General features: G+C 44.5%; 3 protein-coding genes across 11 annotated transcripts; 1 reads left to right on the forward strand and 2 right to left on the reverse strand.

Annotated features, from left to right (window-relative positions):
- Positions 1-1869: 1869 nt before the first annotated feature.
- On the reverse strand, positions 1870-26887 carry Psmb1 (proteasome 20S subunit beta 1). Of its 6 annotated transcripts, none has more exons than XR_013344132.1 (7): positions 26729-26887; positions 23346-23453; positions 21971-22052; positions 20302-20431; positions 15227-15333; positions 4127-14376; positions 1870-2533 (listed from the first exon to the last, which is right to left on the reverse strand). XR_013344132.1 is itself a non-coding variant. In XM_026380745.2 (6 exons), the coding sequence occupies exons 1-6, from the start codon at positions 26836-26838 to the stop codon at positions 14191-14193; spliced, it is 723 nt and encodes a 240-aa protein (XP_026236530.2). In that variant the 5' UTR covers positions 26839-26887; the 3' UTR covers positions 1870-14190. The 6 variants fall into 6 exon arrangements, 1 of the variants encoding a protein (XP_026236530.2); XR_013344131.1 differs by having other exon boundaries at positions 1870-3911; XR_013344129.1 differs by having other exon boundaries at positions 1870-3989.
- Positions 26888-28602: 1715 nt separating this feature from the next.
- Tbp (TATA-box binding protein) lies at positions 28603-44824 on the forward strand. 2 transcript variants are annotated; one of them, XR_003300052.2, is made up of 8 exons: positions 28603-28700; positions 31742-31908; positions 34568-34962; positions 37031-37118; positions 41763-41854; positions 42433-42600; positions 42908-43089; positions 43611-43688. XR_003300052.2 is itself a non-coding variant. In XM_026380748.2 (8 exons), the coding sequence occupies exons 2-8, from the start codon at positions 31855-31857 to the stop codon at positions 44317-44319; spliced, it is 972 nt and encodes a 323-aa protein (XP_026236533.1). In that variant the 5' UTR covers positions 28603-28700; positions 31742-31854; the 3' UTR covers positions 44320-44824. The 2 variants fall into 2 exon arrangements, 1 of the variants encoding a protein (XP_026236533.1); XM_026380748.2 differs by lacking the exon at positions 42908-43089 and adding an exon at positions 44240-44824 and having other exon boundaries at positions 43611-43705.
- On the reverse strand, positions 43217-53874 carry Pdcd2 (programmed cell death 2). 3 transcript variants are annotated; one of them, XM_077801760.1, is made up of 7 exons: positions 53577-53874; positions 53177-53413; positions 52272-52403; positions 49274-49377; positions 48229-48342; positions 47858-48040; positions 43217-43309 (listed from the first exon to the last, which is right to left on the reverse strand). In XM_077801760.1, the coding sequence occupies exons 1-6, from the start codon at positions 53857-53859 to the stop codon at positions 47882-47884; spliced, it is 1029 nt and encodes a 342-aa protein (XP_077657886.1). In that variant the 5' UTR covers positions 53860-53874; the 3' UTR covers positions 43217-43309; positions 47858-47881. The 3 variants fall into 3 exon arrangements, with proteins under 3 accessions (XP_077657886.1, XP_077657887.1, XP_026236536.1); XM_026380751.2 differs by lacking the exon at positions 43217-43309 and having other exon boundaries at positions 46954-48040; XM_077801761.1 differs by lacking the exons at positions 43217-43309; positions 48229-48342 and having other exon boundaries at positions 46947-48040.
- Positions 53875-70374: the final 16500 nt, after the last annotated feature.

The raw sequence follows: 70374 nt of genomic DNA on the forward strand, positions 1-70374 counted from the left end.
TGACCCCTCTGTGACTGCTGGCCTGAGGCCCAAGATGGCAGGTATCAGAGAGGCTTCCTCTACACTCATGCCCCCAGAAAGGCCTAGGGAGGCGGGCGGCAGCACAGGTGGGCCTTTTGGGAGACTGCAGCTGGCCATCAGGACAGCAGCCTCAGACACACCTCTTGCTGCCCCTCTCCCAGGTAGGGCTGTGCTGCTGGCCCCCAACTCTAGCTAAGGCTTGAAAAAAGCCCCGCTCTGCCCACAGAAAGGGAAATGCGGGGGCAAGCAAGGCTAGCCTGGGCCTCAGGCTGAGCGTGTCCTTGGTGGTGTGTCTGAATGCAGTGACTGCATCCCCCAAAACTCATGGGCAGAGAAGGCAGGAACCAAGGGCGCAGTGACCCCTGGCCTCCCTCTGGCCTCGCGCTCAGCACCCATGTGCACCTGCCTTCTTGTTATCTCCCTGAAAAACAGAGGACAGCACTGCGCTCCTCGGACCTGGGGCCTCCTCTGCACAGCTCCCTTGGCTCCGATCCAGAGCCAGGACACAGCACCTGGGCAGAGCATCCTCAGCCTCACAGCTGCCCAGAGGAAACCCAGGGCCAGCTCAACTGATGACCTTGACACTGAGTGGAATTCATGACCGCTGGGGGCACAGGAGCTCTGGGTGAGTAGGGCCATCCCACCCTGACCCCAGAGGGCTGCACTCAGAGACCTAGAGAAGCACTGCCCAGCCATGAGGCACCAAGGAGCCAGCCCACACCTTCCCCGAGCCCACAAGACCCACTCAGCCTCAGACGCCAACAGCGCACGCGTGTGGATGCATTCACGGTGCCGGCTGGGTGAGGTTAGGTGCCCGGTGACCGTGGGCAGTCACACTGGTCTGCATTCTACTCCAGTTACCATGCCATCCTTCAGTGTCTCCACGAAATGGACATCTATCACATTGGGACCACAGTCAGCCCCGAGTGGCCAGGCACCGTGAAACCAGAGGCTGCTGGGAGGCTGAGGGACTGAGCTCTGCTGTCTATGCTCACTCTGTACCTGGACATGCTGCTGCTTACCCACAGCCTGCAGCACACCAGGCCACCTACCTGCGGAGCCCAGCAAGTCCCCAGGATCACTCCCTCTGCCAGCAGTCCTAGGGTAGGGCTCCTCAGGCCAGATGTGCACTGTAAATAGGTCTCTGGACGCCTGGTGTCCTGGTCCTGAAGAGCAGCACAGCACTCTGCTCACAGCCCCCACCCCCGCCACTCGTCCCCTGTAGCCTCCTGCTGGCCCCAGGCCCCAAAGACTGGCACCTCTGGTCTGATCCACGGCCCCTGCTGACACCCTGGCCACACAGCAATGCTGGAGTATTTCCAGCGAGGGACAGGAGGCTGCTGCGGTGCTGCAGAGGGTGTGTGGGCTCCCCCAGTTCTGCAGGGGTCCCTGGAAGCCTGGGGCAACTTCTCTTACCACAAAGGCTTTGGAGAAGGAAAACAACAGGAAACACTAATAGACACACTCTGAGTGTTGGTCATGTGCCACACTTAGACCTGCAGACTGCCTGGGACCCCACCTACAGTGGTTCCCCTCACCTGCCCACCACACCTGCCCCACTTGTCCACCTCACCTGCCCACACCTGTTTACTTCACTTGCCCACTTCACCTGCCCACTTTACCTGTCTACCTCACCTGCCCACACTTGCCCACCACACCTGTTCCCCTCACCTGCCCACCATACTTGCCCACTTCACCTGCCCAGCTCTCCTGCCTACTTTCTGGACAGCCTGGCAAGTCACAGCTAGGGTTGTACCTGCTCCTTGGTTTGGGTGTCCAGTTTTTCTGGTGTCATCTACAGCTTGGTCCCTGTTCGTGATGCCAATTTAATGAGGACACAGTTTGAGAAAAAGGAAGAAGGTTTATTGTTTTGCTAGCAAAGGAGAAGCACAGGGGACTCCTGGCCTGGAAGCTGTGGTTCTGCCTACAAGGGAAAGCAGAGGGCTTTTAAAGAAGCTCTTTGAAGGCTGTGCTCTGCCAAGTCCTAGGTGTGCCCTGAATTCACTTGTTAATTTGGGAGAGTTTCACTTTCTAAGTCCTCGGGTGACTTCTCCTTCCTGTGGTGGGTGTGTGCTCAAGGACAGATAAACTCTGCCTGGGGTGAGAAAAAGTAATCCTGTCCCTGCCCCAGGTGAGGGAGGGTGAGAGAGAAGAGGAAAAGAAACCCCTGCTGAGCAGCATCAGCATCAAGAGGCCACCGGGCCTCTGCCACAAGGGGTCTCCACCAGTGGCACTGATGCCCATGTCCCAGAGCCGGCCTCTGCTAGGCAGGATGGCTGCCTCATCACAGTGCTCTTAGACTGGCCAGAGCCACTTATCCCCTGCTTTATGGTCCCACGTCTGCCATCCTCAGTGCTGGGCCTCTTTCCTTACCTCTCTAAGAGGCCACGCCACCTGCAGCTGCTGCTCCCTGCTTTGCTTCCACCAGAGGTGGTGACTCCAGGGCAGGTGCTTGGCTCCAAGAGGAGGAGGAGTGAGGCCGGTGCTCATAGGAAATTTTGCACATAGGAAACTGCAAAACAGGAAGAGGATGAAAAAAGCAAGTCCCAAATCTCAGGGCTGTTTGTCACAAAGTGACCCCCAGACCTTGGGGAGTAGCCAGGGGCTGGCAGCCAGCTCTAAGGCGGCTGACAGGGCATCAAGCCAGACACGGGCAAAGCATTGAGGCCAATAGCAAGGCCCTGGTCAGCTGCACAGCGCTGTCCCAGTCCTCCCTGGCAGCTGCTGCTTCCTAAGCTCAGAAAAGAAACCCTTACCATGGAGACCAAGCTCCCACTGGGTGGGGAGGAGGAGCCAGCTCAGCAGTCCCTCAAGCTACCCCGAGAACTCTTTTTATCTCTTCTACCCCACTCCTATTGCACATTTGGAAAGTTTATTTTGCAAAACCGCATCTAGTATAGCAACACATTCTTCAAGAATCAAAGTCATTTATAACAGCCAGCCAAAGTTTTAGTCACAAAAAGACTACTGAATTAATTATTTTATAACAAGTAATTATTAAGCAATAATGGTAGCCGTGGAGCTAGCGTATAGAGGTAGTGAGGCCGTTGCCCTCTGGGGAATATGAGCACAGAGTGAATGTGTAGGGGTAGGGTCGGGAAAGGAGCAGGAGGCATAGGGAGGGGTGCGAGCTGCCCCACAGACAGGTGCCAGGAGCTACAGTCTGAAGATGAGCAGTTTCCAGGCAGCTGGCTCATGGACGTGGTTTTCCCAGAGGCAGGGCTAGCACTCCAGGCTTGGTAGGAAGGCCTGGCCCACCAAGAGCCTCCAGAGTCTATCTGGCAAAGGCCCACTCCAGGATGCCCAGCTCTGGGGCAACACCACACAGGTGGCATGTGGGGTGCTTCCACCAAGCACACTGGATTCCAGGTAGCTTGGTTCTGCAAGAAATGTGACCGTCAGAAGACAAAGCAAGGGGACACCTAGCCCCAGTCCCCCTGGGCTCATCTCCAGGGCCCTGGGTCGTGGAGACAGTGGAGTTGACTGCTGGCCTGTGCAGCCGGGCTCTGACTCAGGGTGACATTTCTCCAGTCCTCTCCTTTTAAGGCCACTGGGTATCTGAGACACAGGCAGGGAGCTGGCCAGGCAGCTGGAGCTTGGAAGTCATTGCTAAGAATAGCTTGACTCTGAAGTTTCTAAAAGGAAACCTGGACTACCTGAATCTCCAGAGACTCCCGAGTCACAGTTACCCTGCTGCTGCCGCTTATGTCAGGCAGAGCTGTCTGCATGGCTGAAGCACAAAGGGTCCCATGTGAGCCTTCAGTTGCAGGTTAAATGTGGCCCACAGCTGTCGCTGGGATGCACCACCAGAAATAGTCTCTGCGCAGCAATAATGAAGATGATGGCCACAGGGGCAAGGACACAGACGGGGTGCGTCATTGCTGCTGTCCCTTGGAAGAAGACATGTCAATCAGGCTACCAGCCAGTTAGGAGCATAGAAAATAGTGCTGATACAGGGGCTTCATGAGCTGTAAGGGCAACCACAAGGACGAGAGAAACAGTCCTTAACTAATGGACCAGAAAATCCGGGAGATTTGTTGCTAGAGAAAGCCAGTGATATTTATACTAATGCAGAGTGGGGTAACACAAAGAGTAGAAAACATACCCTTGAGGAGAAGCTGAGACGGGGAGAGGTGCTTCCCAGCCACTGTGACCCATCGGCAGGTGTGGGGACTATTGTCCTGAGCTGTCTGCGTGAAGGTAGGTGCCACCTTGCAGGCAGGAAGGGCCCTGGAGAGGACAGCCAGTCCTGCTGCATCTGATTGGATGATCTAAAGTGCAGCTTCGGCTCTTCGTAAAAAATGGAGTCTGTGTCAGATTGGCAAACTCAAGACTCAGTGATAACACATCACACAAAGATTTCTGTCTCCATACATTGTTATCTAACTAGTAGAAGCAGTTCTAATTTGCTCACTTAACCAGTGAGACTTATATGAACATAAAGTACTGCTGATGAGAAACTGAAACCTCAAAATCTACTGACGTCTGGGAAGACGGAGAAGAGACCACAGGACTACCATTGGTGACATCCAGTGTGGGGACTCACAAGTCATCTTGCTTCCTTGGCAAGTGGACTTCAAGTGAACTTGGCAAGCAATGAGAGAGAGAGGGAGAGACTGCTCCAGCTGTCAACACACTGTTCATGGATAGTTGAGACAAGATTTTAACATTAGGAGTTAAGAGTTACTCCTGTGATTAATTAGGATTATGATACTGTGATTTCATTAAAATACGATCAGTGTCTTTTAGAGGCACTAAAATACTTGCAGATGGAATTACAGAATTTGGAGATTTGCTTCAAAATAGTCTGTGGGGAGGTAGTAGGTTGGGGAACACTGCAAGGTGGCTGTGGGTAGTTACTGTTAGGGCAAGGGGCACACAAGGGCCCTTGTGCTGGCCTCTCAGCTTCGTTTGTGTGCATGCAGCATGCTTCATGGTGAAACACGAGAGTGAAGGAATGGAGTGATGAGGAATTCAAGATGACAGTGGCTTGTCTCCGCCAGGCACATCGGGCACCTTACATGAAGGGGAGATACTGCCCTCTTGTCCCCTTGCTTAGGATGACACGTGGCGGACCCTTGCCCATACAGACAAGTGGGTGGACTGGAACCTCAAGCTACTGAAGAAGCCACTCACACTCCAGATCTACTTTCCACCAGATCGATGAGGGACACAGGACAAGGCACACTTAAGAAAGGAGGTCTGTCCCAAACCCACACCAACATGAAACACATGAGTTGGTGACAACCCCTTCAGGCTGTGAAGCCAGCACCCCTCTGTGGGGGGCTGCATGGCCTCACCGTCTCCAGTGGAGTGAAGAAGGCAGCAGCTGTTTCCATTTGCGTTTTTTTTTTTTTTGGCCAGCTCTGTTTTCTGCCAGAGTTCCACGCCCACGGGTATCATCTGCTTTATTAGAGCTGTGCAATGTGCGCTGTAGGTTAAAACTCCTCTTCAGCTTCACAAAATCTGAGAAGTCAATTCTCTATGGTTTTCTCCAGGCGACCGATCAAGTCTGTCTGAGAAGCCTGGGGCTATCCTGTGAGTCACGCAGCTGTGGTGTCTTCTGCACCAAGAGACCACTCTCATCATCCCCAAGCCATGCCTGTGCCCACCCTGTGCAGCTCAGAGGCAGCAGCCAGGAGGTCAGTACCAGTCAGATGATCAGACGGTGATGCGGGGCGACGGCGACGCGGGGCTAAAAGGAAGGAGCTGATCCTTTAAATGACTTCATATCAACTCCAACCAAGCTACCAGTTACATTTTTTCATTGATTGCTAGACTGCAGGCACAATCAAAAGAAAATTTCATGAAATTTGGCTCATACTTTTGGAATCATACAAAAGTTTGAGTTATTAAATGTAGAATTCTAAATCTATGGTTTTGTCCTAAAATCTAAAAAATGATAAAACTCCATCACATGAGGCCTATAAAATAAGGAAAACCACCCATATCAGGCCACACCACGTTATTGATTCGGATGCTCGTCTGCATTACTAGATTCACTTTCAAAACCTGCATCCCTGTGAAGGGCTGGCCTTCTGTGGATCTCCTCGCTCTACCCTGCCCTCGTGCCACATTGCTGTGGGTGTTCCAGCTGCCTTGCGGGAGTGCTAGCTCACAGACCTCTCCACCATTTCCACTGTTGGTCCTTGGGGAATGTTAGCAGACACTGCTCGGTGACAGGCATCTGTTTTATAGATGTACTCTTATCACCCAGCAGCAAGGACTCTGTGAAGTGGTGTCCCAAGCCTGTGCACCAAGGAGCCAGAGACAGGCCTGTGAGGCAGAGCAGGTGCAGTGATTCCCTCCTGCTTGGAGGCACCCACAACAGCACTGGCATGGTCATGGGTAGACAGTGCAGGCCCCACTGCTGCCCACTTACAGGAAGGTGCCCCAGGCCCTCGCCATCCCAGGGGCCCTCTGCTCCCCACACCCTGGTGGTTGTCACGTCTAACCTACGTCATTGAACATTCACCCTGCTGCTCACCTGACTTCCCATGCAGTGAGACAAGCTTGGAGTGAAGTGGGAGGGGTCTGCTTCCTCTGCTGCTATCTCCCGCTGCCCTACACAGAGCTGCCCAAGACCTTGACCACACTCTGGCTGTGGGGCACCACTCGGGTCTTGCAGCCATGAAGATGGCCCACAGAGGAAACATACCTGCTCTATGCACCTCACAACTCTCCCTAGGCCCAGGGGTACTCTGGTGTGCTTGACTGCTGTCTACCTTCAGAAATCAGGATTTAATCTCTTACTGGTGTGTCCCCAGAATTTGGGAAGTGTCTGAATACACCCTGCTCCTATTTCCAACTGAACATCAGAAATGAGCACATTCTGGTTTCCTGGAAAAGCACATCTCAGTACCTAATGTTCTCATAGCACAGCAAGGCCAGCCAGCTTCATGTCCTGTCCTTTCAGAGCCTCCAGTAGCCTCCTTCTCTGATCCTTCCTCTGTTCTGCACTGGCCCCTCGGGGCGCTGACCTGGAGGAGCTGCTGCAGGCAGCTTCTAAGAACTCTTCACAAGGGTGGCACAACTTCCCTAAGGCTTCAAAACCGGAGTGAGATGTTGGCAGGTCTCATTCCCCAAGCCTGAGAAGGGCCAGAGAATCTGCAAGCAGCACTTCCTGGCCACGCTGGGAACAGGCTGGTGCAGCCCACAGCATGACTTCCGTGGAAGCTGGACAGCATTTAGATCTTATAGAGGCGTGTTCTTCACATTTTTAAAAATTAGAGCATTTAACCGGATTCATTTTAACAAAACCATACAGGCAAGGAATGTACTTTCTATCCTCATCCCCCTCCCTCTGCTCTTGATGTCTTTAAAGAGGAAAATTGGCCTAACCATATGACAAAGTAGTAGCCTCTTCCCTTTCCAGGTGCCTCAGAGATGCTCCACAGTCAAATCTAAGAAGCTAACAAAAGCTGCTAAAATAAAAGTCAGGACAGAAAAAGAAAACAGTCTTCAGCCATAGCTATTAAGATAATGATAACATTAAAATAAAAACTAATTAAATGAGGACTCTTGAATAAATATACCACAAGGGTTGGCGTTTCAGAGTCTTAGGTTCAAATGTTTGATCAGCCAACAACTCAACTCTGGTCCAGAAGATGGTGTCACACACACGTGGTTGACCATGCATCCAAACTCTGGTTCAGGAGATAGTGTCACACACACAGTCACATTTGGCCTCTACTTAGGACATGGTATCACATATATATGATCAACCCCATATTCAGCCTCTGGTTTAGTAGTTATGATTATATACTTCCCTTTTACTCCATATATGGCAGATTCACCTTGTACTTGACTTCTTTGAGCAAAAAGTAGCAAAAGCAAAAGCACCGGTGATGTCCATGTCACTGTTTAAGTATGCAGTGGCAGATCAGGGCAGCATTGCCCAACCCCAGGAAGCCAAAGGCATAAGTTCTACATGAGGAAAAAAAGACCTTTCTTGTACTTTCCTGAAGTTGCATGCCACATAGGACACCAGCCTGTCCCCTGGAACATATATCCTGGCTGGTCAGACTCTGCTCCTTGAGGGTGTGAGTGCTTTCTAGTATACCACACAGACAAACTGCTCAACCGAGAAATCTCAGGGCACTTTTATAGACATGGGCCCTCCTATCATCTTAGCATAGGGTTTCATCTGACAGGATTTTATTAAAGTTCTAGATATTAAAAGAACATGGTAGCACAAAACAAAACCAAGAGTGAAAATGAGAATGAAACAAATACCGAGTCTTTATCTCTGTTCTGCCACTAGTCAGTTGGCTGGAAATAACATTTTAAAAATATTTTAAATTATAGATGGACACAATATTTTTATTTTTTTAATGTGGTGCTAGGAATTGAATCCAGTGCCTCACACATGGTGCAAGTGCTCTACCACTGAGCCACAACCCCCAGCCCTGAAAAAGCATTTTAATGTATCTTATGATCAGTCATTCCCGTTTATGAAAGTATACGGTTCAAAAATAAAATCCTGCTGATTTTTGTCTCTCCAAACCATTACTAATCTCCTCTCCCTTCTCCTTCCTCTCTTTCCTTTGCACCTCTCAGGAACCCAGGATTCCTCTAATGCAGGCATTGCTAGATTCATCTTCGGCCCTCTGCACTTTGATGAGGGTGTCCACAAAAATGTCCCCATCTTAGGTTATGAACGAGTTTTGGTTTGGCCCAGTGACACCTCCTAGAAACTCAGCTATTGAGCTCTAGAGAAGTGTGGGTAGCAGACTGTAGTCCTGAGGTGAGTGGCTGGGTTAGATGAGTCCACACTGCCATCTGGAGGCCGCTGGGAGAGTGACATGGAGCCCTGGCGTTCCTTGAAGAGCGAGGGTCTCACTTCCCACGCTTTCTGGGACCTCACCAAGTCTCCACAAATCTCAGGGAAGAGTTCTGCACTTGACTAGTCAGGCCAAGATGCAGCCCACTCTTCAGATCACCCATGGTTCCTAAGCCTTCTTTATGGACATCAATCCACATTCCACATTTTAAAAAATTTTCCTAGCATAGAAGAAACGTTTTTCAGGATGATTCACAATCAGGAGACAGAATAATGTGGCTGCTGAACTCAAGCCCAAGTGGTCAGAGGCAATGTGATTCCCCCGCTGGGCGTAAGGGTTCCAGGCCTGGAGTGCTCATGGCCAAATGGTCAGGCCTTTCCTTTCATCTGAGGCAGTGATGAAATCTGCCACCTCAAAATGCACACACATCCACTAGGAAAGGAACTCGAATGCAGAGATGTGGCAATAACCCACAGAAGTCCTATGAGACCACATTCCCATACCCGTGCCTGATAAGGCCAGAGTGCCCCGACTTGTGCTGGACTGTGGCCTTCGGCCCCACACACTCCGGACTATACATGGACATGGCTGCCACCCTCCCCAAGAGTGAAGCTCCTTCCTGTTGAGTCCACACCTGCTGCTAGAAACCCAGGGAGTGGGGAAGGAGTTTGAGCTACACCAGGTCTCAGTCTTTTTTTTCACAACTAGAAGCAGACAGCAGCACCCGATGGCAACATATTGTGCAGGTTCAAAGAATCCCTGAAGCAATTCATGAAATCTTGAAGAGTTGAGGAGGTGTCAGTAGAGACAATAAAACTTTACCTAGATTCCAAATGGGATGAGTTCAAGTAGACATAAAATTTGACAGTATTAAAACTAATGATGTCACACCTACTTGGTAAAGCAGCCCAGCTACTCAAGGAAGCTTGGTAGGGAGGCAGGGTTTACTTGTGGAAGAACTGCAAGATATGAATGTGAGGTGGCATGAAAACCATGGGTGGGTGCTGAGGAACTACATGGGCTGCACATGCAAAGTGTTCAGGCACCAGCCAGCCATCTTTTAGGTTCAGGTGGACAGCGTTTGGATGTGAGTTGTCCCCCGCAAAAGCTCATGTGTGAGACAATGTTAAGAAGGTTCAGAGAAAGCCTTAACCAAATCAGTGAATTAATCACCAATGGGATTGACTTGAGTGGTTAACTGCAGGCGGGGGGTGGGGGTGGTGGTTGGAGGTAAGGCACTGGAGGCCTGGCTTTGGTGTATGCATTTTATATCTGGTGAGTGCTTCCTGATCATCTTGTGAGCTGCTTCCCTCTGCCATGCTCTTGCGCCATGATGTTCTGCCTCACCTCGAGCCCCAAGGCATGGAGCCTACCTTCTATGGACCAAGATCTCTGAAACCATGAGGTCTCAAATAAGCTTTTCTCTTCTATAATTGTTCTGATTGGGTCTCTTAGTCCTATCAGGGAAACAGCTGACGAAACCACAGGATGATGGGCTGTCACAGCTCCTGTGATCACACCTGGGCTCCCAGTTCCCTCAGCTTCTAGGCCCTTTGTGTCTAGCCCACAGCACAGGAATCTGGCATCTCTTCACTAGAGGGAGGTCAGAACAGGTCAGACTGACTCAGGAAACTCAGTAGCAGCAGGCTCTAGTCCCATCTGTCCTTGTGTCCCCACCTCCATCCCATGGCCCATGCTGTGGATTTCAGCTCTCATACCAAACACAGAAAACAAAGGCCTCACAGACTAACCCAGGCCCTCTTAATGTGGTAAGATCAAATTCTACAAGAGACCCATCTTAAGTCTCCCGGGTTGCTTCTCTGGTGGAATCTGTCTGCTGAACACGTGGACTTTCTCCAGCTGTGTCCACAGCGAGCACTTGTGTATCAGGTGGTTTTTCATTGCTGGGATCATAATACCTGATGAGAGGAATGAAGAGGAGAAAAAGCTCACCTTGGCTCACAGAGATTTTCTGGTTTTAGAGTTCTAGTCCCTGGTTGGCAGACTCCATAGCTTTGGACCCAAGGTGAACATCATAGCAGAAGGGTATGGTGGAAGAAAGCTGCCTAGCTTACTGCAGCCTGGAAGCAGAGGGAAGGGAAGGAGCTTCAGGGAAGATGCGTTCTTCCAAGGTCCCTTGTGGGCAGTTTAAAGGTTTCTGCAGGGGCTGGGGATATAGCCTAGAGGTACAGTGCTTGCCTTGTACTCATGAGGCCCTAAAAAAACTGCCTTAAAGGTCCCTTCAGGTGAGCAAAATAAATACCAAGAGCTCTGTTCCTAAGATGGCCAAGACAGATTTGTCCAAATTCCTTAAAAGAATGCATTTTCCCTGCACATCCCCAGTGACCCACCTCCTCCAGCCATGTCCAACCTGCCTAGTTATCACCCAGTTAGTTCATTCAAATTAGGATGGACTATTGGGTTAAAACTATCATTATCCAATCATTTTGCCTCTGAAAATGCCTGCATTAATAGGAACTTTTGGGGGCGCTTTCATCCAAATCGTTATACCTGAGTATTTCATTTTAAAAATGGAGATTTTCATGCCCTAACCCCATGGCAGGGATAGCCCAGGACCTGGTTCTGAGCAAGCACCCTTGTAACTGGTGTGAATTTAGGGAAGGAAGACTGAGAGTCAAAGCACATTAACATATATATATACTCCTGGGCCATGAAGGTCTCACCTGGGTAACAGGTACAGGAAAGCAGGAAGAAAACCTACCAGGGTAATTACTGAGACCCTTGGTAAAAAGACCATTTTCTGGGGCTGAGGATGTTGCTCAAGCGGTAGCGCGCTCAGCTGGGATGCGGGGGCACTGGGTTCCATCCTCAACACCACATAAAAATAAAATACAGATATTGTGTCCACCTAAAACTAATATATATATATTTAAAAAGACCATTTTCCTGCTGACTTGTCATATTCTGCTCAGCTGCGCTGTGGGCCCCTGCACAGATCAGGCCTACAGTTGTAAGAAACATCCAGGCTCAAGAGCAGCACATCTGAGCATCACAGGCTCAGCTCATCTTAAGATCTAGAGAGTACATTTCTATCCTGCTTGATAATCAGACATACATCTATGTATCCAAAGTCAGCCTGAAAGCAAGGAGTAATGACTACAAATTCCCACAATGAGCAGAGAGTAAGGGTAACACCTCCCATAGTGAGCAGTGGGTAGGGAGCAAGGCTAAGACCTCCCATGGTGGACAGCATCCCTCAGTAGTTCTCACATTGCCTCTGGTTGGCAGACCAGCCTCTGCATGACCACAGCATTGGCTATAGGTGAACTGCCCTTCTCATCTTCACTCAAGGCTACAAGGCTTCCCTTTTCAAGTAGGGAATGAGGCTGAGTCACCATAAAGGTCACCCAAATCATCTGGGCTTGGGAACCTCTACCAGTACCCACGAACCACAGCATGGCAGCCATCCAGAGGCTACAAGACAGCTAGGTGAGTGTGACCTGGGAAGGTGGAAAAAAGACATCAACAAGCACAATTATACGCCACTGATCCCACTCAATTCATAGAACTCCCCTGGCAATAGGGGTAGGTGAGGATCTTACAGAAAATTCTAGACATACAGATTAATGGAATTTAAGTTAGTGAAAAACCGAATCCCGAACAATGGGAAATACTTTGGACAAAGAATAAAATAGATCTAGTTTATATAAAGATGACAATTATATATTTTGCATGTAAGTCCACTGTTTTTAACTGTGATCTTGAATGCTGACATCAGGTGCCAACCTGAAAGTTTAACGGGAATCTGCAGGGCTGGCAAAGGCAAAGGGCCGGGTATGGAAGATCCACCATGGATGCAGGCGCACCATCCTATGGGGCCCTGAGGGAACAAGAAGGCAGCAAGGGGAAATATGCCTCTCTGGGGCTGGAACGTCAGACTCCCAAGCTCTCAGGCTTTCAGATGGACTGGGTGAGCTTGGCGCCCCAGCCTTCTCCAGCATGCAAAATGCCTATTGTGGGACTTTCCCAGGCTCTGTAACCAAGTGCCAGTTCCCCTAGTAAGTCTCCATGTACATCCATCCCACTGCTCTGTCTCTCTGTATGCCAGTACTTGTGCAGACCAGTCTAGACCTGTTTGTAGGATGAATGTTTATAATATGCATCTACCAAGAGTTTTTGGTAATCTGAATCAAATTCTATTTAGCAAAAGGTAAAAAAAATGAAACTGGTTCCTAATATCAACCAACATTGTAAAAACCCCATCACACCACAGGCTGTCACAGCACCTAGGTTAACTGCACAGTAAAACTGTTCAACAACTGGGTGGGTGCAGTGTTGCAGCCTGTAATCCCAGCAATTTGGGAGACCAAGGCAGGAGGATTACAGGTTCAAGGCCAACCTCTACAACTAAGGAAGGCCCTGTCTCAAAGAATATCAAGGGCTGGGGGATGTATGGGTTCAATCCTCAGTACCAAAACAATAATAAAAAACCAAACCACCAAATAACAACAAAGTTAAAATGCACTTTACAGTTCTCAGACAAAAAAGTCTTTAGCTCTATCAAAACCTAGGGTTCTCCCTCTCTTTGTGATACTGGGATTCTAGGTTTGGGCCTGTGGCATGCTAGGCAAGCACTCCACCACTTAGCTCTACCCGAGCCTTCTCTCTATTGTAACATTACCAAAGCACTTGTGAGACTACTCCAAAATTGCCTTCTACTACTTGGGATTACTATTTAAAGTTTTTATAATTATTAGCCAAATAGTTATTTAATAAGATCTGGGGTAAAAAAAAAAATATCCCAGATTTCTGGCTAAAGCCCACGTGAAAGGCTTCTCACTTTTACAATTTTTAAGAAATTCTGGTTCAAGATTTTTTTTTTTTTTACAGCACAGCCTTTTCAGATTGCCTGCTTGATAGTCCCAGGCATGAAGATTTTAAGCTATATCACTTATATACATTGAAGTTTTAATAAAACCCTGATAAACAACGTCCCTTCTGGGCAGTTTAAAGATCCCTACAGGGGCTGGGGATGTAGCCTAGAGGTAGAGTGCTTGCCTTGCACGCATGAGGACTTGGGGTCAATCCCCAGCACTGCAAAAAAATAAAAATAAAAATAAAATAAAGTGTCTTAAAAGTTCCTTCAGGTGAGTGGGTAAACTACATAAACACCAAGAGCCCAGTTCCTAAGATAAGCTAGTCAATAAGATAGATTTCTCCAAATTCCGTGCTGATAAATATGAGGGAAAATTCAGCAACACCTCTGGATGACAGGCAATTGTGGGGAGAATGAAGAAAATGAAAGAAGAAATTCTACTTTCTAAATCTGTCTCCTTAGATAAAGCACATTTTAACAGAACAGGTACTTTAGGGTTCTTTCACAATAAAAAGACCTTGCCCAACAGCCCCCAGGGACAGCCCATCATCAGTCCTTCCGAAGGGGAACAGTCTCCTCCTGGATTCCCTCTTTGGTCACAATGCAGATCCTGAGGGCATCCCCGGTGTATACATCCCTCTCAGCTGCAGAAATGAAGACATCTTTCACCAGCCTCATGGCTCTGTCCAAAGACAATGGCACATGCTCCACGTTCTGCATGTTCTTGAAACCAACCTGAAAGGACAGGAGGCTGGCATGAGTGTCCTGTGATGGTAAAGGCCAAAGGAAGGTTCCAGTCTCCCCCCAGTACTCTCTCAGGTCTGTAGATTCATAATAAAAATATCACCCTAGAATGCCCTTCAGACCAAGAACTGCCAGTCTTGGATGAATCACACACACCAGAAACCTGGGATGAACTCACTGGCAAAGCTTCCATTCTTGAGAAGCTAAATCAAGCAAGGTAGAGACAGGTAAGCAGAGGAAGAGACAGTGTGATAACTAAGAAGAAAATGGGCCAGGATCAATTTCTACAGCCACCAACTAGGTCCACTAGAAGAAGGCAGCAGCAGAGTACCCAAGAAGTCAAGTGCTAAACGACACACTGCAGGCTGAGAGCACCAGGCATTCCTGACTGTGGGGGAGGTACACAGGAAGAGTGTGTGGTTTTAGGGAAAAGCAGTGTCCAGTGGTGGGAAATGAGGCAGACAAGCAAGAACCAAAGGCATGGCCAAACAAATCATACTTGACAAGTGAACTAGGGAACGAACACTGGAGGCAGAAGGGGGACTGGAAAGTAAACTCAGAAATGTAGGTTTGAATCTTGGCAGCTATGATGGTGGAGACAAATGAAAAACATCCCTGGAAGTTAGAACCAGAAAAGTGAAGGGGTAAAAAAGCATTTTCATGACCTCAGGAGGGCACAGACCAACTGCTGCAGAGGTCAGACCCCAGAGAGCTGGCAGAACAGACACGGCATGGTTTGGGCAGGGCAACCAACCAGATGAACTCAGCTGCTCCTTAGGAAAAGGAAGAGCACTAAGAGGGAGGTGCTGCATCTGACCACAGCCAGACACAGGCTCCTTACCTGGTTGTCGAGCAGGGGCTGCAGCATAGCACTTGCTGAGCCTCCAGCCTTGAAGGAGTCTCTCTGGTAGGAGCCTACTGGGTCAAAGCTGTACACAGCTCCCTTTCCTTAAAGAAGAAAACAGTCTCCATAAGTACGGCACCCAATCACCACCCAGACCACGGTAAAAATGAAAATAAATCCAGTCAAAACATGATGTGAAATACACCACCAACTCAGCTAACTTCAGCCAATGACCAGAACACATTCACTGCTGTGCCGGTGACACCAGCAGAAAGCATGGTCAGAGCAAGAGACCCAACCCTAGGCTCAGACACTGCAGGCAACCTACTTACTAGACACTTGACATGATCTGCAAGGTCACGCTGCTGGTATCAATCTGTGGCCCCAACATGCAGTGGGATGCAGATGCATCGGCTAATAGGTTACAGGGTCTGCTCTAATTTCTGACCAAATCCCTAATATTTCTAAATAGTATAGTTTTTATAATATTTCTAACTTGTATAGTTTTGGCATTGACCTGACAGTTGAAATTTTTTCCAGTGGTAAAAGCATGAGTGATCATAAGGAATACTTGCTGTGTTTGAAGCATAAAACCAATCCTTCATAAAGGAGGAATTTCAGAAAAACATAAATGACACATGTAAAAATATTAGGTTTGCCCAAACTATAACAACTTGAATTACTAGAATGATAAAACAATAGCTTCTTTGGCTGGGGTTGTAGCTCAGTGGTAGAGCACTTGCTTAGCATGTACAAGGCACTGGGTTCAATCCTCAGCATCACATAAAAATAAATAAATAAAATAAAAGCATTATGTTCCTGTACAACTAAAAAAAACTTAAAAAAAAAAAAAAAAAAAAAAAAAGAACAGCTTCTTTGCTGGGCACAGTGGCATGTGCCTGCAATCCCAGCAGCTCAGCAGGCAAGGCAGATCACTAGTTCAAAGCCAGCCTCAGTAATTTAGCAAGGCCCTAAGCAACTTAGTGAGATACTACCTCAAAAAATGAAAAAATAAAAATAAAAAGGGAGTGGGGTGGGGTAGAGAGAAGGCCTGGGGACATGGCTCATTGGTTAAGTGCCTCTGGGTTTAATTCCTGGTTGCTCCCCCAACAGAATAGCGAGAAGCTAAGAAAAACAGAATCTGAATCCACTTCCTCGCAACATGACAGAGGCTTGTGGGACAATGAGGATGTGCCTGGCAGACTCCACTGAAGCAGATGTAAATGATGCCCTCTCTGGCCTAAGAACCTCCTGGTGTGAAAGCACACACACAACAACTCAGTCATGACTCCTTGTAAACAAGAATGACACCTCTATATCACCCAAGAGCACAAAACTTGTCAGTATAAAGAGCAAACCCTGGAGCCAATCCCGCCCCTCAGTATCACAATATGGCCTGCTCAGGCCATGTTTCAGTGATCAAAAACATTAATATCTGCTATCACCCCAGAGAGGTTATGAGGTTAATACACTCAAAATACTTAGGTAGTTTCCAGTGCACACATGTTCAGTGTGCACCTTGTTACTACTACTCAGCAGCCCTGGAAGAAGACTTATATGTATGTAACGGGACTATGGAAGACGGGACAATACAGAATGAATTGAGCTGGGTAACATGTACAAGACAATCCTGTTCTTTAAGACATAAGAAAACTTATGCATATCTGGAGTCATCAGCTTAAAACTATACAATACATCCAATGTATGGTTACAGGAAAATACAGGTTGGACATCCTTCATGCAAAATGCATAGGACAAAACGAAAAAGAAGAATCCCCTGATCTGGTAATTCAACAATGAGAAATTTAAAAGGTATACAAAAGCTGGAAGAATAAATAGCAAACTGTATTTGATTATCTTTTGAGTGTGGGATTGAAGGTCAACAACAAAAATGCTTCTCCATTGTTTGAGTTTTTAAATAAAGAACACGTCACTCTGCAATTTTTGAAAAAGCTTTTTTTTTTTAAAAAAAATTATGGATGTGAAACATCATGGATCATTCAGAAGGCATGCCTAAAACTGCATGTAACTGACTGGAACAACACATGACACTAGAACTGGAGTACTCCAGCATCACCCGGGAGATGTGGGGTAGGGAAAATCTTCTTACCATGTGTGCACAACTGCCACTGTTATCTTTGTGTACTTTTTCTATTGCAGAAATATGAAGACCGAATTTCATGCTGGACAAGGCAACATGAAGTCCCCCAAGAGAATCTAGGGAAGTGTCTTTGAGAAAGCAAAAGTCCACTAACCTCAGCCTACCAAGAAGGAATGGAAAAGAGGCATAAAGGCAAAAGAAAACCATATCTCGTACAAGCTGAGTGGCCACAAGCAAAATGAGACACAAAAGCTTTCCCTGAGGGTGGAACTAAGTTCAGAAAACTAGAAAGAACAGATCTGAGGAAAGCGAAGGAAAGGGTGAGATCTGCCATAAACAGACTTCAAGAGGCCCCTAGAGAAAGCAAGAAACACTGGCAACATCCGTGCAGGGGCATAAAGCTTGACTGTGAGGCACTTTCCCTCAACAAAATTCAAAAAGCTCTATGATTTTCAAATAAATTAATTAATTAAAATAAAGCCAGATAAGTAAGTCCTTGAGAGATACAGGTAAGTTTTGGCTTTCTTAACCAGGCAGGAAATGCTTAAGACTAACAGATTAACTAAGAACGTACATAAAATCAAGCTTTCACATTCCCTGCTGGTAGAAGTGAACTGTACATCCTTTCTAGAGGACTGGGCAGTAATGAAAACAAAATGAAAAAGAAGAATCCCCCGATCTGGTAATTCAACAATGAGGAATTTTTTCTGGAGGAGAAAAGCACAATTAGAGGGCTGGGGATGTGGCCCAAGCGGTAGCGCGCTTGCCTCGCATGCGTGCGGCCCAGGTTCGATCCTCAGCACCACATACCAACAAAGATGTTGTGTCCGCCGAGAACTAGAAAATAAATATTAAAAATTCAAAAAAAAAAAAAAAGCACAATTAGAGAAATACACAGAGGTATATTTTTTACAAGGATGTTTCTCATGTTGTTTACAGGAAGGAAAGCTGAACAACCTGAATGCCTGTGGAGGACAGTGAGGCACACCAAAGTACAGCCTCATAGCACGGAATCAGATGCTAAGAGTCCTTAGGCATATCTGGAGTCATCAGCTTAAAACTACATTATATATCCAATGCATGGTTATAGGAAAATACAGGTTGGACATCCCTCATCCAAAATGCTTAGGACCAGAAGAATTTCATATTTTTAAATTTTGGAATATTTATATATACAATATAAGGTATCTTGGGATTGGGACCCAAATCTTAATGTGAAAATCACTTACGTTTCATACACATAACCAAAAGGTAATTTCATAAAGTATTTTAGATAATTTCATTCATGGAACAGTTTTGTGGTGTGGATTTTCCCACCTATGGTGCTAGTCAAGTTTTGAATTACAGAGCATTTGAGGCTTCAGAGTAGAGATTCTCAACCTATACTACTGTCTTACTCATGCGCAACTACATGAGTGTATAAGCATGTATTTATTGTTCTCACTACAGAAAAACTAAGGTTCCTTTCTGGGGAAAATGTTTAGAAAGCATGGCAGGAACAAAGAGACTAAGGGCACAGACTCAGGTAAAGCAGATGCAGAAGGGCAGCTGCTCACCTCGTCAACAGGAAGCACTGCCTCCAGGTCGCCTCTCAGAAGGCAGGAAGGCTCTGGACTCAGGGCACCAGGCTCAGAGCAGAAAGGGTTCAGGAAGGAATGAAAATAGAAGAAACAAATAGAAAGCTGACAGAAAAGAGCAGACCTCTAGCTTTCTTCCCCTCTGAGGCCTTGAAGGTAGGCACCCAGCATTAAGAAACCTTCATCCAAAGGGGTGCAGGTCACCTAAGTACCCAGCTGAAGCCAGCTGGTGAGCGACACCAAGACCTTCTGGTATACCACTCTGAAAGACAAATGGTCACCCAGAAATAAAAAAAAATCTGAAGGAAGGCTCCGCTACAGAGACAGGCAAGGAAAATAAAACCACAAAAAACAATCTAATGAAATGCAAACAATACAAAAAAATTTCAAATTAAGTACAAAATAAATAATAGAAGGATTGAAAAAAAAAAAGCCATTAAACCGGGAAAAGCGCTTAGAAATTGAAGACACCAGAAACAAAAGTAATAGAGTGAAAAACTAAAGTTGTATGCTGGCCATACAGCTCAGTGGTAGTGTACTCGCTTAGCATGTGTGAGACCCTGGGTTCCTTCCCAGCACTGCAAAAAAAAAAAAAAAAACAAAAAAAAAAACCCAATAAATAAATTTGAGAAAAACTAAAAAATATCAGATTCTGAAAGCAAAATCTCAAAAAAAGGCCACTCTGATTTTTTTTCTAGAAATATCTAGGAGACGCATGCCACCCAAATAAGGAAATAAACCAAGAGGAAAGCCCGGGATCCAGCCTCTAATTGGTGGCATGCATCTGTCCTGGGAGACTGTGTTTTTGGAAGCAAATGATATCAAAATCATAACTGGTAGAAAATAGCAGCACCATGTGGGGTAAAGCAGCTGTGGACCAAAGACAGATGGAAATGTCAGGTGAAACACTTTCTCAGACATTGCCTCTTCTTCTGATAGAAAACCAAAGAGGTGTTTCAGAAAGGTTCTCAGAACACTGAGAAAGTATAGACAGTAAGTACCCCAAATGACTTTGAAGACATCACTTTACAAAAACTTTTTGAGTCAACTACTAAATATGTCAATAATTCCTTGTGATCACTTAGGATCACATGTAGGTCAAGATCCCATAGGCCATATTTTTCTCTAAGAGATAAAAGTGCAAAATTACTAACTTTACGGTATGCAAGACTCCCAGGAAAGAGCAAAATAACTGACTGCTAATGTGCACCACATGCAGTACTTGCTATGTGCCTTCTGATGTCATTGATCCATCCCTCTTAGCCTGAGATCCTTCTCATGACTAAAACACGAATTGCTGGGTTAGAGGGAGTTTACGGCTCCTTTCCACTCCAAGCAGAAAGGGACGCATCTGGGAACCACGCCCCCTCCCTTGCCAGAAAGCAAGGCTCTACCTTCTTCATCAAGTCCACCGATGATGTTGTAGACATAGTATGGGAAGAAGCGCCTTGAGTACAGGATGGTAGACAGCATTGCAGCAATGGCCCCTGTCGTCATGGCCTTATTATTGGAGTGCTTGTACATCTGCAGGATTTGGAAAAACAGAAGGCATATGAAGGTGGAGCCTGCAAGTCTCTTTCACATCAAACACAACAATACCTACGTAACGTGGTACTCTATTAGATCCTTAAAATCTCAAGGGAGCAAATGCTAAGCTTGCCTGCCACTCTCTGGCCCTGTAAGAGGGCACATGAGATAACCTACGAAAGCCTTCCAAATCCACACCTCCCCTTCACTGTGAACCTAGACCAGGGGCCATCAAAACCTAGCACAGGCCAAATTTCAGCCCACTGCCCGTCTCTGCGAATATAGCTATGGTGGAACACAGCCACACTCACTCATCACATACTATCTCCAGCTGTCTTTTCAGGACAACAGCAGAGTGGGGCAGCTGTGACAGAGGCCAAATAGCCCATGAGGCTGAAAACGCTCGTCATCTGGCCTGTCACAGACCAGTCTGCTGACCCACATCAGAGCCAGATGTGGCCCCCATCTCTGCAAACACCTGTGAGAACAGGAGACAAAGGGCAGATCCTTAGTTTGCAAGATTCCAGTACAGAGAGTGGTCTTGCTCCTCGAAGCATCCCCAGTGGAGAACACAAGTAAAAAACAGGCTCCTAGGATAACAATATAGTGTTTTCATAATCCTAGATTTGTCAGACTCTTGGGAATCCAGAATAACTCAACAGAAATTCTGCAAAACTCACAAATATAAAATGGGTTTACGTTGACTTAATTTTTGTCAATCATATAGCATCACTAAAGAGAAACCCAACACTATAAACCCAAACCATGACTTTCAAAATATAGAAAAATAAAAAGCTATGTAAAATACACATTAACAATCACTGTAGATACCTGCTAACATATCTGAAACCTTGAACATAAGGTTCTAAAAAGTGCAAACAACTGATGAACAGTGAAATCATTTCTATCCAGCCCAAGTCAGTGCTAGTGAAGCCAATATACACCTGCCTAGTGATGGTGTCACAACTGGTGTGCAATCAGCCTCAACTAATGGTCACAACAAGCAAAGCCACGTGACCACCTTGTTGGCACTTTCCTGTCATACCACCCCCTCCCCCTGGTGGCCACCACTGAAGCCTGTCAGGTGATGGGCTATAGCTCCCACCCTCACTCCTGGTCTATTCCTTCCTCTTCCTGCTCATGTGTCTGTACACTAAGGTCAACAGTACAAAGGGAGAAATCCTTTCAGCTGACAGTGCTTCAAACCAAGTACCTGCTAACACATTCTGGGGCACCTCCTGCCCCAGACTAATTTGTTTTGTTTTAGAGGGAAAAGTTTCCTAAGAGCCCCTCTAAGGCTACCTGGAGAAAGAACTTCTCATGGTACAGAGATATCAGCATGTGAAGGAGCTGCTGGTTCACAATGAGACCTCAACAAACCTGGTCAGCAGGATCACTTCACTTCTAGGATACAATGTTTTGCCTGTTAAATTCATGCTTCTCCAGCTGTTCTAAGCAACAGTCATATTGCAGGCCTAAGAATCTAATGGATTGTTTCTAATTTTCAATGGTGTAGACAAGTACAAAAGCACCTACCTTCAGTCTTGCTTCAATAATCTTTGTCAGGGTAAGGCAGTCTCCATGAAAACCGCTACATCCAATGACTGTTTTGTCTGTTCTGTAAAAAGCACATTTCAGCAAGGATGGTTAAAATATGATGGTGTTATATCATTCTCTATCTCCATATCTTGTGTATTTTATTAAGACAAAGGAGAAAAGGGTGCTCACTTCAGCAGCACACTCATCACAACAGATGCTACCCAGGTGACAAAACTCACACTGGATGGTGTCTATATAGCCAAGTTTAAAGCTTTCTTTTTAACATTTACTACTCTCAAACTCTGAAAGGTACATTTTAGAAGAGGAAAGCACTGGCAGAAAAGAAAGCAGCATCCAAGGGCAGAAGGGACTGGGACAATGCTTCTTAGGTTAAGATGTGGGCCATGCTCTAACCAGGAAACAAGAAGGCGCTGTCATCTTCCTCACTGCTCCCCACAGCACCACAAGGGCCTGTACAAAGGGCCCAGAAGGACCCACACCTTATCTGTCTCATTCCCACTCCAATTCATGCTTAGTAAACTGTGACTCAACTTGGGATTAACAAGGATTCATAGCATTTCCCAAATGGTCAAATACATACCGCAGCTAATCAGCAAGACGCACTTCTGTGATATATACAGACAGTTCTATTTTGGTATATATAGCTTCATTTCATACATTTTAGGAAGAGAATTATTCAGCCCATTAAAACTTTAAGTTATTCAAGGAAAAATAAACTAGGAAAATTTAAGAACACTTAGTAGATATGGTGCTCTGGTTTAGATGTTTGTCCCTTCCAAAATGTGCTGAGGTTTAACTGCCACTGTGATGGCATGTTTCGGGTAGAGCCCTCATGAACAGACTAATGCTGTGCACCCCTTTCTCTCTGTCCTTCTGCCATGTTATGACACAGTACAGAGACCCTGGCCAGATGCTGTTCCCCCAAGGCTGGAATTCCCAGCACTATGAGCCAAAACATTTCTATTCGCATAAGTGGACTTACACAAATGATTAGAGGCATAGAAAGAAATGTTAACAAAATGCTCAAGGTAAGATCCTGGGGATGGCATATTGGTGTTCATTATGAAATTCCTTTGTTGAATAAAAGTGCTTGAATTTTTAATAGTGAGATGCTAGGATAAAAACACATAGGTTACCAAAAGCAGTGTGGGTACCCAGATATAGCAAGTATCAAAAACTCTGCAATGAATTTAGAAAATGCTTAGAAAATTGTTCATTAGAGAAAATACAAGATAAGCTCCCAAGGCAGCGTAAAAACTCACTAAACAAACTGCTTAACCGGTGGAATCTTTTGCAGTATTATGTCATCACAAAGACATCATGAAATATGTCCTTAGAAACATTTACTTACAACTTGTAACATTTGGGGCTGTCCCGAGTGTGAATAGAAAAGCCTTCACTGAGCCGAGTGTCAGAAGCAACAATCGAAAAGTCTTCACCAGCAATTGCCAATACAGTACTGAGGAAACAAAGAGAAAATTAATGCTTCAGGGTGGTAACACTACCTTTCCTAATGGAAGAATGCTCCACAGGACATATTTGGATGTGAACAAAAACAGGATTCCAATGGAAGAGGAAAGACTGGCTGTAAATGTCTTGGGAAAAAACCCTAATCATCCCAAATTCAAGCAAAGGCTCCCTGACAGGAATAAATGAGAAAGCCACTGAATTATCATCATCATCAAATCAGAAACCTTACTAATGCAAGGTTGTAGTTTAAAAACCCTGACATTATAAAATGATGAAATGAGGACCAGGTATAGATAGCGGCACAACAATACAACCTCAGTTCAGCAGAAGGGAGCAGTGCATCTTCATGTGCCAAGAGTATCTAATGTCTTGCACACAGCAGACACTTGGGTACTTGCTGACGAGTGGACAGACAGCAAATTTCCCCTAAGATGCTTAAAGCACAAACTCCAAAAGCAGACCTGGGTCCTAATTCTGACTCTCCAACTTAGCAGATACAAGGCTGCTGGGTATGTTATTTAGCTTCTCAAGGCCCCAATTTCCGTTTTTACAGCAGAGCTATAAGTCATAGTCTTGTTGGGTATTGGCAAGGGTTAAGTGAGCTGACAGTTGTAAAGCCCTTATAACAGTGACTATGCAGCACTGCTCCTCTACTCGATGTGAGCTATGACTGCAGTGGCATATGCTTGAATGAGAGTAAGATGACTAAGCACCTGGGTTCTGGAATTACTGGAGGCAGAGATCTTCACTTGTCACCCAACACTTCTGTGACCTTAGACAAATTCTCCAGGTTCAAGTTAATGACAATAGCAGTGCCTGTGTTACAGGGTATCTTTGAGAATTAAATGAACACAATCCACACTAAACACCTAGGGTTGAGGATGTAGCTCAGTGGTAGAGTGCTTGTGAGCATGTGCAAGACCCAGTGGTGCCAAAAAATAAAACTAAAAAGTCACAGCACCTAGCATAGTGCCTTCCAGAATACAGTACTTGGAAAACTTGAGGTCCTATTTTACTGAGTAAGGTTTTCACTAAAGTTTCAAAGTAGAAAAGGATGCATTCCAGGGATTAGCAAGCAAAGGGAAACAGCTAATAGTTACATAGTACATGAAAACAACCATTCAGGTGGCCATTTTAGTGCAAGAGAGTGGAGAGACATATTCCTGCATGATGGACAGGGATCCTGCTGTGGAAGGGCCCAAATGTCAAGCTAAAGACTTATGAATTTATAAAAAAAAATATTTTGAATTTTAGCAAGGTACTGTGAAGATTATCTGAGCAAGAATGAAAAAAGTCCAATTTGCACAAAAGGGTTTGATGACTACTCTGACAACCCCACAATGTAAAACAGGACAGAAACATGCTCCAGAACAAGTAATGCAATGGGAGGGAAGCAGGGTAAAGAGGAGAAAAGGGGATGCACCCCAAACAACACACACACACACACACACACACACACACACACACACAATGGACTGAAATGCAGAGCTGGAAAAACCCATTATGACATCCATGATTTTACAGAAGCAGAATAATGACATAACTATGCTGCACATCTAAAGGAGGTGATGTGGTTAAAAAGAATAATTAGCTTGTTTTGCTTACTCTCCTCAGATGGTGAGAATAGAAAAATCAAGGCATAAATGTTTTACAGGAAAACAACAACAACAACAAACAAACAGAATTGAGGAACTTATGAGAAGTAGAACTGGAGAAAAAGTCTTGGAAATTATACTCCCAGGTATGGGACATGTGACTGCTAAGGACTTGGAGGCTAAAAATTAATAGAAATAAAACTCATTTTGTAGAAGCAGAGGCTGCCTGAAAGCCAGCCGCAATACATGCTAAAGATTGAGAATGGGTGACAATGTAATAATCAAAAGATTATAAATCTTAGAAGAGTAATAGCTTTAACTGGATTATAAGTTAAACTGGATGACAAGGGGTAAAAAAGTGAATGAGAACTGAAATTCTATTATCAAGAATTTATGCAGGGAGCAGTGGCACATGCCTGTAATCGCAGCGGCTCAGGAGGTTGAGGCAGAAGTTCAAGTCCAGCCTCAGCAATTTAACAAGGCTAAGCAACTTGGCAAGAGCCTGACTCTAAATGGAAGGGGGGGGGGGGAGGCTGGTGTGTAGAATACAAAAAAAAAAAAAAAAAAAAAAACCAAAAAAAGAATTATAACAGTTTTATGAAATGGGTCTGACAATCCACTTTATAATATGAATCATCACATGACATGTTAATGAGTGCAATGGAAAAGTAAACAAACCCAGTGATGACAGAATTCTGAATTCAAGTCCTGACTCAATTCACACAAGGTCTTTAACTTCCAAGAGCCTCACAGGTCTAAATATCATCTAATATTTACTGATCCTGAGAACTGAATATGATCATTGCTGGTACGTCACAAAATGTCTTTGATTCTCCCCAGAAATACTAAGTAGCTAAGGAACAAAAATAAATTTAAGTTTGAGAAATGAAAAGGTAGCCAGGCACCTATAATCCCAGTGGCTCAGGAGGCTGAGGCATGAGGACCCAAGTTCAAAGCCAGCTTCAGCAACCAGGGAGGCGCTAAGCAAACTCAGGGAGACCCTCTCTAAATAAAATACAAAATAGGGTGGGGATGTGGCTCTGTGGTCGAGCCCCCCCCCAACCGAGTTCAATCCCTGGCAGCGCCCCCCCACCAAAAGAAAAAAAAAAAAAGAAACGAAGAAGTACCCAAAGACCACATTGCTCTTCAGTAGCATGACCAAAACTAAAACTGATTCTTCACGGTCTTAACACACTCTCACATTCAGTATTTCAAGTTAATTAAGGACCTGATTGGGTGTTTTTTTCTAAAGAACCATCTGCACGCCTGTCATCCCAGCGACTACGGACACTAGGGCAGAAGGATCCAAAGTTCGAGGCCAGCCTGGGCAACTTAGCAGATCATACCAAAAAATAAACAGGGCTGGGGGTGTGGCTCAGCGGTCGAGCTCCCGGGTCCAGTGCCCAGCGGCAAAACCAAACCAAGAACCGTCGTCAGTGAGAAACGGCTGATACACTCAAGGCGGCGTCAATCGACAGCGATCGGCCGTCAAGAAACCCACGCCCACCAGGGCAAGCACTGCTGAAGACCCAGCGGGCATTCCGACAGCACCAGGCCCCGAGCGCGGCCCGAGAGCCCACGTAGCTTCCCCCGATCCCGGGCCAAGAGCCCGAGCTCCCCGCGCGCCCTCAGGCCCACCGCTCCCGCCGCCGCCGCCGCCGGGCGTTACCCTCCGTTGAAGGCGTAGGGCGAGAAGCGCAGCCGCCAGGGACCCGCGGGGCCCAGCGCCTCCATCTCCGGCTGCCCGCCGCAACCCCAGGTCGAGACTGCGGACGACATCGCGCGGCACGGCTAGTGCTGTCTCACGACGAGATGGCGGCCCGGCCGGAAGTCGCGCCGCTTCCGGCTTCCGCGGGCGCCTCTACCCGGCGCCTCTCTTTGCTCCTGGAGGTCCGCGCCGCCTGTCTTGCAGGGCTGATGAGACTAAAATTTTTTTCCTTCAGAAAAAGAAAACATTCGAGTTCACTCTTGGCGGGCCAAATTGAGAGTCTGGCCACACCAAAAATCTGGCCAAACGATGGAGCAGCGGCAACTTGAAGGCCCCCTCGGCGGTAGAGGACCCGGCCCCAGATGCACACGTAGTCAGGCCGCAGCTTTCTGAAAGGCCTCAGACCGCACCAGCTGAAGGCCATGAAAAGCGGAGTGACTGATTAACCGAGGAGCCACCATAAAATGAGATATGTCACTCCAAATAAACGGGGCGACTTCGGCTAGTTGGGAAACACAGGAAAGACACACGTGCGCCCCTAACCCTAACAATACGGGCGACACCACTGGCGTGCAGAGTAGGTGGGCCGTTTGGCCGGCGTGTGGGGGGGTGTTGCTTGCCGGTGGTATTCTGTGTGTTAAACTGCACACGTTCTTATGCACTTACTTACACAAATTATATTTTCAATCCTACATGCAAGCCCACAAGCAAGTAATGAACTAATGTAGGATGGACTACCTAATAAGCACATGCAATTCTGGAACCAGAAAGATTTCTTTTTGGGACCAGGCGGGTCCGGGGATTGAACTCGGGAGCACTCGACCACTGAGCCACATCCCCAACCCTATTCTGTATTTTATTTAGAGACAGGGTCTCAGTTGTTTAGTGCCTCGCTTTTGCCGAGGCTGGCTTTGAACCCGCGATTCTGTCTCAGCCTCCCGAGCCGCTGTGATAACAGGCGTGCACCACGGCGCCCTACCCAAAGATTTTTTTAAAAAGTACTTGTTTAAAACCTTTTCTCATGTTTTACCATATAATAAAACAAAGGATTTTCCTTAATGGTCATGGCCCGAGCAGATCACCATTCTGCTTATTCTAGTCCTCCACAGGTTAACAAGGTGCCAGGTTCTGTCCTGGGTACTTATTTTAAGTACAATTTCTCACTCTTAAAGAACACACAACCTTACTGATAATTAGAAATACAAAGGAAGCAGATAAGCAAACAACATAATATATGAATATGCCTAGTATCAGGAAGCAGCAATAGATCATATCTTGTGACAACCACAAAGAGTGAGGAGCGCACGAGGTGGTAGTAGTAGAATTAAAATATAAATGAATGTGTGAGTACACGCCATCTGCTTCTGTTTTTCCTCATTCTGCAAGTTCGCATTTGCGAACTTGGTAAGGAATACGTGAGTGCCATTTGCCACGCACTGCTCATGATTCACGCAAACTCACAACTCTAACGGGCAAGTTCTATGATTATGATTACCCAGCTTTGCAGAAGACACCGAGTTGGAGTTGTTAGCTTCGAAAGGGTACACCGCTAGTTGGTTAAAAAAAGAAAAGAAAGAAATCCAACATTTAAAAACCAGTATTCTTCCCGCGTCCGGCAAGGACCAATTAGAAAAGGTTCTGGCAAGACGACCCCGCCTCGCCCCGCCCTGTCCCGGAACTACCAAAGAGCTCCGCCCGGCGTTTCCCTTTCGTCAAACTCCTGGAGAAACGACGGAAGTGACCGACTTCCACGCCTCCCGTTGACGCCGCGCGCGCAACCCGCTGAAGCCGAAGAAGGGACTGGCGGAAGTGACATTATCAACGCGCGCCGGGAGTTTAGTGGGGTCGGCCTGGGTCGCCGTGGCGGGCGCCGGGGCCACTTGCGGCTGAACTTCGTTGGCGGAGGTGCGTCGTTGTCTCTGCAGTGACTCAGGTAATAGCCCGCTCAGCTTTCCCTCCTTCCCGAGGGCTTGGGCGAAGGCAACCCCGACAGCGAGGCCCGAGACCGCGACGGGCGTCTCGCCGGGCGGGCGCGCAGGCCCGCGGGGCCGTTGCTCCGCTCGTGCTGCGGCCCCTCACGCCTGTACCGGCCGCTCGGCCGCGGCTGCAGCCCAGTACCGGCTCTGCTGCTAACCGTGGGCCGAGCGCGGGGTGCAGGGAGCATCGAGGACGCAGGTCTGCCTGCCCTACGCTGCCGCTGGCCAGAGGGCAGATTCACCTGCCGGAGCCCGCCCGCTTTGCTGCCACAGGGTGGGTTTGTTGCGAAGTCATGCTCCAGACCTAAACAACTTGAGAAAGAAACACGCCACTTTCTTCACAAGGTCTCCATCAAGCCAGCATGGGTTCTGAAAACATGGGGTAGGCTTGTTTGGGAAGAGATTTATGTCTGAGTTATCCAGACAAAGCTAGAAGGCTGTGCAGAATTAATTTGATCACTTCCCAGAAATACCTAATTTAATACTCCGGTTTCCATGAGAAGATGGATAAGTGCAGTACTCAACGTGCGATTGTATGGTACAGGTGAGGAAAAATGGTCTGTGCCACTGTTGAGAAGTGAGCTCTGAATAGTTTGCTCACGTCCCTAACCTTCAGTAACCAAACCGTTCCTTCTGGAGACTTTTAGTGCGCAAAAAGTGGTCTGGAGACAGCAGAGGTTCCAGATAAGTGCATCATATGTAGGGCTTTAAATTCTACTTTCATTACCTCTCTACTCAACCATAGCACTGACTCTTTGAAGTGAATTTTCAGTCTTCAGTTTTCTCTTCTCAGATTTAACCACACTTGCAAAGTAGATCTAATTCATGCTGCACTTTGAAATCCTGTAACTGTTCTTACTGCCTATGTATGTAATAACATCTAAACTCTGGTAGCATGACCTCCTATGGCTGCTGTCTCATCTCCTGCAGTGACGTTCCATACAGCCTAATGCTAACCTTGTCACTCGCACTCTGCATGCTTTTCTATTTTTGTCTCTGTGCTTCATTTCTTTTGACTGAAAAGTTCTACTTGCCTTGCTTGACACAGTTAGATGATTCCTGCTTTGTGAAAACAATGACCTCTCTTCAGAGTACTTGATTTTAGCCTATGTTGTCTTCTCTTCCACAGAGGATGTGCATTCATTCACAATCACGCACCATATGCCAGGCACAGAGATAGGTGTGGAGATTTCAAAGACATAATGTGCTGGTTTCTGCTCTCAAGAATCTTAGCTTACTTGGGGCATACTCTCTGCTGGGCTTACCAAGTTTTTATAGTACTTATTTGCATGCTCTTCATGTTGAACTATTTGATGCCAGGGCCTATGTCCCCTCCATCTTAATATCTTTTATGCAGCACTTTTATTGTGATAAAGTAACAAATTCAGAAAACATAATTTTCTTATACCTCTGATGTATTCATTTTCAGAAGTAGAGCTCTTGCTTGCTTTCTTTGATTAGATTTTTCAATGATGAGTTTGTAGGATAAGTAGTCTTTGGGGGTCCAATTATTCATTGCTTTAGCAAATATCTTAGTGCCTACTCTGTACCAGCACATACTTTAAGTGAATGTGGGTTGTATTAGGGTTCTCTAGAGGAACAGAATCAACAGGAAGTATAATTATAAAAAGGGGACTTATTAGGTTGGTTCACACAATCAGAAGCTGAGTAGTCCACAATGCCAGAGAGCTGGAAGAACCAGTAGCCGCACAGTCCAAGAGGCTGAAGCCCCAGAACAAGAGGAATGAACAGTTTACCTCAAGAATGAAGGCTTCTGGGTAATCACTAGCAGAACACAGCAGCAGTCAAAAATCCATTCAAGAATCAAGCTTGCATATCTTGGTGATTCCTTGTTCTTCCAACTTTTATTCCATCTAAGCCATCATCCTATTGGTTGGTGGTGCCCACGCTTAGGGAGGATGTCCATTTCAGTTGGCTGTCTCACATGCCAGTCATTCCTAGACATACCCTCACTGACACACCCATAGTCCTCTCAATACTTGGCATCTCTTAAGCCAATCAATTTGACAATTCCAATTGACTATTACATGGGTCTTTGGACATACAGCTTTGAGACCTATTAGTTCTGTGCAAGAATATCTTATTAGATGATAATAAATGTTTGGACTGGATTATTGTAGTAGTAGTTAACATTTGGTCTGTGCTTACTGTATAACTAGGTATATTTTGATCTGTTAACTCAGTCAATTCTGTGTTGATTCAGTCAGTTCTCACAGCAACACTGGATAATTTGTGGACCCATTTAAACAGGCCACAGTCTTAAGGACTGGGAATGTAGCTCAATTGAGAGTGCTTCCCTGTCATGAGTGAAGCCTGGTTAAGATTATTATTTTTTTTTAAATATTTATTTATTTTTTTTAGTTCTCGGCGGACACAACATCTTTGTTGGTATGTAGTGCTGAGGATCGAACCCGGGCCGCACGCATGCCAGACCAGCGCGCTACCGCCTGAGCCACATTCCCAGCCCCTGGTTAAGATTATGACATTGATACCAATACAGTATTTTTACTTTGATGTATCACACAATTTCTACAATCTTTGATTAAAGTAGGAGCTCAAAAAAAGACCCTAAAAAATATTGGGTTTAATTCAATATTTATTGGATCTTATGCCCAAGACACTGTGGAGGATATAAAATTGGGTAAAATATTTAAAAACCTGAACTTGAACTTAGCTTCTGTATACACTATATACTACACTTGCTATGTATATGTAATGCTTAATAAATGTTCTGCTCTGATAGGACAGTTTGCTTAGCAATATTTTTTTGAGATGTTTTTCCTCATTAGTTTTTAATGTTGGTTATGACGCCTTAATTTTGAGTACTGTCAGACTATTTAAATTAATCATGTAATAGAACAAAAGGCTGTAGGCTTGTGTTGGTTTTCTTATTTGTGTTTGGGTAACCACAGAACTGTGGTTATAAGACAAGACAGGTTACCTGTGCTCTTAACATTAAGCTTGAAACTTTTCCAAGGAGCATCGCTGTTTTTCCGTGTGTGAGAGTAACCCAGAGCATTGAGAAGTTGCCAAGAAGAGTGTGCTGGGAATGCTCCAGAAACAGATCGGGTGCTGAAGAAAGTGCGCATCATGGATCAGAACAGCAGCCTGCCACCATATGCCCAGGGCTTGGCCTCCCCCCAGGTAATGCAGCAGGTAGGGGGTAGGGCGCATGTGCCCACAAGGGACAGCACAGTCCCAGGGCCATTTAACCACTGTTGCTGAAAATGAGCTTGTGTTTTGTTGGCAACTTCCTTTGGATTGTGAAAAGTTCTGTTAGGCTTTGAATGGGCAGAGGAGTGTTTTACTTGGGAGTCTTTTTGGAAGCCGAATTACACGTTTGTGTATAAACACTTTGTCTTTTGATGAACACTGAGGATATTACAAATGATTATAGGGTCACCCTCACCAAATTATTTCCTAGTTTTTTTTTTTAATAACTTTATTTATTTTTAATGTGGTGCTGAGGATCAACCCCAGCCCTGAATTATTTCCTAGTTTTAAATACCTCCTTGAGGTACAGTTCACATACAAAAACCCCTACCCATTTTAAATGTGTGTTTTGTAGTCAGTTCTGTGGGTAGGGGTTTTGTATGTTGAACTGTACCTCAAGGAGGTATTTAAAACTAGGAAATACTTCAGGTGGGTTGATCCTTGCACCACATCTACACACTAAATAAAGTTATTAAAAAAAAAACTAGGAAATACTTTGTGAGGTTTTAATGTGTTTTCCTGATGACTAATAATCTTGAGCATCATGTCAAAATTCATTGGACAGTTACATATCTTTATTTATAAAATGTCCGTCATATTTGTTGCCCAGTCCAGGGGCAACAAAGCTCAGATGCTCTAAAATCTCACATAAGTGAAGTCACACAGTATGTCTCTTTGGTTGGTCTCTTTTCTTTGCCCCGTGTATGGTTTATGTATTGGAGAATGATCCCTTTTTATTGCCAAGCAGCGCCCTTGTCTGTTTGCTAGTTGCTGCCGTCTGGTTGTTTCCAGCTTGGGGTGTTAAGGTGCCATAAACGTTTGTGTACACTTTTTATCTATTTTGGGTAGATACTCAGAGTGTCATTGTGTGGCCATGTATGCGGGTGTCCACTTTTACTCAGAGGCTACCAGATGTGTGCTGAAACACTGTCCTGCAGACCCCCAGCTGTGGGAAGATTTGTGTTTTTAATGTATTTTCCTGAAGACTAATAATCTTGAGCATCATGTCAAGTATTCATTGGCCAGTTATATACTTTATTTATAGAATGTCTGCTGCCCAGCCTACCACTGAGCTATATCCCCAATCCTTTTAATTTTTTTATTTTGAGACACTTCTAACTAAGTTGCTGAAGCAGGTTTTGAACTTGGGATCTTCCTGCCTCAGCCTCCCAAGAGGCTGGGATTATAGGCTGCACCATTGCTCCACCTTGTTGACTAATTTTTTTTTATGAGTTTTTTGTTATCTTTTATTGAGCTGTAAGAACTCCATGTATTCTGTATGTCTTCCATTCTTTCTGAAGTACAATTTACCAATTTTTCTTTGTTGTTATCACTTTTGTGTCCCAAGAAAACTTTGTTTACCGAAGTCATAAGATTTTCTACTTACAGATTTAGCCTTACAAGTATGTCTGGTTTGTTTCATGTTAACTTTTACATATGACTAAAAAAAAGTAAGGCAGACCTTCTAAGCCTTAGTTAGTCTCAGTGTTTTAAAGGTCTATAGCCTGGGTTTTTTTCAAGTCAGCATTTTTATAGAAATAAGTGATAGTTGCAGGAGAATTACACTTGTACTGTTAAGGCCACAGTATAGATCTTGCCCTCTTCTGGTATTCTCTTCTTGCCATTATGTTGCTAAAACAATTTATCTTATGCTTTTTGGCAAATAAGTGGTGGAAATGAGAAAGAATCATTGCTCTTTTTGGGTCTCACATGTATTTGATAATCTAATAAAACCTGTGGACCCTCTTCTCAGAAAAACACAGGGTTGCACATGATGTTGAGGTTTGGAAAGCTGTTCCCAGCTTTGTAGGCTCTATGGATCTTGGTGAGGGGAAAGCACTGGGCTGGGTCTCAGTGTTTTAAAGGTCTGTTGCCTGGGTTTTTTTCAAGTCAGCATTTTTATAGAAATAAGTGATATTTGTGGCTCATCTGCCTTTGAGGCCTAGACCTGGGTGAGTCGCTCACCTTCTCTGTTCTCATCTGCTTTCCTCTCCCTTTCTCAAAGGGTTGTTGAAAGACAGATAAATTAATAAATGTAACAATATCTGGAAAAGTTTGGCAGCATTGTAGAAAAGCAGACTGATAGTATTTGATAGATTGTACTGATTCATATTTTGGGGAGGGCAAATGATCAACCTCTGAGTAGTGTTCTAGTAATCCTCTCTGTGGTTGCTTAGTAATACTTCAGTGTCTCTGGTGTGTGTGCCTGTCATGTGGATGCCTCTAAAATGACTATAATTGATCATGTATAGGGGAACAGATGCTCCCCAGGTGCTGGAGTGGCATTTTAAATAAGGGTACATCTGTCTAATAATTGAGACCATTATTATTCCCTGGTCATGCTACAAAGGTTAAGCCACTCTCTCAGGTTCTCTTGTGGTAAGTGGTTTCCAAGTCCTGAGCTCTGGTCTGCTATGTCCAGGATTAAGGAAGAAAGCACATTTCTGAGAATAGCAAGTACCGTCCCTGTGATACTTGGCAATTCACTCTTCTAGAGCATCTTGCTTCATGGTCTCCTGCAGCTCCACCAGGAAGGCTCACAGATGCTCAGCAATAGCAGCCTGACTCTCCCCACCTTTGTTCTCTGCAGGGTGCCATGACGCCTGGGATCCCCATTTTTAGTCCCATGATGCCTTATGGCACGGGCCTGACGCCCCAGCCTATTCAGAACACCAACAGCCTGTCTATTTTGGAAGAACAGCAGAGACAGCAGCAGCAGCAGCAACAGCAACAACAACAACAACAACAGCAGCAGCAGCAGCAGCAGCAACAACAGGTGGTGGCCGCAGCAGCGCAGCAGTCAGCACCCCAGCAGCCAGCACAGGGGGCCTCCGGCCAGACCCCACAGCTGTTCCACTCACAGACTCTTACCACCGCACCCTTGCCGGGCACCACGCCCCTGTATCCCTCCCCGATGACCCCCATGACTCCCATCACTCCTGCCACACCAGCCTCGGAGAGCTCTGGGATTGTGCCGCAGCTGCAGTGAGTAATCTGTGTTGTGTTGCCCTAAGGTGGAGGAGCCTTTGACTGTGCTATGTCTGTGTCTCCAGAAGTTGCACAGTGGTGCTGTGCTCCCCAAAGAGAGCTGAAGTGGCCTGAATCAGCACCCTCCACCCCCCATGGAGGGCTTTCCTAGCATCCTCAGAAGCTGCCCTTGTCCTGCACGTGGGCCTTACACTGGAGCTGGGTGTGGTCGCTGTTGTAGACGTCACCTCCAGCTGATGCACTGTGGGTTAGGCACAGTTCAGCAAGGTCCTGGTGGTCCCAGTTTTCCATTTTATTATGAGGATTGCATACAAATCTGTGGTCTTCCCATAAGGCGAGAATGACTATTATTGTCCTAAGTGAGTTTTTCTAACTTGTAGTGGGTCCTATATGTAACAGGATAGGGAGGCAGGAAAAATTTCCTCTTCCTGAAAACCAGGCAGATATTTCCAGGTGTCCATGAGAAGCATGTGATTTTACCTTTAGGAAGCTAATGAGCTATAAGCTGCAGATGCTCTTGTATGGCTGCCCCCTCCCTGTGCTGTTCAGAGCTGATGGTTTCGTTCTGTGCTTAGTCATTTTGTTAATTGCATGACTGTCATTTATAAGCCATTGCTGATCATTTTTGGAACTAAGTAGTGTGTGATCATAGATCCTAATTGTTACCCAAAGTACTGAATCTGGGTTCTCTTTTTGACCCCACAGAGTTTTAAAAACAAAATCATGTTTATTTTTGTGGCTTTGGAGTGATAAGCCCTGCTAGCTCACTTTTCTCCTTGTTGCTCCCATAGTCCTGAATGCTGTTGACTTCCATGGGCATTCAGGATTGCTCTGTGGCTGAAGTCATAAATGACACCTGTTGGGGGTGGGGGGGGGTGGGCAGTGGTTTCTGACATTCCCTGGACATTTAGTCAGCTAAGTTACTTAGTTTTCACTGTCTATTCAGAGCCCTATTGATCTAAATGTTGTAGGTTTGTGAAGAGTTGAGGTAAATATTTAATGAAAACATATAAGAATGCATTTACCAAACATATGACTGAATTTGTGATAGATGCACCAGAGTTTATTTGACACAGTTTGTAGATGGATTCATGTTGAAGGCAGGTCTGTACGCAGAGTGACGGGAAGGAAGATCTGATGTAGAAATGTAGAAATGATGTAGAAAACACAGCCTAACTGGCTTTAGGAGTGTGTATCAGAAAAGACTACTTACTGTCCTCCTCTTAGTAAATTATGAGCCATCCAGTTTCAAGAGAACTGCTTTCTGACAGTGATGCTTTTTCACTTCAGCAGTGAAGGTAGGATCTCTCCTTCCTGAATTCTGGAATCAGAATTCTTAGGTGGTAAAGATCTAGGTCCTTGGCGTTGGTCGTTTCAAGTCTATATGCTTTCAAATCCAGGAAAATATGGAACAAAAATTCTGAGTTTGCCATGTTTCCCTTTTTATTTAAGTTTCTAATGAAGTTGATTTTCAAACCTGTCTTTATTCTTTTGTGAGTTATTCATGAAACAATTCAAGAATGCTAAAAAATGAAAAGGGTTCCTCAGTCCCAGAAGGTTATCTTGATTTACTGAGGCTAATCAGAAGAGAAATCAGGCCCCTTTGCTTTGCTAAAGAAACTGAATTCTTGTTCTTCCAAAAGATAACTTACTTGTAAAGGACTGAGGAAGTCCTTGCCTGCCTGTTTTCATTACAGATAGTGATTTAGGTTGGGCTGGTGCTGGCTCTCTGGGAGCAAGCCAAGGAAGGGGTAAGTGGAGGGCAGGGGTGGAAACAGGCTCAGGTTCTGGCTCCACACTTGGAACACAGGGTGCTCCCTGGAAGCCTCCATTCTTTATCTGAACGTGTGGTGTTGGCAGTTGCTGCCCGCTAGTGTGCTGTGAGTTCTGAGGCCAGTGTGTGAGGTGCTCAGCATGCCATGGGATCCTTGATAGACACTCAACAGGGTCAGCAGTTCCTTAAAGCCTAGTGAAAGAACAAGGCTCCTAGATCAGCATTTAATACTTCATTGTGTAAAAGTTAAATAATCTAAATCATCATGTTTTCTTTTCAAATTTCTTTCAGAAATATAGTATCCACAGTAAATCTTGGTTGTAAACTTGACCTGAAGACCATTGCACTTCGTGCCCGAAATGCTGAATATAACCCCAAGGTCAGAGCATTTTCACGTATTTCAAACTGTTTGGTAAAACTGAATTTCCTTATAGTTGTCTCTGGGTCAGAAAGTTTGTATTGTGCTTAAGGTTCTTGATAGCAGCAAAATGAGGCTCTAGAGGAAAAGGTATCATTTTAATATTTGAGGTTCAGTGAATAGAAGAACTTCATTCTATTCACATTTTAATTTGTAGCTGCTAAATGTGAGTCCCTTGGGATTTAGCATTGTGCAAGGTGAAGCAAGTTTATATACACTTGTCAGACCACTTGAAGCTGGAGAGCAGAATCTGAACCCATTTATTACATTATGAACCATTAAGAATGGCAGGGTGTGTTTCCTTCATTAATCCTGTGGGAGGGGTGTGAATGAAGCAAGGTAAGCCAAGAGTTGGTAGTTGTTGAAGTTGATAAGGATAAGACAGCTTATTGTGATATGGTCTTCTACCTTTCTATCACTTTTACATTTTTTTGTAGTAAAGAGATTCTAGGAGAGATTACTGTGCCAGTGGAAGTATTTTCTAACAAAGTAAACCTTTGCATTAAGAAATGAGTGGACATTGGAAGGAAGTGCCCAGGTGGAGGAGCTTGTCCTGCAGAAGCAGGGCCCTGCATTATAGCATGTACACCAGAGAGGCATCAGGTGCCAGGGAGACCAGTGTTGACTCGAATGCTTCTAACAAAAGAAAACAAATTTTATGTAAGGAAAAGAAGAGAGAGGAGAAGGAGAAACTGGGACTGTTTTAAAATGTGGTCTCTGTTTTTCATCGTTAGATAGATGCTGGCCAGTCAAGCTGTTCTGTCCTGTGCAGCTGGGCAGATCAGCAGAGGACACATTGAGTTACTCTTGGAATCTCAAGAAGCCCTGGGAGTTTGCCTGAGTTATGCGTGTCTGCTGGAGTCACTGCCCACCTGGGTTTGCCCAGTTCGCGAACACCCTGCGGGTGTGCCTCAGCTCTCACCTTTGGGTCAAACTCCCAGTGCAGGTTGAACTTGGGTATTGTGCTTTCTCCTGTGATTTCCTTGGTCAAATGTCTTGAAGCAGTAGCTGTGTAGCAGCATCTAAGCAGCTGGTTGTTGGGAGGTAGCAAAGGGCAGGGCAGTCGTAACTATCAGTAAACATGTGGAACTGACTTTTCATCTAATTGGCTGAAAGCTAACCAGGAGAATAACCACCACAAATCAGCTTGGTTACTTTCAGCTAACCAGCTTTTTTTTTTTTTTTAATTGGTTAGTTGGAAGTATTTATCCAAATAAGACAAGGTGAACAAACTTCTATGCAGATTCTCGTGTTGGGCAGTGAAAAGTTGGGAAAGTTCTCTTACCTGGACCTCTGTTACCCAGTCAGTTTTGATAATTTGTTGGACTTCTAAAGTTCAAGTTCTTTCACTATGTTTTGTTTATTTTTTTGCAGTGGTGGTGGCGGCTTATGTGTTTTTCTACACATGTATAAGTGAAATTCAAAGGTGATTTTGGATGAGATTGGCCATTTTGAGATATTTAGATAAAATATAAAGCAAAGATGATGATTGACTTTCTGCTTCTCCCCTGCAACCTGGAAGAGTAGCAGACAGATTATCTTTTTGATGCCTTGGCAGCAAAACTGACAGCGAGAGTTCGAATGCAGGCCTGTGTTCTCCAAAGTCTGGTTTCCTCAAGCAAGTCCTTGGTTTTTAGTACTTTAATTGGGGTAACATTTTATTTTTATGATGACATACTGCAAAGGCTCATCTACAATTAATGCAGCTATTTATTTGTGAACATCTAATAAGAAGACCTATTAGTAATAGTGTTTCATATGCAGAAGTTATACTGTATCAACATAGTTGCATCTTGATAATTGTATGTCTGTGAATGAGAAGAGTTTAGTTTGATGGTCAACCCCTTTTCAGGCAACAGAAGGGAAATAAAGGAGCTGGGTTTAGTACTACTAGGAGTAGTACTTCCTAGTGCAGATGTTCCTTAGCTTGTGAGGGCATTTCATCTCCTCCTGGGCCCACCACCTGCCCTCAGATGACTGCCTTGCCAGTTTCCCTCACCATGGCATGGCTTAGGGACACTGCCAGCTGCTGTCACCCAGCAGCTTGATAGTATTGTACTGTGTATGAACTGTGGTGTATGTTGAATGTGTGTTGCTTTTACAACACTGTAACACTGACTATCCAGAGCCACACCTTGGTGAGTTGGACATGATCTGTGCACAGGAGGCAGATGAGGGTTGTTGCCAGCTGTGGCAGATATGCACTGTGGGTGAACAGCCTGTTGGACTTGGGTGCGTCCCAAATCCCCAAGGCATCACGAGACCTGGACCTTTAGTACAGTGAGAAACCAGGCATAGGTGGAGGTTAGAGTCGCTGTGCTAATCAGTCAAGAAAGAAATCAGTTTTCAGATTTGGGGGTGTTTTAGTTAACTAGTAAGTTGGGCTACTTAAAATATGGAATACATTAAATATGCCTAATTATTTTAATCTCTTTGGGTCTTCTAAGTGTCCATTTAGGAAAATACAGGAGTTGTTTAGGTGTAAAAGGGATCTAACAATTTTATTTTGAATTGAGCAAAAAATTTTTTTAAAAAAATAAGGTATATCAGGGCTGGGATTGTGGCTCAGTGGTCAAGAGCTTGCCTCTCACATGTGAGGCACTGGATTCGATCGTCAGCACCACATAAAAATAAATAAATAAAATAAAGCTATTGTTTCCATCTACAACTTAAAATTTTTTTAAAAAAAGTATAAGAATTATTGGATTTTTTTGAGGGTTTTACCTTTGACTTTAAAATAGGTAAATATATATGTACATATTATGTTGAATTAAAACATATTAATAAACTAATAGTTTCCTTAATAAGAAAACAAAAATATCTCCTTGACTATAGTACCTCATATGGTCTCAATCATTTCTGCTAGTTATAACATAAAAAAATGAGATAAAAACTGTTCAGTGACAGGAATTTGTGTCTTTATCTTAAATTGTCCAGTAGCCGAAGATGTTTGTTCTTGGTCTTAAGCTCTCAGGGAGCTAAGCTGAGGCACCATCCACCATTATCCTGTCAGTGAGTCTGCATCACACCAAGCACCTGGAGATGAGTCTTGGCTCATCGCAGTCTGAGTTCAGTGCATCATTTTTCAGTCTCTAAGGAAGTGCTGGTAGTTATTTGACCAATTAAAAATATAGAAGAAACTTAGGAGATTCTGAGAAATTGGGCTTATCTTGGGAGTCATGCGATCTAGAACATACTGCTAGCATTTTTGTGGGTAAGGAGGGGGGGAAGATGCAATAGTTTTAAATTAAAAATGTCAAAGCAATCTAATTTGTCAGTGAGTTATCTTGGGGGTTGGGAGCATAGCTCAATGGTAGAGTGTTGTCATGCCTGAGGCATTGGGTTCAGTCTGGGGGGGAGTCATCTTGATTAGAAATATTAAGGATCTTTTCGTATTTAATTATTAATTAAATTAATTATTAATTAAATATCATTTCAGCTGATACGATGGTGCGATGGTCACACCTATAATTCCAGCTACTTGGGAAGTGTAGGCAGGAGAATCACCAAATTTCAGACCAGCGTGAGGAATTTAGTGAGACCCTGTCTCAAAATAAAAAATACAAAGGACTAGGGATAGAAGGCCCCTGGATTCCATCCCCAATCCCTAGTACCAAAAGAGAAAATATCATATATTAAAAATTTAAGCTATTTGAAAATAAAGTTTTGCCTTGTTTTTTGTAACTGAGGCCATTAACTCAATCCACCATTGAAAGATTTTCCCTGTGAATTAAAATGTTAGCAAGAAAATGTTTTAAAAGAGCCAACATGTTTGGGGCTGGGGATGTGGCTCAAGCGGTAGCGCACTCGCCTGGCATGCGTGCGGCCCGGGTTCGATCCTCAGCACCACATACAAACAAAGATGTTGTGTCCGCCAATAACTAAAAAAAAAATAAAAATACTAAAAAATTCTCTCTCTCTTTCTCTCTCTGTAAAAAAAAAAAAAAAAACCCAACATGTTTAAAACATAAATAACAGAAAAGTAAAAAACTTTTTTTTCTCACTTTGCATTTATAATTGTTTAATATTTTAGTATTCTAAAGGCCAGCTCCAAATAGGATCTTACTTCATTACATATTGATATACTTATAATCTGGCTTATTAATCCTCTGAGGAAGTAGAAAAGGCTTACTAGTTTATTTGACTGAAGGTTTGTATATAAACTGAAAATTTATATTTACAGATGCTAGTCATGATAAACAGCAAATATAAGATAGAAACAGTTTCTGGTGTTTATTGAATATAAAGAACTGGGTTGAGAGTGTAGCCTGGTAGCACAGTGCCTGCTTTGCATGCACGAGGCCCTGGGTTCATCCCCAGCACTGCAAAACAACAGACAATAAAACAAAAGCAGAATACCCAGAGCCAATTTGTGTAACTGTTAGCTTTGGTGGTGGGATGCATGTGTGAAAGAACATGGCAGACCTTGGTGTGGCCTGGTCTCACGGTGGCTGTTCTGTTGCCTTGACCTATACAGAAATTCAGAACAGATAATCGTATGTGCTGGATCTTTCCTATTTGTTGTGATATTCTTTGTCACTTTCTAGTTCCAGCAAACCCAACAGTTTGGATGATCCCACTAATGCTTCTCTCTGACCCTTTTAGCGGTTTGCAGCCGTAATCATGAGGATACGGGAGCCGCGGACCACAGCACTCATCTTCAGCTCTGGGAAAATGGTGTGCACAGGAGCCAAGAGGTAGTTGAGGGTTTCCTTTCCTGTTGCACAGTCTCTTGGCTTCTTGTTGTTGAGCTCACACTTCAGCAGGTTACTTTCCAGTGCCACCACATTATGGTTAACCTGGCATGTGGTTCTACTCACTTCAGATAGCAATGCTTTCCTTTTGTTAACATTATCATGAGTTTAGACACATGTTGCAGCACTTATTCATCCATGCAGTTCAGTTGCATTTGGGGTAAGATAATGCAACATCAAAACTGCTGATGAAAAAAATCCCTATGTAAAAAGTTTCTGAATATCAAATTCATGAAGAACTGTGGGTTAAGAGAGATAGATGGTAGAAATCTGTGGGCCAGAATGCAGGAATGCAGCAGTTCTGGCAGTCTGGCTGGTGGAAAGACTGCTTGGTAGGCCTGCAGTTTGTGAGCACACAGCAGTACTCGATGATGTTGTCAATGAGGGTTGATCTTTCCCTCCTATTAGGAAGAGAGTGAAAGGTTTAGTTAGTTTGCTAATTTGGACTTTTTGTGTTACTCATCTAAATAATTATTGCAGCTGGCTTCAATACAAATAACTTGCTTTCCCCCTTTGTCTAGTGAAGAACAGTCCAGACTAGCAGCAAGAAAGTATGCCAGAGTTGTGCAGAAGTTGGGTTTCCCCGCGAAGTTCTTAGATTTCAAGATCCAGAACATGGTGGGGAGCTGTGATGTGAAGTTCCCCATAAGGCTGGAAGGCCTCGTGCTCACTCACCAGCAGTTCAGCAGGTAAGTCTAAGGTGTGCTGGGTAGCCTTCGGCCAGAGTTCATTCATAAGCCACTTAAACCTGGTTCAGGGGAAGTCCATGCCGAGGTAGTGTGTGAACACAGGTATAGTACTGGACTGCTGCTGCTACATCTGCCTCTTAACCTCCCATGTTACTGAGATGACTCAGTCGCTTTAATGGAATGAACTGTATTCCACTTGTGTGTCCTTATCATTTTGTTGCTCAGTCAATACATTTTAAACACATGGATTGGAGCTACAGTCCCTTGTGTTACTTTTCCTGCAATTTGATGCTCTTCTTTTCATCAGCATTACATCAGACCTACGAGCAGAGTCACCTCTAGTTGTCCCTGCTGCTTGCTGTTGCAGACTCATGGGGCAGCCCATCATGCAGCCTCATCTCCCGCTACCATCTTCTCTTCTCCATTGACCACCACACCACTCGTGCTCCGCCCCTTGTGCCCCAGCGGCACATGCTACTTTTATCCCTGGTACAGTTTCACTTTTCACCTGGGAAACTCCCCACTATGCCACTCAACACACAGACACAGGGTGACATCCTACTTTTATTCTCTGAAGCAGCAAATGTGAGAGACCAAGTTCATTGGGTAGCCAGCGTCACTATGGGTAGGTTCCTTTTCAAGCTGCCTGGCCAGTACTGACAGCTTAAGGAGGCGAGATACCATCAAAGGCGGTTGTCACTCTCAGCTCCTAGAAGTACATAGAGACTGTAGTAAGTGGAAATAGCTTGCCCAGGATGAATATGGACACAGATCAGGGAGCAGAATATAGACACAGCTCCTGTCTTACACAGAAAACCCAGTTCAGTAGAAAGAGACAGGCACAGGAGGATGGCCAGCTGGGCTTCCATGTTGGGCACGGTGGCCTTGCCCTGAGGAGGCTCTATGGCCTGGTTCGTGCACCTATTCAATGTTTCCCTTGTTCAGTCCTCATTCCATCTGGAAATAGGAAGCTCACGACTTCTAACTTGTTTCTGCCATTTTCCTTCTAGTTATGAGCCAGAGCTATTTCCTGGATTAATCTACAGAATGATCAAACCCAGAATCGTGCTCCTTATCTTTGTTTCTGGGAAGGTTGTGTTAACAGGTAAAGTGCAGTGGGGAGCAGTGTCTGCAAGTGTGAGTTTCGAGGGTGGCTTTTCTGGTGGTCCTTAGCAGTTGCCTTTGCCCTATTCCTCTCTTTCTCCCACCCTAATGCTGCCCTTTGGAGGGGAAGTGCGGCAGCCTCCAGCAGGGAAGGGGCAGGATGCCTATCTTTTGTCATTGGGGTTAGCCCTGTGACTTGTGACACTGAGGCCTGTAAACAACACCATTTTGAGGCAGCAAAGGAAGACTGAGAAGAGCTTGGCTGGAGGCAGCCATCGAGGTGACAGTGGTTCTCCCTGCCTGCCTTGTGCCTGGCGTCATCTCCAGCTGCATTGCCTAACAGTGCATATTGTTTTAGAAATAAACTTAGGACCTCGGCAAGGGGCCCTGCCAGTAGTGTTTCGATGTCTGCATCTGTTAATTAACTGGGTTTGGAGAGGATGGTACTTGGAGTTTTAAGGAAGTGATTTTTCTGTCTCACACTGCTGAGAGATGCCATTTCACACTCTCTGCTCCAATATGTCCTCCTTTGTAGGTGCTAAAGTCAGAGCAGAAATTTATGAAGCGTTTGAGAACATCTACCCCATTCTGAAGGGATTCAGGAAGACTACGTAGTGGCTGCCACCACCATACTTGCCCCACCCACTTGCTTTTCAGCGAATCAGCTTGGTACTGTTCCTGGGCTCTTTCAGGTGCAGCCTGCTACACCAGGCCGATCTTTTGTGGCCCTCTGCAGGATGTGGGAGGAGCTGCTGCTGCTCTGGGACTCCCGCAGCACTGCTGAGAGTTGCACGCCTGTGCTGCTATGTGGGCGACGCTGCCCATTTATTTATATTTAGATTTCAAACACTGCTGTTGGCAAGTTGGTTGGTGTAAGGGACAGAAGTGTTAAAGCCACCTGTACAATTGGACTTCTTATTTGTTTAATTCCCCTGCCCCCATAAACCATAGTTTTTATATTTCTACCAGAAAAGTAAAAAATCTTTTTTAAAAGTGTTGTTTTTCTAATTTGTAACTTTAGGGGTTATTTTTTGTGCCAGACACATTCCGCCTTTCCAGTATTGCAGGACAGAACAGATGTATTAATGAAAACAAATGGCTGTACATATTTTTCTTTCTTCAGAGTACTCTGTATAATAAATGCAGTTTATAAGAGTGTTAATTGTTGTTATGAATGATACCTTCCAAGAGTCACGTGGTCTCACTGTTTAAAACACCTACTTTAGACAGTGCCTGAGATAGCTTTGGCATCTGCCTCTGTCTACACTTGGCAGTGCATTCCTGTGCACAGGGCCCGAAACCCACAGTTCTTCAGGCCTGTTCCTCCTCTAGAGGTGGGGCTGCCTTCTGCAGGACCCACTTCAGCTCACAAAGCTGCTGAAGGGCAGAAGGCCTCATCCTCCAGGTGTGGGGCTGGTGCTTGGTGCATCGTTTCTATTGAGGGCTTTTTATTTTTCATTTTGAGACAGGGTCTTGCTAGGTTGCTAAGGCTGACCTTGAACTTGTGATACTCCTGCTGCAGCCTCCTGAGCCAGTGGGGTGACACCACGTCCAGCTAGTAAAGGTTTTTATTTGTTCTTTTCAGATGGACATAAGTTCTTGGGTTTCATTCCGTATTTTTTTTTTCCTTTTGTAAACCAGAGTATGTATAGTAAAAAATACATCACACACAGCTCAAGGAATGTAATCAAAGAGACGTCTGTCCTTCCTTGCCCCTCTGCCTGTTTCTCCGGGGTAACTATATTCCAAGCCTTGCCCTCTGCAAGTCTGTCCTTTGAGGGTGCTATGATACCACTTTTGGAGAAATGTATTAAGGTATGTGTTTGGTTTTGTGCCTTTACAGTCTATCGAACACATCTCCAACCTGCATTAGTTGCACCATGGTCATTCTTGTTGTGTCCAGAGCTCACTGCTATACACAGGGCTTCAGGGAGTGCCCCTGTTTTGGACAAAACTCTCAGATGAGAACTGCCATGTTGAAGGTCATTTATACATTCTTAGTGTTGATAGGTCATACCAGGTTACAGCCCAAAGGCAGCAGTGTATAGAATACCCTTTGCTTGTATTTCTGTCACATGGCACATTTGGGAAGATTATCTGTCCAAGAAAGCAATGCCTCTCCCTGTAAGTAGATCTCTCTGTTCTTTCTTGAGCAAAAGTTCCATGATTTTTTTATACGTGGCTTCAACATTTCACAATTCCTCAATACATTATGGTTTCTGTTGAGTTCTTAGTGAAATTTTTTCATGAAAAGTTTAAAAGGTGGTGGTCATATTACTAAACTTAGTAGTTGGTTGCACCACAAGTTCTAGACATGCAGTGGTCTTTAAATAATAATTTTATTTTTTTTAGTGCTTATCTCAGAGGCCGGGGACTCTTGAGATTTAAAATCTTGTATGAATGCTCAGCATAAGGTGCAAAGTGGCCCAGAGGCACTTTTCACACTTGTCTATCCAGAGTCCACAGAAACTCCTAGACACTAACACTGGCTAGATGGCTTGTAGAGCTTATCTGGGTTTTGCCAGCTATAGACTCATGCTCATTTAGCATATATTTACTACAGATACAGCTGTGTAATTCCTAGGGCTGTAATTCATTAGTGGGTTGCAAAATGATGGAATTTTAATCTTTCATTTATTAGCTAGAATTTGGTGGGGGTGGGTACTGAGGATTAAATTTGGGCCTCAATCACTGAGCCACATCCCTAGCCCTATCTTATACTTTATTAGAGAGTTGCTTAGCACCTTGATGTTGCTTTGAACTTGTGTTCCTCCTGCCTCAGCCTGATGAGTTTATGCTATTATGCCCAGTACCTTGCAATTGCTCATTTACTTCACCCACATTTACAAACACACAGTCTGTGTGACTCCCCAACACATCTCTGAAACTGTCAAAGGATTGTTACACCAGCACTAAGATATCTGAGATAAAAAGGCAGAGTGGAGCACGTTGCTCTCTAGAGTAGGCAGTGTGTGAGCCAGGCAGGGCACTTGAGTATGTTAGATGGCAGTGATTGACACCTGTAGGAGCATGGCAATGTGGTGATGTGCTTATTTTATGGTGTTTTCAAATGTTGTGAGTGGCAATGAAGTTGCTTAACATATTCAAAATTTTTATGTGGTATTATTAATTTTTAATGTCCCTAAATAGCAGCTCTTACCATTTAGACCCTAACACATTCTAAGTAATTATTTCTTTTGGGACACAAAGACCCAAACCATTGCCTTTCCCACCAAGTGCTGTGACCAACTTTTGCCACTAGCTGATGACAATAACCTCTAGCAGCATGTGGTGGCTGTCGCCTACTGAGCACCCAGCTTCAAAGCCACCACCACCCTGTCCCTCTGAAGCCACTCTGGGCTAAAAGGAATGTGAGCATGAAACCAGCCTTTTGGCTACTTGTCTACAGATGGACCAGAAAGAACGTGGCCCATTTGAAGCCAACCATTGCTTGCCTCAGGCTGCTCCCTGGCAGGCACTCACTCTGTCCAGTTCCTTGATGAAGGCAGACTATGGCATCTGTCTTCTCTGTAGGCAGGGCCCCTGGCTGACAAAGGTCAGTCCTGGATGGTGCCACTTTCCTTTCAGGCTCTGTTGCTGCTTTAGTTCCTGGGTATCTCAATGTGTTCTGTCCTCAAACAATAGTCCATTAGAATTTTACCTAGCTCTCTCTTTGCCTTTGCAAATACAGGTGGAAAAGTGCTCTGAGTGAGATGGTTTGACTTAAAAAGGCACAAAACCCATTTTATTATACAAGAATAGTACACAGTAAAAAGACTATTTCACTTAGTCCCACTGTTCATAGATAAACCAGTTCATAGTTGTGTGCAGCTTTATATTTATATTCAAATTTATATTTTTGTACATATACATGTATAAATATTTTCACAAAAACACATACCATGATATAATGGTCGCTTGGTGTTAATTTAGACCTCCCGCTCATTTGGTGTCCGTGTTAAGTGTGTATCATTAATAACCTTTCACTTGGATGTACCCAAATTCACGTAATTCCATTACTGGACATTGTTTTAGAAATATTTAACACTAAACAAGGCCCCAAGCCACATCTTTGTTCCTCCATCTCTGGTACAGTTACTTTCTTAGGGATAAAATCAGAGATGGAATTGCAAGGCCGTAAGATGTTAGTAACCTTTTTTAGGGCTTGAAGATGTCTTTAAGGTGTATCTGTTACATCCTGCTTCCATACAAATTCCTCTGTGTAGCCAGTGCCCAAGCTACAGTTCTCGGCGCAGGTGAAGACAGCCAGGATGCCCCAGTCAACACTCTTGCCCAGTCTGTCTGCCTTGAGGTGGTTCAGGAGCTGTGGCATGACCTGAGGAGAGTGACATGGGGGTGAGTAAGATGCCTTGTGGCATAGAACACCATCTGCTCCCATCACCACAGGGCACTTTCTGTATTACTACTGTCCCATGGGCACCTGCTACTTTGGTAAAGTTTCTAAATGTTCAGAAACAAAGCAGGGTGATTATACACTAAAATAGTCCTAACTTAAGGCCATACCTGGAATTCAAATATTCTCTTGGCACCACAGGGACAGTTGGGAATATCCTCCTCTTGAGGGATGTTTTCACCAGAAATCCAGATGGGCTCAGTACCCCTGCCGTATCTGAGAATCTAAAATCAGCAAGGACCACATTCAAACAGGAACACCTCACCCAATGGTTTCCAGTGGTAGAAATTTCTGATTTATCATCTAGGGGGCTGCACAGGCTCCACAGTGTGTGATGTGGCTCTCACCTGAAAGGCAGTTCACGGTGTGTACGGTAATGCTGCCTCAACTGGCTCAAAGCCACTACTTCAGCTACTTTCCTACATGATGCCTTCTCTTCCTAGCCCATCAGAATCCTCATCTAGGAAGTACATTGTGTGACTCCCCTTCCTATACAAAATGCTGCCTGAGTTGGTACTTACCTTCAAACACATGTAAGGAACTTGAAGCATTTCCAAAAGGACAAATACCTAGTGAAACACGGTGCCTATAATAAATTCATTGAAATCAGCTTCCCAAAACAATCAAGTGGCTGTCTTGTTAAAAGCAGAATCATTGCTAAAAACCACCTTCTTGGTGTTTGGAATATAGGTCAAGGTCAAATCCTTCCTATAAATTGATTCCGTGACTGGTTTTTAGGAATATAGCTGAGTTATCTTAGGTATGTATTTGTGGTGAAGGAAGTTATAGAGGAAAGTGTTTATCTGTTGGAGAATTGGCTCTGTGTGTGTGTGTGTGCGCGCACATGCGCACGCGCGCATAGCCAGTGGTGTCTAAATGTCATGTATCTTAGGCAATACTGCATCTCTCATGGCTGATGCTTGCTTTAGAAAATGAATCCTGTGTGATAAACAGTATACCTTTAGGAATTCAGGAATGTGAAGTGGAGAATAAGTGCAAAAGCACCTTTCTGTGTGCCCCATCTGTACAAATACCACAGTAGCAAGATGTCTGTGGACTTTGAAGGAAGAGACTAGCTTAGGAGTCACTTCTCAGGGACCACACTCACCAAACAAAACAGAAAAATAAAGTGAAGAGGTATAAATTCTCTTTTACCTGCTCTGGTTCAAGGGCTATCTGAGCTTTGAACTTCTGGAAAATGTTATCTTCCCTAGATTCATGCTTTGCCATGGAATCCAGTTCTTCCTCAAGAGCTTCATCTGGAAAAGCAACACAGTGACTTTACAGAAACAGGAAAAATCCCACATGGCAACAATTCACACATGTGAAGGGAACCCAGTTCTAACCAACAGATTTCCCTGTTAACTCACACATTAAAACTGGTGCTTATTTCTAGGTGCTTCATGTAGTAGTACATCATTACTCTGCCTGCTCCCAAATTATAGACCCAAGCCAAGCACCCTGCCCAACACACAGGACACCTAACCAACGTGCACCCTCCTTATGGCTACTCTCACTCAAGTCTCCTTGCACACACACTCAGTCACCCAACACCCATTTTCCATAGCACATTCATTCTTGGGATTCCAGCCACCCTGAGACTGGGGGCTGCCAAGACAACCTTTTGTCTGTAATGTATCAAAACACTCTGATCAATATTGACTTACATAGGCTGAAGTAACACTTCACCACTAATAAAATCACAAGAGCACTAATTAGTGGTACTCACTGGCACAGCCAAGATGGAAGGAGGAACCAGAGCAGCCTACATCCAGTGTAGGAGAAAGCTTCAGTGTGACCTTATATGACATTCTGATGTTCCCTCTGGCTTCCTGCCAACCTCCTCCACTAAGGAACTCCAAACCTAGGTTCAGGACGACATCCCCCCATGGGACACTTTTTTTTCTTTTTTTGCATTTTGTTATGGAAAAGGTTGAACACATGTAAAATCAGAAATACTATAGTGAATCAGCGCCAACTAAAATTTCAAGGCCCCAACTCAGTTACCCTGAATGAACCCCAGACATCTCACTATGAATATTTCAGCTACCCACCCCCTTGAAAGACACAAATTTTCCTTTATTTACACATTTCAAAGTATCATCCTTGAGCCATGCAAAGTGTTTTAATACTGGTTAGTATTCTTCTTATGGATGTTCAGATTGTCCTGTGCCACCTGGAGCCTTTTCACATTAGTTCTTGAGTTCTGACACGGCCCTATTAGTCTTTGCTCCCTTGATCTCTGGAAGACTGTTCCAACGCTATTTGAACCTAGCATCTTGTGCTTTTTTCCCCTATTCTGGAACCAACCACTTGTCCAAAGAAACTGTGTTTGTTTTAAAGAGAAATAGTATTTATGCATCAAGAATGCCTATTGCTGGGCTGGGGTCATAGCTCAGTGGTAGAGTGTTTGCCTAGCATGTGTGAGGCACTGAGTTTGATTCTCAGCACCACATATAAATAAATAAAAGTTCATCAACAACTAAAAACATATTTAAAAAAAAAAAACGACTTCCCACTGCTACTGAGTTGATTGTTTTTATTTCTAAGCCTTTGTAGCAGATTGATAAATCAGAAATTCACAGCCATGCTTTCAGTATAAACTCAGACCTACAGGGTGTTCATTTAATCTTACATTTTCCATCTTTCTTCCATGCCCAACAGACCAACATGGTGACTCATCTGCTTCATTCCCTAATACACAACCATCTCAAAGTAACAGTAACACCAAAGCTGTCTTTTCTCTATTGAGGTAGATCCTATCAGGGAGGTACTGCTGAATCACTGTTTCCCAGGAATGTAACACAGTGATAAAACACTTGACTAGCACACATGAGGCTCTCAGCTCAACAGTACCAAAACAACAACAACAACAAAAACCCCACTATGTTTCTAAGTAATTTAGAATAGTTTTAGAGTGGTTATGAGACTAACTCATTTATTTTTGATTAGTGACTACTTTTAAAATTTAGTTTCACTTCATGGTGATATAAATCCTTACATAGTGGCAGCTACATGAAACAAGATGCCAAGCCCAGCCTTTGCCTTCCACCCCTCCCATTTTCCTGAAGGAAAGCATTTTCATGACTCAATGTTTAATATTTCTAAAACCACAAGCAATAATGAACACACATACAAATACATGCACCCCCACCCCCACATTTTTCTACACCATCACAGCACCTGAACTTGCTTTGGTCGACACAGGGAACCTGACTTCCCTAAGCAGGATCTGGGCTCCTCCACAAGACAACCCAACACTGGAGGTTGCTGCTTCCCACTGTATTCAACAGCAGAAGCAAAGCACAAAGCAGGACTCTCAATAAGTGTTCTGGACTCTATGAGCTGACTGAACTGTAAACCAGAAAGCTGACATTCTTAGTTTCAGTTTCTGTAATCCTGTTGAAGTGGATAAGAGTTCAGGTTTTAGAGTTGGCAATAACTAGGCTCCAGCTTGAATAATAACACCTATCAGTAATTTTGACCAGAGCATGTTATACTCAGAACCTCAACTTCCTCACTCGCAATGTGGGACAGCTTCAGGATGTCATTGAGAATGTGTGCAGATGGTCCCTCAACTGAGTAGGTGCTGGGTACTCATCAGCACAGACACGACCCAGAGAATGAATTCCAGAGAAGCTGATACGAGCATGCACGTAAAGCTGGCAAGATGAAAGAGAAACCAAACACCACCAGGTATTCTTACCATCTCCATCTGGGGGACAGATCTGGGACCTAAGATAATCCTCCAAATTTCCAGCACCCAGCATCTTGGTTTTTTTTTTTTTTTGTAGTATCGGGGATTAAATCCAGGGGTGCTCTACCACTACCACTGAGCTACATCCCCAGCCCTTTTTATTTTTTGAGACAGGGTCTCATTAAGTTGCTGAGCCTATCCTTGAACTTGCAGTCTTCCTGCCTCAGCCTTCCAAGCAGTTAGGATTCCAGGGTTTTGTTGTAGTACCTGACTCACTTCCCAGGTTTTTTAGGAAGCAGAATGTACCTGACACACGCCAGGGAGGTACAGGAAGGGTATTTTCACTCGACAGCTTATGGTCTCCAAATAGAGTCCATTCCTCTCAGGACCACTTTTCTTGACCTACTGAGCCCTTTCTACCATATTTTATCATGAGTGCTGATGCCGACTCCTTACCCATGCTTCCTGTGATCTCAAAGTCTTCTTCCTTTTCCACAACTTCAGGCACAATCTCCTCCTCTGTTTCTATGACAATTTCGAATTCAGGAAAAAGGAAGTTGTGGTCTGGAACTGTATGGTCCAAATGATCTAAGACAAATTATATTAACAACATCATAAGTAACCATTTGGTTTTGAAGACAATCTGTACATTTTCCATTTCTAAAGTACCGCCTCATGTCCTTGAGTGATTTCATTGTTAAGCCAGGACAGGATGTGCTCACAAACGGGGTGGGCAGGTCAGTCGGCTGACAGCCTCATCATGCAGTCAAAGTCATGACAACATAAGAACATGTTGCTGGCCTAACTCAGCATACTGTTTTATGGTAAGTTGCTTTTTTAAATAGGAGTGTGCTGTAAGACAATAAGAAGTAAACTCATAAACAACAGTAACTTGTTATCAAGCAGTCTGTACTGTGCATGACCACTGCAATGCTGTTACACAACTGGAAGCACAGTAGGCATATTTACACCAGCATCACCCCAAACACAGGAGTCTTGTGTTGACCACTAAGCAAAGTTTTAAGCTCCTGTAGACTTCAGGGATCACTGTTGCAGGTTGCCTGTTGTTAACTGAAATAATGTGTGACTATATTATGTTTTGCATAGTAACAGTTTTCCCTACTAAATTTTGATATTTGTAGTGCTGGTATTTTAGATTAGGTTCACAGATTGTGATTAGAGCAAGGCTGGTCACACAACATTGATGAAGACTTTACTATCACTCTTATGAAAACATTCCTATTACCAGCAATGAAGTTTTTGAACTGTACTCTGTTTTCCAATGTAACCTAGAAATAAAATATTTGTGTTGGATGAAACTAAGAAACAGCTGAGATTAAAAAAGAAAAAAAAGGACTTACCTTGGGTACAAGCCTGCTTGTGCCCCAACCTCCAATCTAGCGTCTGATGCTCCTTACTGCAATAGTGTGCTTGGTGGCATCTGGAACACGTTTTAGGGCCTAAACAGCCACAAACCCTGCAGAGATGAGCGCCCGACTTAAGTTGGAGACACACAGATTCTGTTTCTGGGGAAGGGTTCTCAGATGGTGGCTCATAGGAGTAAAACTCATTTTTCCTGGGTAGCTGATTCCTAAAAACTAAGAATAAAGAGAAAAGGCATAAAAACGTCCAGCGACACAAAACAGCAATCCCAACATGAGTCTCTATGCCATATGCCTTGTAAAGCGATTTACTTATTTATGGAAAGGCATTCATTTATAGCTGGAGAATTTCGCCACTCGCGCCTGGGCCCGGCCGCACCTCGTAGGCCGGCGCAACAAGGCGGCTCGCGGCAGCAGAAGAGGAAGAGGCAGCGGTGGAAGGCGTCGGCGCGGCCCGGCAGCGGCGCGTACACCTGCAGCAGGAAGGCGAGCGGCCGGCCGCAGCGCGCGCAGCCCAGCGCCGCAGGCCCGGGCAGCGCGGCCTCGCCCAGCCACGCCGGGCGCCCGCCCACCTTGCTGGGGAACTGCTCGCTGCGCAGTCGCCACGCCGGCGCCGGCTCCGCGAAGCCCAGCTCCACCCGCCGAGCCGGGGCCGCCGCCATGGGGGCGAGTGCGGGCCGCTGGGCCGGAAGCGGAACTCGCCCAGGCCGGAAGCCGGAAGCCTGGCATCGCTCGCAAGGCGGAAGTGCGGCAGGACCGGAAGCGAAGGTCGCTTCATCCGGAAGGCGCTAGTGGCCTTGGGTACCGACGTGTACCTGAGTAGGAGGGGTGCTTTTTCCTGAGTTCAGCTGTGCTGCAGCAGGCCTTTTTGGTCACCCAGTGGGCCTACAGCCATGCCCGGTGGTGGTGGGGCGAGGCCTTCAAGGAGTAGTTTTCATAAGCCCGGGCGGTCAGCTGCTAATCCCTTCTTGGCGAAAGTAGGTGAGGTCACCACGTGGGAAACTCACCCACTCGCAGAAGGATCTAGCCAGTTCCCTGAGAAGCCCTGGAATACCGTATATAATAAGTACTTTCAGCGGAGGAAGGTTTTGTTTAAAATGTATGTTGCTCTTAATTCTTATATGATGCACTCCAGCAGCACAATGTTTTTAAAGCATCAGGTTCATAGTCTTTCAGAGCTGGGATCTGAGAAACAGGCAACTCGATTTTAATTGGAGTTGTCAGATCAAGTGGGGCTGGCAGCGACCAAAGGAGGCAGATTTAAAAGGGCCGCTGAACAGGCTTTATTGAGATATCACTCCCAGGGGGAACTCCATCACACCCACAGAGAGGACAGGAGATGGGTCTGAGTAGAAACCTCGGGGAAGCTCGACTGGACTGGACTTTTATGGGGCTTACAGCAGGAAGGGAAGGGCTCAGGACAGGAAAAGGTGTTCACAAGGTCTCTTGCCCCCTTGGTGTTGGTCAGGGGAGTTGGCTGAACTCCAGGATTGGTGGGGGGGTCCTTCTGATTGACAGGCGTTAGTCAGGAGATCTGGCTGATTGACAGGCATTTCCACCGGTATCTGATTGATGTTCTTTTCTGGCGCGGGCTGCTTTGTTCTAAGTCGCCACCACGACCTAACAGGAGTCTTTTCTTGCGTCCTGGTCTAACAGCCCCCTCCCTTTCCCTCCCACCCCTATTCAAACTCTGATTCTTGCCATCAAGTCAGAAAGGTTTCAGATGTATTGCTCAGAGTAATGGAAATGAGTTTATTGAAGGGATAGAAAGGAGGACACTCTCAAGGGAAAAAGTGGGTCCTTTCAGAGAGGAGAGGAACAGCTGCCTCTCCTGCACTCCACAGTTTTATTGAAGATCCCAGGGAAATTCCTAGAGAGTCCCACCCAGATCCACTTTTGGTTGATAACAGGGTGACCTCGTACTTGTCTCCACTGCCATGACAACTGTAGGTCACCTTGGCCCATGCTGAATTATTCTAATTGGATTCTTAACCATACACTCTCACAAATTAAAAGGGTCTCTCCATTCAAATGGTCTCTCCATTCAAAGTAACTTGGAGTCCTCTTAATGTTTCCTGTCCTGCATTTCCTTGTAGATAACAGGTTGTTTGCTGAAAAATGTGACATAGCCTGCCACTTAGGCCAGTCAGGGATGCAGGCAAATTGCTTTTGGGCAAAGAAAGCATGTGAGGGTCAGTATAGTGGGCTCATTTTATAGAATTATTCTCTTAATCTCATATTCCTGATACCACCAGTCACGGAGTTCTGCTTCCTCAAATGTTTAAATTTGAACATAAGAGAAGCATGCAGAGGCAAGGGTAGAAAGCAAATTTTATTTAAAAAACAGTGACACAGACTTCTCCCAGGAGAGAGAAACAGGCCATAGGTGTTGTCCTGGTATCCCAAGAAGTGGGAGCATCTTACCCCTTTTATACATCTTAGGTTTTCTTTGTTCTCCTGTCTTCTTCCCCCTTATCTCTCTCCTTCTTGCTTAGGAGATGAAAGGGTAAAGTTTCTAAACTGGAAAGCTTGAATTATAATGTAAAAGATTAGGTATTATTAAGTTCCTCTGTTACTCCCAGATGCCTGAGATTGTTAAGACAACCCTACTGGCCATTTAGCCTAGGGCCCTGTGTAGTTTGTCACAGGGCCCGAACCAATCAGTTTGAATGTGTATCCCGCTTAGGAGTGACCAATCACCCCCCACCCGACCTGTACCCGCCAATGAATGAGCCAATCACGTCTCAGAGTTGTTCAATTTTCCCGCGCCTCATGATGATTTGTTCTGATGTATGCAAAGCCCACCGCCCTCTCCAGAAAGTGTACTTAAGCTCTGCTTGACCTCTGCTCTGGGCTCTGGGCCGCTCTCCCTTCCTGAGTGAGCCTTGAGCCTCAGCGTGCTGAATTAGGATCCTCTTCAATAAACTCCCTCCTGCTCATTGCATGAAGCTGGTCTCTTGTGGTCTCTTTCTCCAATAATTCGCTGGACCCTTACAGGAGATACCTGTGTGATGGCCAAAAGGTGAGGAGCAGGGGGAAGGGCCAAATGGAGTGATCCAGGCAGGTAACAGCCCAGGGGGCATTAATTAGCAGCTCCCTGTCTGCTCTGGGGGTGTTCATTAACAATCTGTGGTAGGGACAGTATAAGCAGGTAATCTTGATAATCCAAGGGCTCTGGAGGCATTAACATTCCAACCACCCAGGGGTGGTCTTCATTTTCGTGATCTGACCCAATTACCTATCTACACCGACTGCCTGTCTTTTTAATTCTTGCTTCATTTCCATGATCCTCATCTATCTCCCCTCTAATAATAGGACTAATAGAATATTACTTTTAAAAAACTTTAAAAATATCCTTTGTAATTTCATCATCTCAGTATAAAGACTCCCCCCCCAAAAAAAAAAATGTTTAGGACCTTAAGGTTTAAGATTTTAGGACCTTAAGACAAAGTAACTCCATTTTGAAAATCAGCACTCACCATCTTAAGAAGCCAACCCGGGCATGACCTCATTAATCAGCCCCATAGAGTTTCTAACTACTGAAACCACAACAAAGACACCAAGTTACAATCAGAGGACCAGATGGGTTATTTTATAGCTACTTCATCTTACATTGAAAAACCAGCCTCTATCTCAGAGCAAAGCCTGTCCAAGGAAGGGACATGGCCTTTGTCCTTGGAAAATCCCACAGAGCACTCCTAGGCACATTCCCACCCTGCTAAGTTGTTTATCTACAAATAACAGGAGAGATCTGCTGCGCCAGGTGTCCCTGACTCAGTCAGGCTAGGTGGGGATCCATAGCAGCCCCCTAGCAGCCACCAGTCAGCATGACACAGGGAAATACCTGGGATGCCAGATAACCCTCCCAGTAGTTTATGGTGGTTGATAACAAGTTGGGAAACCATGTAGTTCAGCACGTACACCCCTCTTGTCTTAAACGAATGAATCAGTTCAAACGAATACCCCTTTTGTACTGACCAATTGCCCCTACCCAACTTGTTTCCGCCAGTGAATGTGCTAATCATGTTTTAGAGTTGTTATTTGATTTTCCCGCAGTGTGTGATGATTTGCTAAAAGAGGCTATGATGTATGTGAAGTCCCTGCCCTCTCCAAAGAATGTATAAAAATGCTGCATACCCTGGGCTCGGGGCCTCACAGCATTACCAGTTGTTGTGTGTGTGCACGGAGGACCAAGCTAGCTCGCAATAAACACCTCTTTGCTGCTTACATCGATCTTGGGTCTCTGGTGGTCTTTGGGGGTCCTGAATTTGAACATAACTTATGGGGGCTTGCCCGGGATCCCCCTAATAAACCTACCCAGACACCCCAATCAAGAGGTGATTAAAAACCCAGCCGGTAAGTAAAGGCATTGCCGATGTGTAAGTTTCTGTACTCTGGATGCATGCAGTAATGGTTTTGTGTGGTGAGGTCGGCAAAAGGTCTAGGTGGACACACCGAAGGGCAGCTGACGGGGTTTGTGGGAGACATCCCCAGCCCCTTTCTGGGTTCTGAGTGGATTGCCTGTAGTAAAGTACTTTGTGAAGTATTTGGTAAAGTATTTTGTAGCTGACGGATCCGCGGTCCGCCTGAGCCTTTAGTTTCTGGGTAGCAATCCACGACGCACTTCGAATTCTGTGGCCGCACTGCGAATTTTCTGTTATGTGTGTTTGTTTCTATTGTCCTGTCTGTCTCCACCCCAACACCCTGGCAAGAGAACTAATCTCCCAATCTGGGGTCATCAGACCCAATCTGAAGGGGATGCTCCCCCAATCCGTTTGTCTGAAGGGAAGGCCCCAGTTGGCTTGGGGCCAGCACCCACTTTCATTTTTTTGACAATCTGAAAAGGGAATCTATGTCTTTGTGTGTCTTTGTGTGTCTTTTGTCTGTGTCTGTTAAGTGTGATGGCATTGTTTTACTTTAGACTGATGCAGAGTCCCAAATTCCAATCTGCCTTAGATGTGTGGAGGTAACTTTAGCTAAATTTCAGCCTAAATTGTCCCTAGTATGCTTCTCCTATAAGGGACCAAAAGTCAATAGAACCGCCAGCTTTTCTGTTCTCACCTTTTACACCCTTTTAGCTGTGTTTTAAAGAACTTTGATAAACTTTACTCCCCTTTGTTAAGCGAGATTAGGGAAGCAGTGTTTTCTTTTCTTCCCATAGTTGGCTTGAGTGCACCCACTGCAGAGGGAAATGCCTGCTGGGGATCTAAGAACTTTGATATCTCACTTTAACTTTTCTCAAAACCCTGTCCTCATTATTAAATTGGCATTAATTTGCTTCAAGAGCAGGAACCGAGTTGTCAGTCACAAATTTTGGCACCCCAAAGGGGACTTTAGAGGAGTCCCCACTCTGCCTTCTTGGGGAAGCCTAGCACTCGAGACAACTGCAAGCAGAGGATGAACTTTTTGGGAGCTGACTACTGAAAAGTTAGGAGATATGGAGAGTTCCTGGTGCCTGGGGTCAGACCAAACCAGAGGAACTAATCCTGTAAGTAAAAGGGGGGGACTGAGAGACTCCCAGCAGCCAAAGCGATTTTGCTTTGGGGAACTCCCTCTTCCTTACCTGCACTTTAAGGATTACTCCACCTCTGTCTACTTAAAAAAGGGACAATGAATGCAGTAATGTGTTGATATTATAGATTGTTTCTTGGGGATGATCTTGGCTGAATGTGTATCTAAAAGATGATTTTTTAATTGTAACAATCTGGTATCTGAATGGGTTTCTAAAGCATTGCACAATCTTGCAGTTAAAAGTTGGGTTTAAGTAATTGTTTAGTGTGAGATTTCAGATAGTTCATGCTAGAAAACTTAAATACTTAGGATAGAAAATTAGAAAACTTTACTTCCAAATTGGCAAGTAACTCCCAATCATTTAGTTTTATTTTTTCATCAATTTTTGAACTGGGTAACGTGAAAAGATTTCACTAGGTGTACCAGTGCATTAACTTGGGCAAGGATAGTAAATTATGATATCTGTTCCTCTCAGTGTGTAAGATTCAAAAAAAGAAAGTGTTGAATTGGGACGTCGGTCTGGCATATTGAAATGACATTGAATAGCAACAGTCTTGGAAATTTTCAAAGCTTAATTTTAGATATACATGGTAGTGTGTGGTTCTCTTTTTTAAAAATTTTCAGGTGATTTAATGTAACTTAATACCATACTTTAGGAACTTCAGAACAAAGGAAGTAGCTTAATGATCCTGAAGAAATTTCTTCTGATGGTAACTTTTATATTATCAAATAAGATCCTATTTTCAGTTTTGTGTGAACAAGTTTTTCTAGTGTAGAAAGATGTAAAGGTATGAAATTTTGAGAATTGCATCTTAAACTTATATCTTAATTTTCAACATCCCAACCTGAAAATTGTGACTTATGGTTAAAATGCCTTAGGCATGAGGCTTCTCCTCAGAATTCCAGTTTTTCTTGCTCCTTCCAGACCTCAGGCAGGATTTAAGTTGAAATGCAAATAGAAGAAGCCTGGAGCTCAGTAGGAGACAGATCTGAGGCCCAAGGAAAAAAAAAGAGTAAAAGTGTCTTTTTACCTGAACTCAAACTAGACCAAACCAAAAAGTAAATTGTATGGTATTTACTAATTACTGGCCAGTCATCTTTTTTAGGACTCTTGCTTTTTCTTAGATTCTGTATTTTTTTGAGCTCATGATTTCGATCCTACAGACAAGTTAATGTTTTCTGATCAGTTTTATTTTTGATCAACTGTGGAGTTTTAAACATTGCAATGGAGATTTCACCTGCAAAAACAGCTACAAGGCCTTGTGTATGTGTGCACACTTGTGTTATGTGTTGTATGTCGGTATGTCTGCATGTGTATATGTCCATATATCATGCAGTTATATGATAATTGGCAGATATATGAGGAGCGCTCATAAAAAATTAAAAAAATGGATCCAAATATCTTTATTCACATGATTCAAATGGTTCAATTTAAATTGGGTAAACAGATAAAAGTAAAGATGTCTTTAAAATTAAGCTTATAAGTTTTTCTAGGTGTTCAAAAAGACCCTAATAAAATGTTGATGTCTATGAAATAATCTGCTTAAATTCAGAAATTTATAAGTATTGTTTCAAAAAAAAGGAGGTTAACAGATGGAAAAGAAAAACTAGAAGGTTCTAGATATGGATTTAATAGAGAAAAAAATGTGTTTCTAGATAAGAAAGTCTATGTGATTAAGTTAATAAGAGGGTTTAAGTAAGTGATAAAAAAAGGTCTGTGTAAATTGGTTATATGTGTAAGTTTTTTGAGCAAGTAATCTTAAAAAAAATAAAAATTCTACAACTATGGTTAAACAACAACTGTTATTTTTCAATATTGTAATGTTATTTGTTTAAAAGCTAAACTTGGTTAATATAAAAACATTAATGTAATTGTGGTGCTATTAATGTGTTCATATCTTCCAGGTATACAAGTCTGTAAGGTAAAAGCTTCAAAGAGCATTATATCAAGCTGGTGTTCTAAAGTTGTATGGTAATTTTAGGCTTATAAAACAACATGTTGGAGATTTATTTATATCATTTGTGTTCTATAACTGGACTTGTTATCAATAGGATATGTAAAGTTCTATGTTACTTTTTACACTGAGATACAATTTAAATGTATTTTTAAGTTAATGAGAGACTAATCTGTGTGAAGGTTTTATTGTAAAACACAAAAATACTTTGCTACTTTTCTACAAAAGGTTAAAAGCTTTAAGCCTTTCTTTAATTCATGTTTTAGATGTGATATTATATTGTGTTAGCTAACATTCATGTGAACTTGAGCAACAATTTATGTAGGCTTTATAAAATGATGTCTAAAAAGCAAAGATCAGCTTCAGAACTACAGTACTTAAGATTTATGAAGAACCCCACCTTCTCTGAGATAAGGCTCTGTGTCCCATCTCACAACTATGAAAGAAATAGGCCAGATTTCAGTACATTTAAGGTTGTGTCCAAAAGTTGGTTTTTGTCAAGATTATTAGGATCTCAAACAGGGTATTATAATGTATAACTCTGACAAAATTCTAGGTAGCTATTACATGAACTAAATATGTTTTTACTCTTGTTAATTTTATTTATTTATTTTAATATTTATTTATTTATGTATCTTTAGTTTTAGGTGGACACATTATTTATTTATTTATTTTTTTTATGTGGTGCTGAGGATCGAACCCAGTGCCTCATGCATGCCAGGCGAGCACTCTACCACTGAGCCACAACCCTAGCCCATTAATTTTATTTTGTAGTTTTCTTATAAATGTTCTAAAGATTGCCTGTTAATGTTTTGCAGAGGTACTGATTTAAGAACACACAACCTGGGTTAATTTAAGATAAGAAGTTATCACCTACAGGAGAGAGATAGACATTAAAGCCCAGTACTCTTAATATAAGGCTGTTGAAAGTTATTTGCTGGATGTTTAAGATTAAGTTTTAAAATTAAAGTTAAATTAAAAGTGCCAAAGAAAACCAATATTTGGCTCTTGCCCTCTGAGTCAGTCTGAATCCAGGGAACAGGGGACTTCTCCAAGAGCTTTGCAACTCTGGCCACATAACCTCCCGATCAGGGAGATTAATGAGACCACTGGAGAACAAAAAGCCAATCAGTGCATTTGCTGTGGAGAGGAGGGTCATCAGAGAGAGGAGACATCCCTGATGCTTCTAAGGGAAGCCACATGGTCAAGCAAGGCCTGGACCCATCCTAGCGCAAATGGCACTAGCAGAACTGAGAAGCTGTTGTAAGTTCCCCCAGGACTCCCAGGGAAACTCAGCTGACTGTTAACAATAGATAGAAACAAAAGTCAGTTTGACTTGCTTCATCTTAAACACTTAGCAAAGACAGTCAAAGCCAAAACACAGCTATTCCTGGGCATTTTAATTAATAATAATAATAATAATAATAATAATAATAATAATTAAATGTAACTTCCAAGAATAAGTAAACTAGAGGCTGCAAAGGAGATTCTCAGACAGGAATGCCTGATAACTATCAAAAGAAACTGCCAGAGTAGTTTTAGTTTAAGGCCCACAGATATTCCTAACCTACACAGGTAGGCTTGGTGTTTGCTAGTATGGTTATCCAGCCCTAAGTAACAGAATTAAAGATTTCTCTATTAGACACAGGTCATACTAGTAAAAGGATTTTGCAAGATCAGATGACATTAAATTATTAAACTGTATCTTAAGGGGAAGGACATCTGTAACCCTAAAAGTTAAATGTTATGTTTACAGTCCTGGTAACTGGGGATGTTAAAGCCTGGTGAGGGAACTTCTGTACAGTGACATGTTCCAGCTGCTACAACACTTATTCAGTACTCATGGTTTTTGTTTCTCTCATAGAAGCACCCATCCCCAGATGACAACCTGTTTTTCCCCAACCAGACCTCAAATGGAACTGACTTCTAAAAGGGAACTCATGTCCCCCATGTCATCGAGCCCCCTCATGTTCGACACCCCTTTTCAGCTCTGAAGCAGCCATAATGAGCCATCGCCCCTTCTCACCCATTCTCCTTACAGCAATAAAGTTTCTAAAATTAGGGGAAATAAAGCCAGAAATGGATAGGCAGTGTAGATAGGTACAGGTTGGATATAGAAGGCCAATTTTAAGTGAGTTTGGGAAGTTGAAGACTGTCCCCTGAGGATTACTGTTTACCAAGATGTAGAGCCTGCCCAAATAGGCCCCCAACTGAGGAAACCATGATTGGTTCCCGAGTTTCCAGACAAAGAGGGGAATGAAAAACCAGCCTCTATCTCAGAGCAAAGCCTGTCCAAGGAAGGGACATGGCCTTTGTCCTTGGAAAATCCCACAGAGCACTCCTAGGCACATTCCCACCCTGCTAAGTTGTTTATCTACAAATAACAGGAGAGATCTGCTGCGCCAGGTGTCCCTGACTCAGTCAGGCTAGGTGGGGATCCATAGCAGCCCCCTAGCAGCCACCAGTCAGCATGACACAGGGAAATACCTGGGATGCCAGATAACCCTCCCAGTAGTTTATGGTGGTTGATAACAAGTTGGGAAACCATGTAGTTCAGCACGTACACCCCTCTTGTCTTAAACGAATGAATCAGTTCAAACGAATACCCCTTTTGTACTGACCAATTGCCCCTACCCAACTTGTTTCCGCCAGTGAATGTGCTAATCATGTTTTAGAGTTGTTATTTGATTTTCCCGCAGTGTGTGATGATTTGCTAAAAGAGGCTATGATGTATGTGAAGTCCCTGCCCTCTCCAAAGAATGTATAAAAATGCTGCAAACCCTGGGCTCAGGGCCTCTCGGCGTCACCAGTTGTTGTATGTGTGCACGGAGGACCAAGCTAGCTAGCAATAAACACCTCTTTGCTGCTTACATCAATCTTGGGTCTCTGGTGGTCTTTGGGGGTCCCAAATTCGAGCATAGTAACATGACTATATAAGAAGTTTTTTCAGCAGGCTACTGCACCTTGCAGAAGGGCAGCCTGGCAGATATTCTCTGTCAATAAAGCTTTGGTTTACTCTCATGGATATAGGGACAGACAAATGTGAGTGGTGGGAACATGATGTTCAGGGTATAATTCCATAAACTGGGACCAATGTGCTAACCCCCATGTGCCTTCTTTTCCAAGAAGCAAATCACCTGCAGCCCCCACCTGGCTTAAGTGAACAGGATATGTCACATTCCTCAACAAACTACCTGTTATCTGCAGCAGAAATGCAGGCCCTGAATAACATTGATAAGAGAAACTCAAGTTACCATGAAGGGGGAGAATTTTGTGACCATTTTCACAAACCAGATCCTGAAACTCAGAGATATAAGGATAATTCCTTAAAACCAGAAAATCTGTAAGTATGTATGGTTCAGAACCAGTCAGCATGGGTCAAATTAGAACTGGTCACTAGCTGGGTGTGGTGGCACAACCCTGTAATCCCAGCTGCTCCAGAGGCTGAGGCAGGAGGATCATGAGTTCAAAGCCAGCCTCAGCAACAGCAAGGCGCTAATTCAGTGAGATCCTGTCTCTAAATAAAGTACAAAACTGGGGGTGTGTGGTTGTGGCTTAGAGGTAGAGTCGCCTAGCATGTGTGAGGCACTGGGTTCGATCCTCAGCACCACATAAACAAAGATATTGTGTCCACCCAAAACTAAAAAATAAATATTAAAAAAGTACAAAATTGGACTGGGGATGTGGCTAAGTGGTCTAGTGCCCCTGAGTTCAATATCCAGTATCCCCCTGTCCCCCCCAAATTAGAACTGTTCAGCATAAACCAAAGTAACCTAGAGTTGTCATGGCAGTGGAGACTTAAAAGTCTGATGTCATACTGCTGTCAGTTGAAAGTCAAGAGGGGGACCTGGGTAGACCTTTCTTGAAAATTCTCTGGGATCCCCAATAAAGTTGGAATGCAGAAGAGACACATAGCTGAACCTTGCAACCAGCAAATGAATAATAATGCAGAGACAAAGTTGTTTGAAGCGGGGGGGGGGATCAGAGGACTTCACCCAAAATGAAGTGAAGTCCTAGGCTTCCTGTCTCTTTTGTAACCAAAAACTCTGTCCTTGTCCCTGATGCCAATCCAATAATGAGGACTCTGTTTTGAGAAAAGGGAAATGTTGTATTACTTTGCTAGCAAAGGAGAAACACAGGGCTCCTACCCCAGAGGCTGTGATTCTGCCCATCAGGGAAAACAGAGGGCTTTTAAAGGAGCTATTCAAAGGCTATACTATCCAGGTGTGCCCTGACAGAGGTCTCAGGGCATGCTGATAATGTATTAGGATTCATTTCTTAATTTGGGGAGATATTTACTTCCTAGATCCTCTGACAGACAACTCCTTCCTGTGGAACACTGATAATTCCAGGTAATCTTGTTTCCTACCCCCAGGTTAGGGAGAGGGAGAGGGAGAAAGGAAAAAAAAAATGTCCCTTTTAAAAATAAGCCTCAGAGCTCTAGTCAAAAGGTGAAGTGGCCACTGTTACAATTTTGTTAGGAGGAACGAACAAAGGTGTGGTGTTCTTAGGAACGCATAACTAGATATAAGATGAACGAGGGTGCATGTTCTCAGAAACAGAACCAGGCATAGGATTAAAAGTAAACATGAATTATGAGCTGCTTGAGTTTGTTACATCAGCAAGTGTTCTCCATGCCAGCAAGCTGGAACTCTAGGTAACATTATAAAGGAATGAAGACAATATTTTTGCAAATACCTGAGGGAGTAGCCTGTGCTTCTTTGTCTCTCTGATGCTCTTGTCAGAGCATCCATCTTCAGAACACTTCCTTGCAGGCTAGCAGTTTTCTGCTTTTCTCACTCAGATGTCCTGAAGCATCTTCTAAGTGGGCCAAGGACCTCCACAATAAGTTTTGTGTCTACTGGAACTGTTGTAGGGACAAACGAGGCAAGGCACCAAAGACAGCAGGAAACAGTTTTATTTGGCTGCAGCCAGGTTCAGAGGGTATAGCTTTTGCTGTAATCAATCAATCCCCTGAACCCCAAGTTCAGGAATTTTCAGAGTTTTATACCCAGCATGTAAGGGGAGGGGCTCGGATGTTCACAGTCTGCAGAAGTTCACATAAAAGCAGCTTTTTCTTTCACTGTTCTGGGTAAGTTAACTCTTCAAGGACAACACCTGAGAAGGGGAGAGCTTCTTCTCCCCTTTCTTTCCTCCCCCTGCCAGCTGTTACCATGGAGTCCATTTGTAACTTATCTTAAAAATGTAGACATCTCTGTGAAGCCCAGCTCAAGGCCAGAGGCCTTGTTTGCACATTTCTTCAAAGTACTATACTGGATGCATTTGTATAGTATAACTAGTAAGAGGGTGTCCAGCACCTGGAGTGCTGGTATCTTCTCGGCCAGTGGCCAAGTAAACAGGGTGACATGAAAATAGGAAGTTTATCTACATTGGACTCTTTTGCTGGCAGTCCTAAAATCAGCCATGGTGAAGAGGGCTTTTCTGTGGAGAAAGGGGTACCACTTCAATTCCCTTCTTTAATGATGCTCCCCATAATTTAATCCTTTAAATTTAAAAGCATCATTACCATTATCTTGGCTTAAAGCCTTATATAATGCCAAAACCTTAGTTGTTGTCATCCTTTCAACAGCAGCTTCTACAGTGGACCCAATAGTTTTAATGCACAGTAGAGCCAAACATGGGAGCAATGAACAGGTTAACAGCAGAATACCCATTACACCAATTAAGCTTTTAAATCTACCAAGAGTTGAAAACCATTTTCCAAAAGCATGTTTGGTACCCAAACTTTAATGCCCTTCTAGGTATGAACTAACACATGTGCCAGTTCTCTTGTTTTGTTGGCTGTATTCTTAACTGCTTGTTTATTGTCATCCATTTGGATGTAACAATCTGAGCTGTTGAACTCTCCACATACTTCTTTTTTCTCAACCTAGGTAATCTAGGTAATCTAATGCCAAGCAGTTTTGATAGTTAGCCACTCACATCTGGTCTGTTGTATGGCTAGGAGGTCAAAGGCTGTGGCAGTCTAATTAATAATAATTTCTAGTATAGCTTGTAAGTGAATAATTCTGTTTAACAATAGGAGTTCTATAACTCCAACTGTCATTTTGTGCCCAGGTAGCGGGACCATAGGTGGCAATAATCCTCTGGGGTGGCCAGTTACCTTCCCCCAAGATTGGTGACCTCCTAAATCAAGTTTCTTTCCAATGAAACTCTTAAGGTTATCAAAGGAAACCAAACTAAATAATAGACTAACATTTCAGTTAGCATGGTTTAAATAGCATAAGTTAACAAAGCCAAACTAATCTAAGTGAAGCTAGCCAATCCCTAAAAAATAAATGCCAAATGTCTTCTTTGATATAAGGAGAGCGACTAAGAACAGAATAGAGAGGAAGAGCATGAGAAGATCACCACTAAACAGGGATGAGAGGGGGGAGGGAAAGAGAGAGAGAAGGGAAATTGCATGGTAAAGGAAGGAGACCCTCATTGTTACACAAAATTACATATAAGAGGAAGTGAGGGGAAAGGGGGAAAAAACGAGAGAGAGAAATGAATTACAGTAGATGGGGTAGGGAGAGAAGACGGGAAGGGAGGGGATGGGAGGGGAGGGAAGGGGAGGGGAGAGGGGATAGTAGAGGTTAGGAAAGGCAGCAGAATACAACATACACTAGTATGGCAGTAGGTAAAAAAGTGGATGTGTAACCGATGTGAATCTGCATTATGTATATAGGGTAAAAATGGGAGTTCATAATCCGCTTGAATCAAATGTATGAAATATGATATGTCAAGAACTTTGTAATGTTTTGAACAACAAATAAAAAATAAATAAATAAATAAATAAATAAAGTGGCCTTACCAGATTGGTATTGATTAAAGTGGCCTTACTGGATTGGTATAGATTAAATTCGCCTTATTGGATTGGTGTAGATTAAATTTACCTTATTGGATTGGTATTGATTAAAATCTCCTCAGCCTAGTTCAAAATGGCTTTACCATGTTGATATTGATTAAGTAGTTTTCATAGGGCTTGGATCATGTAACTTCTCACAGTGGCCCAATGTTTGGAGAGGAATGAGCCCAATCTGTGTGATGGGCTGACTCTTAGCTCTCACAGTCCTTATGTTGAAGTCCTAACTCAGTAGCTCAGAATGTGACCATATTTGGAGAGAGGATCTCTGCTTGCCCTGGAATGAGTTCTGAACCTGTTTTCTGAGCCCTTCCCTCCTCCCTATGCTCAGTTACAGACCTGGATTGGAGTCCACAGAGCCAGATCACAGCTGACCCAGGACACCCTACAAGGAGCCTCAGAGTCCAGCTTCTGGGAGGCCATCATACTTCTCACCTATGTCCTGGCATGTCCCAGGTAATCCTCAAGCCTGGAGGAAGAGGAGGGCACTAGTCCTGGCCTCTCAGGTTCCCTGAGCTCAGCAGGGTGTGTAAAGTTGGGGGAACAGCTATCTGTCTGCCTTCCATAGCAGCACTCTACCCCTGTGACCCCACCAGGAAGTCTGTCCCAGAGTCAGGGCAGAGGGAGTGACTACTGTGTCTTAGGCTGATATAGGGTGTGGCATCTCTCAGCCCTCTCAGGAAACATTCAGAGCCTTTGGCTCATCCCAGCCTCAGCATGTGGCCTTTCCTGAAGATGGGAGGATCTAGAGATCCAGTACCATGAAGCCTGTGAGGAGCTGGTCAATTAGAGACAGGGACTGAGTGATGACCTCCAGGTCATTTTGCTTCCTATGCTGGACAGGCAGTGGGTTCAGTCCTGAAATTTACAGAATCCTGGAACTTCATGATCTGACTTCATCATGTCCATTTTTGGGGAAACAGACTAAAATGCCTGCAGCTGACCCTTGACTAGGACAGGACCTCCTGGGAAGGGGTACCTGTGCAGTGTCCAGAGGTCATCTGGATGGAGGCAGGAAGTTCCTCCTTAGTCCCTATGCTCAGCTCCTATGGGGAAAGATGTCTACTCTTAGTATACTGACAGCCAGCCCCCCTTCCTGTTCACTCATCTGACTTTGACATGGACCACTCTTATGGGTGTGGCTCCAAGCCTGTTCTATGCTCACTCCCTTAAAGGGCCATCTGGGCCCAGTGGGCACAGGTGAGACACCATGACCAAGTGGAGTATCATCTTCTGTACATTCCTGAGGGATTCTCCATGCTGAGATCAAAAGAGATATTTTGTCTATTCCAAAGTGTGGATGGCAAGAGGGGGGCTGAAAGAGAATATGAGGGGTGGTTTGTTCAGCCCTGGACTTTCTGGGCTCCAGGGCTTTGGGGACATAAAATTTGGGTGGAAAATATTCAAACCATAGCACCATCCATTTAGATCAAAACATGGGATGATGGGCTCTATGTTAGCTAAAATATGCAAATGTATGTTGAATAACCAGAACAGTGAATTTCAGAGGTTGTGAATTAGGACTAGGTAGTGGCATAGCTCTCTCTGCAACACAAGCTAATCAATCAACAGAATCCAAGCTCAGGATGCATTTGCAACCTGTGGAAAGAAATTAAATTAAAAGTTGGGGTAGGGGTATGAAGCTGTGCATAATGTCCTCTAAGCTAATCAGAGGTGAGTAACGGGGGCCTTAATGGCAGTCACCTCCAAGTTCTCCCCTAGATGTTGTTCTATGGGGATCCTAGAGTTGCCTCCATGTTTGTCTGTTGTTCCCCAGGAATTCCTAGGGGGCATCTGTACTCCCAGCCAAGCTCCAGGTGAGTAGCACAGTGGGGGACTGAGGGTGGGGCTTGGGTGCCACCTTGGATGCTGTTTGCCCCTAAGGATGAGGAGGGAGCTCTCTCCTCAGAGCTGACCAGAGGAACCCTGACTGCTGGACAAGGTGGGTCATTCTACAAGGATGGCAGAGCTCCCCTCTCCTCAGAGCAGCCCCAGGACATGCCAGGCTGGGAAACTCTCATGGACCTCATCAAGGTTGTGCCCCTGGGTTCCCTCTCTGAGCACCCGTGGAGAGATGCTAGGCCTGTGGACCCTGGTGGGCCAAGTCCCCAGGAATGCCAGGGTTCCTCTCCTCTGAACAGCCTGAGGGTAATGCCAGGCCTGGGGACACTCTTGGCTATGACTCTAGGTACGCCCTGGGGTTCCCTCTCCTCAGAGCAGTACCCTCGGAGAGCATCCTGGGGGAGATGCCAGGACTGGAGACCCTCTTGGCTATATCTCTATGGATGCCTCAGGTTCCTCTCCTCAGACCAGCCTGAGGAAGAATCCTGGCTTGGGTACATACTCGGCCAATTCTCTAGGGACACATGGGGTTCCCTTTCCTCAGAGCAGCCTGGGGGAGATGTCAGGCCTGGGGACCCTGGTGGGCCATGTCTCTAGGGATGTCCGGGTTTCCTCTTCTCAGAGGAGCCTTTGGAAATGCCAGTCTGGGGACCCTCATGGATCATGTCTCTAGCGATTCCCGGGATTCCATCCTAAGGTCAGCCTAGAGGAGATGCCTGGCCTAGGCACCCTAGTGGGATAAGTATGTCTCTTGGGACACTCGAGGCAGGGGGCAGGTGAAGCCTTCAGCTTCCAGAATCTGCTGGGGCTTGGTCGGAGTTCAGGTTTCCCAACTCCTAGACTGGCCACCATAGGCTGGGATTTCACTGCTTTTCTTCACACCCCTGATCCTAAAAGTGGGCTTCTGTCACCCTTGTCAAAGATCACTTCCAGAGGCCTCTGTGATGGCCCTTTTCTGGCCTCTGCCCTTGGGCGCAGGAGTGAAGAAGGGCTCACTGTGG

This window comes from Urocitellus parryii, chromosome 8 (assembly GCF_045843805.1).
Source record: "Urocitellus parryii isolate mUroPar1 chromosome 8, mUroPar1.hap1, whole genome shotgun sequence".
Taxonomy (NCBI): Eukaryota; Metazoa; Chordata; class Mammalia; order Rodentia; family Sciuridae; genus Urocitellus; species Urocitellus parryii.

Bases quoted from the DNA above. Each gene is read 5' to 3' on its own strand.
- Psmb1 (XM_026380745.2), bottom strand. From the start codon at position 26,838: ATGTCGTCCGCAGTCTCGACCTGGGGTTGCGGCGGGCAGCCGGAGATG. The intron at 23,454-26,728 runs GTAACGCCCGGC...TTGTTTCCTCAG, and splicing joins CCCTACGCCTTCAACGGAGG to TACTGTATTGGCAATTGCTG. The intron at 15,334-20,301 runs GTAGAGCCTTGC...TTCTTCTTTAAG, and splicing joins CGGTGGACTTGATGAAGAAG to GAAAGGGAGCTGTGTACAGC.
- Tbp (XM_026380748.2), top strand. From the start codon at position 31,855: ATGGATCAGAACAGCAGCCTGCCACCATATGCCCAGGGCTTGGCCTCC. The intron at 34,963-37,030 runs GTGAGTAATCTG...AATTTCTTTCAG, and splicing joins GGGATTGTGCCGCAGCTGCA to AAATATAGTATCCACAGTAA. The intron at 41,855-42,432 runs GTAGTTGAGGGT...CCCTTTGTCTAG, and splicing joins GTGTGCACAGGAGCCAAGAG to TGAAGAACAGTCCAGACTAG.
- Pdcd2 (XM_077801760.1), bottom strand. From the start codon at position 53,859: ATGGCGGCGGCCCCGGCTCGGCGGGTGGAGCTGGGCTTCGCGGAGCCG. The intron at 53,414-53,576 runs GTGCGGCCGGGC...CTTTATTCTTAG, and splicing joins TTGTTGCGCCGGCCTACGAG to TTTTTAGGAATCAGCTACCC. The intron at 48,343-49,273 runs GTAAAAGAGAAT...TGCTGATTTTAG, and splicing joins TAGCCCTTGAACCAGAGCAG to ATTCTCAGATACGGCAGGGG.